Below are 72,089 nucleotides of genomic sequence, written 5' to 3'. Positions count from 1 at the left end.
TAAAATTATGTGATATTGGAATGTTAGAAGAAAGAAACCTTACATTTGGTTGAAAACATAGAAAATAGGCATGGTTTTAGCCATATAGCCCAAATTTGGATGATTTTGGATGAGTTAGGGTCGAAAATTGACATATGTGCTTATTTCTCTTAATTTCTATCCTTAGGCACTTAAAATTATGTGATATTGGAATGTAAGAAGAAAGAACGAGTCTATTTTCTTGAAAACATAGAAAATAGGCATGGTTTTAGCCATATAGCCCAAATTTAGATGATTTTGGATGAGTTAGGGTCGAAAATTGACATATGTGCTTATTTATCTTAATTTCTATCCTTAGGAACTTAAAAGTATGTGATATTGGAATTTTAGAAGAAAGAAACCTTACATTTGGTTGAAAACATAGAAAATAGGCATGGTTTTAGCCATATAGCCCAAATTTGGATGATTTTGGATGAGTTAGGGTTGAAAATTGACATATGTGTTTATTTCTCTTAATTTTTATCCTTAGGCACTTAAATTTATGTGATATTGGAATTTTAGAAGAAATAACGAGTCCATTTGCTTGAAAATATAGAAAATAGGCATGGTTTTAGCCATATAGGCCAAATTTGGATGATTTTGGATGAGTTAGGGTCGAAAAGTGACATATGTGCTTATTTCTCTTAATTTATATCCTTAGGCACTTAAAATTTTGTGATATTGGAATGTTAGAAGAAAGAAACCTTACATTTGGTTGAAAACATAGAAAATAGGCATGGTTTTAGCCATATAGCCCAAATTTGGATGATTTTGGATGAGTTAGGGTCGAAAATTGACATATGTGCTTATTTCTATTAATTTCTATCCTTAGGTACTTAAATGTATGTGATATTGGAATGTTAGAAGAAATAACGAGTCCATTTGCTTGAAAACATAGAAAATAGGCATGGTTTTAGCCATATAGGCCAAATTTGGATGAGTGAGGGTCGAAAAGTGACATATGTTCTTATTACTCTTAATTTATATCCTTAGGCACTTAAAATTATTTGATATTGGAATATTGGAAGAAAGAAACCTTACATTTGGTCGAAAACATAGAAAATAGGCATTGTTTTAGCCATATAGCCCAAATTTTGATGATTTTGGATGAGTTAGGGTCGAAAATTGACATATGTGCTTATTTCTCTTAATTTCTATCCTTAGGCACTTAAAATTATGTGATATTGGAATGTTAGAAGGTAGAACGAGTCCATTTGCTTGAAAACATAGAAAATAGGCATGGTTTTAGCCATGTAGCCCAAATTTAGATGATTTTGGATGAGTTAGGGTCGAAAATTGACATATGTGCTTATTTTTCTTAATTTCTATCCTTAGGAACTTAAAAGTATGTGATATTGGAATGTTAGAAGAAAGAACAAGTCCATTTGCTTGAAAGCATAGAAAATAGGCATGGTTTTAGCCATATAGCCCAAATTTGGATGATTTTGGATGAGTTAGGGTCGAAAATTGACATATGTGCTTATTTCTCTTAATTTCTATCCTTAGGAAATTAAAAATATGTGATATTGGAATGTTAGAGGAAAGAACGAGTCCATTTGCTTGAAAACATAGAAAATAGGCATGGTTTTAGCCATATAGGCCAAATCTGGATGATTTTGGATGAGTTAGGGTCGATATTTGACATATGTGCTTTTTTCTCTTAATTTCTATCCTTAGGCACTTAAAATTATGTGATATTGAAATTTTAGAAGAAAGAAACCTTACATTTGGTTGAAAACATAGAAAATAGGCATGGTTTTAGCCATATAGCCCAAATTTGGATGATTTTGGATGAGTTAGGTTCGAAAATTGACATATGTGCTTATTTCTCTTAATTTCTATCCTTAGGCACTTAAACGTATGTGATATTGGAATGTTTGAAGAAAGAACGAGTCAATTTGCTTGAAAACTTAGAAAATAGGCATGGTTTTAGCCATATAGGCCAAATTTAGATGATTTTGGATGAGTTAGGGTCGAAAATTGACTTATGTGCTTATTTCTATTTATTTCTATCCTTAGGCACCTAAAAGTATGTTATATTGGAATGTTAGAAGAAAGAAACCTTACCTTATATTGTTGGTTGTTTTTTTAACAATATTTTTTATTATCTTCAATATTTTGTAGGCGACCTACCAGAAGAAGCTCGAAGAAACAAGGAGTCAGGGTATTCAGAAGAGTCCCAATGAGTTGTACTGGGAGTCGGTGGGTGGGCGCAATAAGAAGGGGCGTGTGAAGGGACTTGGCGACAGTGCAAAGCTCTACTATGGCAAATAGATGGGTCGAGGTTCCCAATCTTCACAGCAATACACGCCGTCTGTCATTTCTCAAATGCAAGACCAGATGGAACACAGGGTGCAAGCTCTTTAAACTCAAATGGAAGCCCGAATGGCTGAAATGGAGAGGAGATACAAGGAGAGTATGGAGGAGATAATGAGTCGTCTCACCAACAACGACTCATGTTCCACCATTCATCCTCAGCATCGAGACCCAAGGGACGACCCGGGTAGTGGTGGAGCAGGCCAGGGTTTCCAGGCGATTGCATAGCTTAGCTTTAGTCTAGCATATATGTATGTACATAAATATAATTTCGTACTAGGACATAATTATTATATATATATATGTACATAAATATAATTTCGTAGGTCGGTAATTAATTTTTTTAAACAACAATTTCAAGACTCAATACTTAGTTTTTTTTTTGTCGATTTATCATTAAAAAAATTCAGGTTTGAAAATGCAGAAAATTACAGAAATTTGTTTTGGGCTATTTCTCTAATTTACGACGGAATTTTCCGTCGCAACATATAATTTTCGACGGAATTTTCTGTCGTAATTTATAATATGCGACGGAAAATTCTGTCGTAATTTATCATTTACGACGGAATTTTTTGTCGCAAAACCTAATTTACGACGGAAAATTCCGTCACAAAGTATAAATTTCCGACAGAATTTTCCGTCGCAAATTATATGTTGCGACGGAAAGTTCCGCCGTAAATTAGAGTTTGCGACGCTTTTTTCCGTCGTAAATTATATTTTGCGAGGCTTTTTTCCGTCGTAAAATATAAATTACGACAGAAAATTTCGTCGTAAATTATAAATTACGACAGACAATTCCGTCGTAACTTAAAGGTTGCGACGGAAATGTTTCCGTTGGAAGCTTGCGACGGATCTTCAATATAGACCAATTTCAAGTCCGACGATATTATTCCCGTTGTAAATTCCGTCGTAAAGTAGGTTTACGACGGAAATTCCGTCGGAATATGACCATTTTCCTACAAAGGGTTTTTCGACGACCATTTACGACGGAATTCCGTCGTAACCCTACTTTACGACGGAATTGACATATATTACGACGAACTTTTTCTGTCGCAATTTTGCTGTTTTCTTATAGTGAGAGCTCGTTTTGCTCTTTTGTCAGCATGGAGAGGGTATTCTCATTTGGTGACATAATTGAGTATGTCCGTGTATAACGGTTCTTCTTCTTCTTCGTCGTCTTGAACTACTTCATCATCTTCTATAGCCTGAATGTATGCTGGTTTGTGCCTTTTTTCTATAGTTAGAGGCATTTGCTCAATTTCTGTGGGAATCCTAACCATCGAGGCTAGTCTTGCCAAGGCATCAGCAAATTGATTTACTTCCCTAGGTAGATATGTGTATTCTACCTTCTCTAACTGATTTGTAAGAGTTTCCAGATAGGTTTGGTAAGGGGCTAGACTTTCGCTCCTTACTTTCCACCTTTTGGATATTTGATTGATGATTAATGAAGAGTCTCCGAATATCCATAACTTTTTTACTCCCAATGCCAAAGCTGTATCAAGGCCTACCACGCATGCTTCGTATTCAGCAGCGCTGTTGGTAACGTCGAAATCAAGCTTTATGGAGATTGGGACATGCTCTTCTTTAGGTGATACTAGTAATACTCCAACGCCACATCCCTTTTGGTTTGAGGCTCCGTCGAAGTATAAGGTCCAAGTATCATCTTCAGTAACCATCAAGTCTTCATCTGGAAATTCATTGTCTTGTATCGGCGTCGAGTCTTCTATTGGGAAGTCTGCTAGAAAGTCTGACACCACAGATCCTTTGATAGCTTTTTGCGGCATAAACCTTACATCAAACTGGGCTAAATTGAATATCCATCTCGATATGCGTCCATTGAGTGTAGATTTCTCGAATAGATACTTGAGTGGATCTAATCGGGAGACTACAAAGACGGTATGCACTAGCATGTAATGTCTTAACTTGGTTGTGGCCCACACCAAGGCGAGGCACAATTTCTCAAGTGGTGTGTAACGTGCTTCATATTCGAGCATTTTCTTGCTTAGATAGTAGATTGCATTTTCTGTGCCTTCTACTTCTTGTGCTAGCATAGCTCCCATTGTCTCTTTGGTAACTGTTAAGTACAACCTAAGAGGTATTCCAGGAAGTGCTGGTGCTAATATGGGAGGATTTGCAAGATAGGCTTTGATCTTTTCAAAGGCTTTTTGACACTCGTCATCCCATATTACTGGTACATTCTTCTTAAGCTTTTTAAAGATTGGTTCACATATCGTCGTCAATTTTTATATGAACCTACTTATGTATTGCAACCGACCAATAAATCCTTGAATCTGTTTCTCGGTTTTGGGCGGTGGCATTGACATGATTGCTTTGATCTTGGTTGGGTCTATCTTTATTCCTCTAGAGCTTATGACATAACCCAAAAGCTTGCCTGACGTGACTCCAAAAGCAAACTTAGATGGGTTCAACCTCATATTGTATTTTCTTAGCCTTTCGAAAAATTTTCTTAAGGCTACTTGATGGCCTGGATGGTCTTTTGATTTTACAATCATGTCGTCGACATATACTTTGACTTGTTTATGCATCATGTCATGGAGAAAGGCAGTCGCTACACGTAGGTAAGTGGCACCCGCATTTTTCAACCTGAATGGTCGACACACATTCTTACCCTTATTTAGATCTCGATAGTCGACACACGTTCTTACCCTTCCATCTTTTTTCAGAACTGGGACGACGTTGGCGACCCATTCAGGGTATTTAGATACCTTAATGAAACCTGTAGTTATTTTTTTTGGACCTCTTCTTTTATTTTAAGAGCTACGTCGGGTTTCATTCGACGTAACTTTTGTTTTACAGGTTTCATTCCTGGAATTAGTGGTATAGTGTGTTGACCAAGCAAATACATCGATAAATTCTTTAAGTAAGTTAATTCAATCGGTTCTTTCTTGTTCATTAAGTGTTAGTCTGATTTTAACTTCTCTTTTATTGGTTGCATCATTTGAGATATCAACCGTCTCGGTTTCTTCAATTACCGGTGTTTTCTTTTCGAGTGTTTCCATTGCTTTAATAAGTTCTTTGTCTTTTTCATTGTTAGTTAAGCAATGTTCGTCATTTGGGTTAGAGAAGAACACAATAAGTAAGGAGAAGGAGATATATTATTGTACTTTGAGACCATTACATCAAATAGTGATATGTCCTTAGGGACTTGATCACTAACTATTCTAGGAGAAGAGATAGAAGGGGAAGGTGCTACTACTAAAGACCTAGATGACTCTATAGGGAGAGACTCTAACTCTGACTCTGACTCTGACTCGGACGACTCTTCAAACATTGGTCCTTGCCATGTCGTGATAGATATATTTCTTCCACTTGGAGTAGTCACTTTGACGGTCTTGCGCCACCCTTGTAGTGATCCTTCCGCTGCAGTAATAAGCTTCGAGGGATCGAAGCTTTCACTTTGTAGGACTTTTTGAATGAGCGAGGAGTTATCCTTTTCGTAAGTTGGCTCATCCTTTTCTCGCCCAAATATTAATCCCATGACATTAAAGTCAAAGCATGGGGGTGCTTTCTCCTTATGGACAGGAGTTGGGATTTCATCTGTGAAATAACAATCCAAGAAAATTTCAATTCCCGGTTGCCTTATGCCGTTTACAACAGATGGCTCGGGAAATTCATGGCATGGATACTCCTCTCCTTCTTTTAGCAACCTAACCATGGCTCTAGTTCTCTAAAGTTCGGGATATGGGTTAGTCAATAGAGGGTCCATGGTTAATTGTCCAGATGCACCGCACGGAAGCCTAACTGTGAAGGGTTGGCGCGAGTGGATGGGACACCACGAGTTTTAGAAAAAACTTTCTTCCATGGTTTGGTTAATTCAACAATCTCGGATGTCCCTTTGTTGCTCAGAGCGTTCAATCAGGTAGATGGAGCATGAATTCCCAGAGGGTTATGTCCATATGTAGAACACATATGGGTTTCAGAAAAGTGAGAAAAACTCAATCAAGAAGTAGGATCAAGCAAACAATGCGAAAAACAGGTCGAAATTAGAACGCATATTTCTGGCTCGGTATTGGAACAATTTGGCGCCAGCAAACAGAGATTGGCGCCGTGTTTTAGCTGTAGCGCCTTGCGACAGAACTGTCTTCTGGCGCTACAGTTAAAATTCAGGCGCTATTATTCTGTTCGCAGACGTTAATTCCTACATGCCTCAGCAGCTTTCTGTGCTCGATAAAATTTTCCAGTTTCGCGCAGTGTTATTTCGGTCCTAGTTATGAAAGATATTTCTCAAATTTCCTACGTGTAAAATCCTATGTTTTAACTCATTACGGATGGTCTTTCCAATGAGATCTTTTTTATGCATATGACAATAATGTTAATCAAAATTACGCACATGAAATACTTAGAACGTTTCGAGTCTCATCCACTCATTCTAAATCATTGCCGAAATAAATTTCAGGAATTAAAATAGAAATCCTCCCCAGTAGAGTCGCCAAAAAAGTTGTACGGAATATTTCAAGCGTTAATCCCCTAGCTTGAACCTCACTATGATCATACACTAAAGTACGGTGGCGTCCAAAGGGAAAGAAAATAGAGCAAAAGAGTCGCCAACAAGTTTTTTTTTAGGAACTTGTAAACCGTTCACGAGGTGAAGGTTACACCCCTTAACGATCCAAGAGATCGTCAACTCTATAAGGTCTTGAACCAAATAGGGTTCGGGGATGAAGGTACAAATCCAACCTAAAAGAGATTGAACCTGCCCTAATAATAGGCCTCTACTTTATTCTGATCGTATTCATGTGCGCTTTCTGACTAACATGCAATCAATAGGATTACCCTAAACCTGTTTATCTATGTTGGTTGAATATAATGCACAAATAAATCTATTATTGGCGATCACTTGAATTATAATCAAATTAACCTTAACAAGATTATTAATTATCTTATTAAGCGTGATTACAAGTACAAATTCCCTTTAAACATGCATAAAAGGCTTGATCTCCTATTGTACTTGTAATCACGCTTAATAAGAATTAATAATCTTATTTAGGGTTAATTTGATTATATTTCAAGTGATCGCCAATATAGTTTATTTGAGCATTAATATTCAACCAACATAGATAAACAGGTTTAGGGTTAATCCTATTGATTGTATGTTAGTCATAAAGCGCACATGAATACGATCAGAATAAAGTAGAGGCCTATTATTAGGGCAGGTTCAATCTCTTTTAGGTTGGATTTGTACCTCCATCCCTGAACCCTTATTTGGTTCAAGACCTTATGGAGTTGACGATCTCTTGGATCGTTAAGGGGTGTAACCTTCACCCTGTGAACGGTTTACATGTTCATAAAAAAAACTTGTTGGCGACTCTTTTGCTCTATCTTCTTTCCCTTTGGACGCCACCATACTTTAGTGTATGATCACAGTGGGGTTCAAGCTAGGGTTTAACGCTTGAAATTTATTCCCTACAGGATGGTAACAAGTTTATGGTCAATGGTCATCGTTTGAAGCACTACTTTTGCAAGGAAGAAGTTGTTCTCATTGAATGTCTAATGCTTGATCCTTTGGATCCTAAGCCTCCCCCTTGATGAATTTTTCTCATGGTCAAGCTAGTGACATCATAAAGAAGCGCTTGTCGGGAGGCAACCCGAGTTTGTAACCCTTTTCTACTCTTTTCTTTTTGCTTGATGCTTTAATTTTTCTATCTACAATTTTGGATTGATGGATTTATGTGTTTTTAGGTTTTGGTTGTATTGGAATCGTTGGTATGTCTTGCCTTTAGCATGATTGTATGGTGTTTTAGTGTGTTTTGAAGAGAGGTTTTTGTGCATATTTTGCTGCAAAATGAGAATTTTTGAAAATTTGGGTGGTTCGACCGAACTCCCTGAAGGTTCGGTCGAACTTTGTAAAAATTTTGACCGAACTTTTTTGAGTTCGACCGCACCTACTCTGGAAGTTTAATCAGAAAACATTCTGCCATAATTGCAGAAATTAAAGATTCAGAGTAGGTTCGACCGAACACATGACTGGTTTGACCGAACCTTGGTTTGCCCGAACTTCCTTGAGTTCAGTCGCACCTATTTTGGAATTAAAAACTGGAAACTTTCTGCCCATTTTGTGAATTTTTAACGTTTGAGAGTAGGTTCGACCGAACCTTATGGAAGTTCAATCGAACACTGGGTAAAGTTTGACCGAACCTACCCTGGGTTCGACCGAACCTTTGTCGGGCATATTTTTTTAAAATGAAGGAAATGTTGCACAGCAACTTCTCTAACTTCACCCTCATTCGACACTCTATCTCTCCTTTTCTCCTTCTCACTCTAAAACTCCATTGTCACACCCCATTTCAACCTCAAACCTCCATCAAAATCACTCCAATCTCCTTTACTTATCACTTATTTTTATCTTTTACTCAATTTCTACAATCTACACCCAAAATTCCTCACAAGACTTCACCTTTACAAATTTTCCCCAATTTCTAGGGTTTGAGTGAGTTGCTATTTTTGGGTTTCTACTTGCTTCCAATTAATTGTGGTATGGTTTTTATAGCTTTTGCAAGTTCATTTTGTCAATTTCTCTTAGTTTTACCATGTTTTATATGTTTAAGTATGAATTGCGGTAATATTGAGATGACTAGTAATGGCTTGTTTAATGTTTGTGGTTCAAGGGATTTCCTTATTGCAATTGATTGTTTGATGATAGTAGAACTTGCTTTATGATGATTATGCATGTATACCTTGATTTTATTTGGTTTCAATGTATTTGCTTGAATATGTTGATTTCACATTAGGTTGTTCATGCTACTACTTGTTGATTGAGAAATTCATGAGTTGGATGTAGTTTTGAGATTGTTATTCATTGTTCTTGGTTTGATGTTGATGTTTGTGAGTGATTATCATGAATTTAGGGGACATCATGCCGAATTTCACCTAGAATTTCTTAGAATTTGCATATGAATGCTAATGATCTTTTCGTTCTTGCCTTGGTTAATAATGTTTAGGAAATTTTGTCAAAAACTACCAATTAAATTGTGTGTTTTGAAAATAACTACCTATTAAAAAAAAATTTAAAAGAACTACCACAAAATTGTAAAAAGTTTAAGTAGCACTACCACTTTAATAATTCCAACTAGAATATTCGGCATGTAGGTTCTACCTTTTACCTTTACCTCATAAAATCATCATCTAAATTAACTAAATTACCCTTCATAAAGGTAAAAAGTGATAAAAAGTGAGACCCAAATACCGGAGATTTTAGCCAAAATTGTTAAAGTGGTAGTGCTAGTTAAACTTTTTATATCTTTATGGTAGTTCTTTTTAAAAAAAAAATTAATAGGTAGTTGTTTTCAAAACACGTGCTTTAATTGGTAGTTATTGACAAAATTTCCAAGTGTTTATTAATGCCTTGAATTGTATTGTTGTTATCCTCTACATCTATTTCACAATTCAAGGCTATTACTTTCATGCATACACTATTTTATCTTGGCAAGCCTTTTTATGAAACCTCTTGGCTTGCATCTTCCTAATGATATTCTTGGTTATTTTTGTAGAGTCATAATGTTTGGCAAAGGTAAAAGCAAATCCAAGAGGAAGAGGTCAGGTGAGCCTTCAACACCCTCATTCCCTCCTCCACCGGGCATTAACGATCACGGCATCATTGCTCCTAATCAGCATTTCTGGAGTGTCTACCAATCATCTCTCGTCCAAATTGATCAACAAGATTTTTCTGTGCTACAACCTTGAGGAAACTCGGCATCTTGGATGAAGTGGTCCGGCTTGCCCAAAACTTTGGGTGGGGTGACTACATCAGCCTTTCTGCTCATACTTATAAGCGAGTTACATTAGAGTTCCTTGCTTCTCTCCTCAAGGAAGTATTAGAAGAGGATGATGATGGAAATGAACCTCAGCTTTTCATTCCCTTCCGCATGTTTAATGAGCATCATTCTCTAACCGAGAGTGATCTAAATGAAATCTTCCATTGGCATGCAACCGGGCTTGATCACCCATCTGAGATGACCTCAACTCATCGCATCCCATACAACAAGCAAGAGTGGTGGAGGAGCATATCCACCAAGGCCAAATTCCGCACCAACACTGCCAAAGTCAACAACATTATCCATATTGTTATGAGATACATCGCTCGGCTTCTTCAATATGCCGTATTCTTCAAGGAAAATCTCGGCTGTATGGTAAAACATGAGGTGGCTTGCCTCTTTTTTGCCGACAACCCTCAGCGCACAAAATTCCAATGCTCCTCCACTTTCATCCAACGGATTTTGGACACTCGTGATAACCATTTAAGTGACGACATTCACATGGGGGCAATGATAACTCTTATTTCCCTTTCCTTGAAGGATGGGACCTACAAGGACCAAATCGATTTTCTCCCCTACATGCTCCAAAACAGATAGGAAGCGGCCGAAGGGTGTCCTCCTTATGCTCTCTCCATCATCGCTCTCCGTCAACAACGCATCATCAACTACACAACCAACAAACGCAATTTTATCCTCTTGGTGGATAAAAAAGAAGAATGGTGTTTCCTTTCGGACCCCGATCTCACTTCAGTGGACCATTCCGATCCTCTAAGATGGAGGATCACCCGGCAGTTCATCCCTGACGAGTTGAGGAGGAACCAAACCCGGGGTGCTATTCCACATCCTCAACCGGTCCACCACCCGGAGCAACCAGTCCCTCCCCCCTTTAGTGGGGGAGGTGAGGCATCTTCTTCTTCTCCCCTTCCTCCATTTGATATGAATTTCCTCCGTAGTACCCTCGAGGATATCCGCTATGATAACCAAACTTCCATTGAACAATGGGGATACTACGGAAGGATGAATTATGACAATCCTTTGCAAGCGGGCGTTCAAGCGCCCTATGTTAACTATCCCTACCACCCTCCTCAAGAGCGTCCAGTTCCACATTAGGACCCATATAACCCCAACAACCCTACCCCCAATGACTACCCCTATTGGGAAGGTCCCATCGACCCTTCCCAACGTATTGGCACCCTACCTATGATCCTTATCGCTCGGGTGGATGTAATCCGGCCTATGACCCGGCATCTACATCCACCCCAAACCCTTTTGATGGTGGTTGGGGTGACAAGGGGTGGCCTTATGAGCATTTTAACCAACCTCTCCACCCATTCATGGATACTCCTGGGTTTGATTTCGTTAACCCCCCTAGTGAGAAAGGAAATAGGAACCCGAGATGAGGGTTCCCTTACCTTCCCCCCCCCCGGAATTTCTCGTTTTTAACTTTTACTCTGGACGTGCAAAAGACTAGTGTGGGGGAGGATGTTCCATTGGTTGGTTGAGGTGTACATAGGAGGGTAGTGTGGTAGGATAGTAGCTTGTGCATGAGGAGGACCATTGAGGATAATGGTTTTGTTGTAGTTGATGATGATTACGATGATTTGTTGATGATGATGATGATTTTTTTATGATAATGATGATGTTTTTATGATGATTTTTATTGATAATTTGATGAGTTTTTGAGTTTTTGTGTAGACAGAGATGCTCCCAAGGAAAAATCCAAATTCCCGACAATCCAAACTCCCTTAATCCAAACTTTATAGATAGCCTTTTTTTTATTTCTTCCTTTTGTTTATAGCTTTAGTCTCCTTTGTTTATTAACTTTTTTCTTTATTCTTGTTTTATCTTAGTAGTTTCTTTTGTTTTAGGCTCGCTTTCAAGCTTGGAAATGGAGACGAAGGAAGTTAAGGGGCAACTCGAGCTCCTTGGTGAGATTGTATGATTTATGTTGTCTTCCATTTCAAGCGGCGTTTGGTGAGACCTTCCCTCTCTTCTATTTTCTTTTCTTTGGGTGTTTAGTTTAGGTTTAGCTTAGGAAGAAGTTGAATGGTTTGAGGGTGTTTGCTTCTGGTTCTATGGAACCTGGGATCGTTGATGTTGTTATCGAACGATCACTTGTATGACGATTGGGATTTATTTGGATCATATGCCTCGTTTGTGAATGATAGGCTTATCGCGTACCTAACAAAAATAACCTAACTATTCCTTCTAACTGTGTAGTAGGGCAAGTAAGGATCGAATCCCAAGAGACTATGGTTCATTCAATTAATCAGACTCAATTAATCACTAAGCACGTGACCAATCAATAATGGATGATAATAATCAACTAATTTATTAAATAACACAATTAACTAGAGGAAATATTAATCAATAAACTAAAGCATCCAAGATCAAGCATCACCACGATTATGATTGATAAACTAATAAATCTACCCCCAATATATAAATCAATTGACAAGAAGAAAAGCAATCCCTAATAATAATACCAAAGGTCTCTTCCGAGTTATCAATGGCTTCCCAAATTAACTATCAAGCCTACTTCCGTGGAATCAAGCGAATAAGGGACATTAAACACCATGCCTAGATTCCTAATTATTCAATCATCTACTTCCGTGATGATCTTCAAACCCTTAATTGAAATAACCTAATCCCGTTAATACCCAACTTCCGTTGCAATAAGAACAAAGGGATGATAACAATACTAATTATCCCTAATCTAGTATTGGCATAAACACAATCAATTAAGCATGTCAATTGGGATTATTATTGGGGAATTTAAAGATCTACTTTATACATCAATCATAATCGGGCTTAGCAAGATCCCGGATTAAGGAAACTACTCACAAATCATAATTAAATCAAAAACAAGATCTAATAGAGAACACATAATTAAAGAACTATAAAATAAATAAAAGAGATGGAAAGTAAGAAATACCAAATACTTCAATTGATGATCTTGAATTCTTGAAGAACAATTAATAAAACTAGGATTAAAGATTGAAATTGCTTAAGAATTAAACTAGGGTTCTTGAGAGAGTTTCCTAGGGCTTAAGGAAAACTAATAATAAAAACTAAACTCTAAAAGTTAATTACAAAAGGGTATTTATACCCTCATAAGATAATATTTCGGAAAAATAAGAAAATACGCGTTCTTGAGCTTTGCCCAGTCTGACCGGGCGGACCTCGCCCGATCGGGCGGAGGAAGGCTGCGTAAAATACGACAGTTTTCCTTCTTTGCCCGGTCAGACCGGGCGAACCTCGCCCGGTCGGGCGGAGGAAGGTTGCGTAAAATACGACAGTTTTCCAGAATTGCATCTTCATAACTTGATTTCTTCATCGCCCGGTCTGACCGGGCGAAACCTGCCCGATCGGGCGCGCGTTGCACCGTTCAGAATTGGGCCTCTTCCTGTGAACTCTTCATTGCCCGGTCTGCCCGGGCAATCCATGCCTGGTCGGGCATTCCACATAAATCGCAGTTCTTGGCTATCAACTCTTCCGAATCTACTAAAAACACGTCCAATTGCCTAGAAACGCTTCATATTCCTGAAAAGCTTACTAAAACAATCGAATACACTAAAGAAGAGATTGTTAGCAAGAAATAGCTCCGTAGAGCTCAAAACCATACAAAATCATGCAATAAAACCGGGGAAAACCATTGTATAAAACACGTATATCAAATTCCCCCAAGCTAAACCTTTGCTTGTCCCTAAGCAAAGCAATGAATAAATAAATCAATACTTCACCCCAAAAGTAACTCAAATCAATAAATACGATTAAAGGTAAACTCGACAGTTATGCATCAAAGTCAACCAATCAAATCCATCTAACTACTCATCCTGTCTGACAATGGTCAAATAGAGCAAACCACAAGAGCATATAGAATTCAAGACTAGTGTTCACACACTCAACTCTCATTTATGTGGCGAGTAAAAGATATACTCGATCGCTCTCCATCCAACTCCTTTAAATGTGAACAATGCCCTCCCAAGCTCACGCACTCGTGTGTTTTAAGAAAACAAGCACTCAACCTAGCAGTCGACTCGAAATATATCAAATCATTCTTTGCATTGGAAAACAACTAATTTCACATTCACGCAACTCTATGCACAAAGGTCAGAAGGTCTTCAAAGCTTGTAATGTAAGGCTAGGGTAAAAGGTAGGAAATATTTGGGAAAATGTAAGAGTAAAGCTATGCTTAAGGGAGCCAAAATCCTAATAAATAAAACCAAGGTCAAAATAAATTAATGACCAAATCATCTCCAACACAACTCAACTCTACCAAAAATTAACCAAACATCCAATTATATTAAAAATTTCCAACACTTAAAATTTCACTCATATATACAAAATATAAAATTATAGAACTTGAGTAAACAAACAAACTTTGAACTCTCTTTTTTTTCTTGAGCAGCCTTCAATTAGAACACTTGAACATTGAAACAATTTTTTTTCCTTTGCTCTTTCTTTTTCTTTTCTCTCACATTGGAATTTATTTTTCTTTGCAGAATAAATTTTCAATTTTTTTTTCTTTTTTCAATCCACAACAATAAGAACAAATAAGAAACTTCTCAAATCCACCCAAAATTGTGCAAATTACATGCACACTACAACTCCCTCGCCTCACTCACTATTAGCTCCCCCAAGCTAAGCTTGGGACTAGTAACCAATGGGGCTTAAATAGGCTTGTAATGTGGCAAAATAAACAATAAAAGGGCACAAGCAACAACATGGGTAGCAAGAAGGGAACAAATGTATCTAATATCGTCTGAAGGCCACCTAGAGGAACAAATGCCTTCGTCCTCCTCAATGTGCATATTAATGAGTCATGCAAACATTACTCAAAGTTATAAACCAATACTCAACTTCATTGACATACCAGGAACTAACACACATTCCTAACCAAATCAACTAGTCAAGCACTATATTCACAAGTAGTTGGGCAAAATTGACTCATGGTAAGACATCCAAGCAATCAAACATCAAATCATGGCTAACCTATCCACAATACTCGTCATCATATACCAAGAATTAAAACAATTTTCATGAATGGGGCACAGGGAAGCATGATTTATTATTCATTGGATCGTATTTTTTGTATGTTTTTTTTCTTTTTCAAAGCAATAAAATCTAACCTAGAAAGCAATAAAATCTAGACTATGAAAGAAATAAAACTAAACTGAATACGTCAAAAAACAAAAAGAGAGAGAAAAGAAAGATACCTTAATCCAAAAATCTCCCCCAAGCCAAAATCAGACAATGTCCTCATTGTCTTAAAGGGAAGCTAGTAGTCAAGGCGACTACTACTTATCATCATCACCACAACAATGTCACCAAAGCCTCGAGGATTTCAATGCATCTCTTTGGAACAAATTTGGGCAAGAATGAAACAAAGTGTTAGTGGGAAAAATATAAAAATTGAGTTATGCGTACTATTCTGATCATAACTTTTTTTGTATAAATTATAATGCAGTGATTCTAATTGTGTTGGAAAGTAGACTTGAAGAGCTTTCCAACGATAGGTCACACGCAAAAATCCGATAAGAAACGTAAAAGTTACGGCCTGTTGAACTTGAGCAGTTTTGCTGATCCGTACGCGCGCCCGATCGGGCGAGCTCTGCCCGAGCGAACCCGAGTACAATCCAGCTTTCTTCTCCTTTAAAATCGAAACCTTTCTAGATCAAAACCTACACATATAGAAACTCCCACAAGAATAAAATATCCTCTCCTTACCTCTCTAAAATAAAACAAACGAAAACACAAAAATTAGAAAAGACTAAAATAAAAATAATGAAATACGGGTTGCCTCCCGTAAAGCGCTAGTTTATCAAGGTCTTAAGCTTGACCATTCTCCTTCCATCAGAAGAACTTAACGCCTTGAGTAACTTATCATACGCTCCTGCAAACATTTCATTAAGCACTATATAGGGCTCAATTGCAAGCACAGTAATCCTTACATAGAAAAGATTAGGAGCACACAAAGAAAACTCAAGGTAAAAAGAAAAATCAAAAGAAAAAGATGAAGATACACCACAACCTTCTGCTTCCTCCGCTAAAAATTTAGAATTAATAGAACGAACATGGAGGTAGTCTTGTTCTGTATCATCACCCAATAACGACTCTATTATTTTACGCTCACGAATAAGTTCATTACCAAAGGAAAAAGAATTTTCAACCATTGGTTCTACAACCAATGACTTTTCAACCAATGGTTCTACAACTAATGATTCTTCTTCTATTGGAACCAATGATACCTCAACCACTGATTCTATAACCAATGACTCTTTAACCATCGGTTTTTCAACAAATGATTCTTCCTCCGACGTATTATACAAATTATGATAATATTCATCATGAATCCTCCAATAAATTTCATTTAGAACAAACTGTTTTTCAGAATAATCATATACGAATGGAAAGATTCTAAAATCATCCGGAGCTCGAACAAAATACTCACTATAAGGGCAATCAGGGTTTTCATGATAAAGATAATAACAAGAACAATGGCCAGATGCAAGACGTGACAATAAATCATCCATCTCCAAGGCATGTATATCATCAACTCATAAGATAAAAAGAAGTTAATAATAGCCAAAGCAACAAACCAAAAGCTTAGCAAAAAAACGAATCACAAATAATTAGATGAAAACCGTTAGTCCCCGGCAACGGCGCCAAAATTTGATAGGCTTATCGCGTACCTAACAAAAATAACCTAACTATTCCTTCTAACTGTGTAGTAGGGCAAGTAAGGATCGAATCCCAAGAGACTATGGTTCATTCAATTAATCAGACTCAATTAATCACTAAGCACGTGACCAATCAATAATGGATGATAATAATCAACTAATTTATTAAATAACACAATTAACTAGAGGAAATATTAATCAATAAACTAAAGCATCCAAGATCAAGCATCACCACGATTATGATTGATAAACTAATAAATCTACCCCCAATATATAAATCAATTGACAAGAAGAAAAGCAATCCCTAATAATAATACCAAAGGTCTCTTCCGAGTTATCAATGGCTTCCCAAATTAACTATCAAGCCTACTTCCGTGGAATCAAGCGAATAAGGGACATTAAACACCATGCCTAGATTCCTAATTATTCAATCATCTACTTCCGTGATGATCTTCAAACCCTTAATTGAAATAACCTAATCCCGTTAATACCCAACTTCCGTTGCAATAAGAACAAAGGGATGATAACAATACTAATTATCCCTAATCTAGTATTGGCATAAACACAATCAATTAAGCATGTCAATTGGGATTATTATTGGGGAATTTAAAGATCTACTTTATACATCAATCATAATCGGGCTTAGCAAGATCCCGGATTAAGGAAACTACTCACAAATCATAATTAAATCAAAAACAAGATCTAATAGAGAACACATAATTAAAGAACTATAAAATAAATAAAAGAGATGGAAAGTAAGAAATACCAAATACTTCAATTGATGATCTTGAATTCTTGAAGAACAATTAATAAAACTAGGATTAAAGATTGAAATTGCTTAAGAATTAAACTAGGGTTCTTGAGAGAGTTTCCTAGGGCTTAAGGAAAACTAATAATAAAAACTAAACTCTAAAAGTTAATTACAAAAGGGTATTTATACCCTCATAAGATAATATTTCGGAAAAATAAGAAAATACGCGTTCTTGAGCTTTGCCCGGTCTGACCGGGCGGACCTCGCCCGATCGGGCGGAGGAAGGCTGCGTAAAATACGACAGTTTTCCTTCTTTGCCCGGTCAGACCGGGCGAACCTCGCCCGGTCGGGCGGAGGAAGGTTGCGTAAAATACGACAGTTTTCCAGAATTGCATCTTCATAACTTGATTTCTTCATCGCCCGGTCTGACCGGGCGAAACCTGCCCGATCGGGCGCGCGTTGCACCGTTCAGAATTGGGCCTCTTCCTGTGAACTCTTCATTGCCCGGTCTGCCCGGGCAATCCATGCCTGGTCGGGCATTCCACATAAATCGCAGTTCTTGGCTATCAACTCTTCCGAATCTACTAAAAACACGTCCAATTGCCTAGAAACGCTTCATATTCCTGAAAAGCTTACTAAAACAATCGAATACACTAAAGAAGAGATTGTTAGCAAGAAATAGCTCCGTAGAGCTCAAAACCATACAAAATCATGCAATAAAACCGGGGAAAACCATTGTATAAAACACGTATATCAGTGAACCTTTTTTATTTCTTCCTCCTTTTGTTTTGTTTTCCCCTTTTTGTGTTACAAACATGACTATGTTAAGTTGAAATGATTTTTGATTTGGAATATGATCATTCATTTGGATTGGTTTGCCTCTCATGATGATGTGTCTTTGAATGCTTATCTTCCAAGTTGATGAGGGTTTACACGGTTTGAGAATTCTTAGGGTTGAGTTAGACACATTTTAAGCTAAGGTAGCACGGTTAAGAACTTTTGAGGACGTTTGAACCCCTAGCTCACCGGAAAGTGGTAAGATGGTGTTGCTCTCTATAGTGGATAGGATTACCTTTAGTTGGTATTTTCTTACTTCCCACCCCTTATGACGTTTAATATTGTTGAAGCCTTCATCATTCTTGTTGAGAGGCATTTAGAATCCTTTACTATGCGTATCTTAATCCTTGTGTTGGCTTCTAGCTCTCGAGATCGTGACCAAGCAACTCTAGAGGAGGAAAGGGGCTTTTTCATTTTTCTTTGTTTTCCTTGTGTTTTGTTACAAATTTGGTTTTCATTTTTGCATCAACTTACTTGCTAACCAATTTGAGCCTTATTTCCCTTTCTGAATTTACCATATTACTAACTTATCGGCCTATGTCTTACCGACCCTTGTAGTTAGTGAAGCATTGGCTTGTGAGGTTTGAGTTTTGAGATTGTTGGATATGAGCAAGAAAATTTTGTAAATTGGTTCAAGTATAGTTTTGAAAGTTGAACATGAAAAGAATATGCAAAAAGGCTTGAGAAGAAAGATGCAATTCAAGAAGACCAAGTGAAGTTTTCAAAAAAAAAATTAAAATAAAATAAAAAAATGATGAAAAATGAATGAATGATGAAAAGGGATGAACTAATGTTGTGAGGTTTGTATTGAAGGTTGTAGTTTGAGTTTAGGTTCAATTCTTAGGTTGTTCATGAGAGATGGCCACTTTTTTGCTTCGCTTAGGATTTTCCACCAAAATTTTCAAATTGATTCCCAACCTTAACCCTTAGCCATGACATTACAACCCTAGTTAAGACCCTTGGACTTTAGAGGGGCGAGGTCAAAGACCGGTGGAGGGAGATAGATTTCAACCCTATGGAGAGAGTACGCATAATTGAGATGTCGTGATGACCTTTTGATTTCTCATAAAATTTCTTTTTCCTGTTCCCTCGAGAAATCATGAGAAGCTAACTAAGGGATGAATGGAAGCTAGTGGAGAGAACGCGGACCGTCTTGGTTGGGGCTAGGGCGGAGAATGAAATCATTAGTTCTCTATGCTTAGCTCAGGTTTGTCTCTTTCAATCTTCAGAATCTTAGAACGTGTTTTCCCTATTTTGAATTGACAAAGGTAAGTATTCTTTGGTGCATTTATTTTCGTGTGAGTCCAAATGGAGCATTTCTTACCTTAAGGCTTGATTAGTTTTTCTAAAACCTTGTCATTTTATGTTTGTTGTGTTTGTCTTTTTGTTCTAGTTTTCCTTGCTTGAGGAAAAGCAAGAGGCAAGTGTGGGGGATTTTGATGAGTGGCATTTATGCCACTCTTTTATCCTTTTTTCTCTAAGGATTCTCCCCTCATTTGCACTTGTTTGGCCCTTTTCTAAGCATTATTACCTTAGTTTTGTTTTCTCCTTTCCCTTCTCTTTTATCTTCCTTTTTCTTAGATTTTTTCTACTCTATACTTTTATTTCCATGCTCGTGTTTTGTAGGAACCGAGGTCTTCAAAGAGGAGAAGGATTAAGTCGAATTGGAGCTGAAGAAAGCAAGTTCTAGAGGAGGTAAGGTCGAACTCAAGAAAGGTTCGGTTGAACCTTAGGTGTGACCGAACCTGCACAAGGTTCGACCGAACTTTGGAAGCAAAAAATTTTTAGATTCCAGCATTTTGAAGAAGCGGTCGAACCCCAAAAGTTCGACCGAACCAGAAGTAGGGAGGTTCGACCGAACCTACCCATGGTTCGGCCGAACCTACCCTAATGTTCGACCGAACCTACCTATGTTCGGTCTAACCTTTTGTCGACTTCAGCCACCTGTGTACGGACTATATAAGTCCTGTTTTAGAACGTTTTAATGTAATGAGTTTTACTTAGTCTAATTTTAGAATTATAGCTTAAACTAGAGAGAGAAAGTGGATCATTACTCAAGTTTCCTTTATTGTATTCAACTTTGGTCAAGTTTAATCTTCAATTAAGCAACACTTCATGTTTTCATCTTTCATTAATCCTTTCTTTAGTAATCTCTAATCCTTTATTTTAGATTTATTTATTTGATTATTTGGTACTTATTTTTGTTAATCTTATTAGTTCATCTAGTTATTATTGATTTCATTGTTCTTAATCATGTTTTGTTTAGAGTTTCTTGAGTTTGTTTCTAGTTTTGATATTATGTTTAATCTCTCTTTTGTAGGCTAATTTCTTAGCTAGAGGAAGGGGGTGGAAAATATTTGTTGATATTGGATGAATGATGATGGTTGGATTGAACTCATGCCATAAATTGATAAAAGACATGATTTCTGACAACTTGATATTATTGTTGCACTTTATTTGATGTTTTCTAGTTTAAATGCATGAAAGTGATTTGAACTAGATTAAGATCATCTCTATTTTAATGATTGTATGAGAATGAGTTATTAAAGTGGAGTTTTATAGATTGTGCTCCTTTATTCTCTTGATTTGATTGTAACTAATAGGATGCATGAGAATGATCCTTATTAGTATAGACCTCTTTCATTGATTTGCCTAGACTATTGCATGAGAATGAATTGTTTAGGTAGAATCTTGTGTTCTTTGGCATGTTTTCATGATAATCATTATTATTCCCCTCTTACTAATCATATTTGACACCCCCGTATCCCTAACGTAATTCTCCCTTCAATTTAATCATCGTTTTCTTTGCTTATTTGTAGTTTTAGTGCTCTTTACTCAAAAAACCTACAAAACAATCCTTTTTTTACTCTTGGATTAGTGAATATTGATGTTGAATTAGTGTCTTCCCTAGTGGTTTGGTGTAAGTTTAGGTAATATAAATGATTAATTTGATTAGGGTAGTAGTTTAACAACCTATTTAAACCTCAATCAAAGCTAAACAAAGTGAAGGTTAAAAAGTCACAATTTCATGAACAAATATTCCAATTGAAAAGCAAGTTATGTCAATCAAATACGGAGAAGAACAAACAAATTGCATACACAATAGCAACTTTGTTTGCGTTGGTTATGTCATGGACTATTTTTGTGGTCAAATATTATTGAATGATTTACCTAATGAAAAATTCAGTAGAATATGACTCATATGTAATCACTTGTTGGGCTTTTGTTAATGATAAATATTATTTAAGTGATTTAAATTCTAAAAAAGCAGTTGCTGCATTGATGCCTACCAATTACTTTCAATTATGCCTTTTATACATAGAGTTATCATTGGAAAATTGGTAATTATCAATAAGTCCATAATCAATGAGCATATATAATCAGTTGAAGAAATAATGGAAGAATTATATGTCCATTTGAAGATATAAGATGGGGATATCATGTTTCATACATAACACATTTTAATTGAATTTGGTAAGTAACCTCATAATGTAGAAACATACCACACTTTTTTTTTGGTGTTGAAGAAAAGAAACATACCACACTTAAGTACTTAATAAGTTAATTACATACCATCAGTAAAATTTTGCCACAAATGGGCAAAAATCTTTTAATAACTACAGCACAAATGATGTTAAATTGTCTTCACATCGCACTTGAAGCAGCACAAAACAGAGTGCAAAAACTAATAGTTCCCAGTTATAGACACCTTTCCATAATAGTCGATATCCAAGTCATAAAATAATAAATAAAGCAAACTACACAGAAGTCGGTAGCTTAATCATCACCAAAGCTAGCATTTCCAGAATCAGAATCATATTCGTCAGCAACAGGTCTGTTTCCTCTCCCAGTGTCTTCACCACCTTCATCAGCACCTTTCAAACAACCAACAAAAATAATACAGTTATATTTCTTAAATTGTTAGTATCAAAATATAGGTAATAATAAGTGGTATAACATGTCATATCATATTAATGTGTGAAACAGAAAGTATATAAAATGAGTTTAACCATTATATGTAATTACCAAAATTAAGATAGGCAATTACCAATTTGTTATAGGCAATAATCAACACGGTATATTGTCATAACATATGAACTTTGAGATAAATACCTTAATCACCAACTTTAAAACAATGAATGCGCAAAAGATATACAAATATTTTTCTTTAATTTCTAGTATTTGAAAAAGTAGGCAAGAACCCGACTTATGATAAGTCATTTATATTAAGGAATGTGATAAATAAAAAGTAGATAACAAGTGTTCAACCAACGTAGGTAGTTACCGACATATATATAGTCAATAACGTATTTAATAAAAACATAGTATAGGCAATAATTAACAAGGTATATGGTCATAACATATTAACTCTGAGATATATACCTTAATTAACAACTTTCAAGCAATTAGTTTTTTGTAATTGCTAGTATTAAAAATGTTAGGTAATACCCCGATTTTTGTTATGTCATTGCATATTAAGTGATGTGTTAAACAAAGAATACATTACATGAGTTCAACCAATATAAGTTATTACCGATATATAGATAGGCAATTACTGATGTAATAAAAACAGAGCATAAACAATAATAAAAAAGGTATATGAGCATAAAATATAAACTACGAGAAAAATACCATATTGTAAATCAAAGAATTTAAAGTACAATTAGTACCTTCCTCCTCATTACGAGCGTCTATTATAGACTGTGCACTCTCTCGGATATCACTCATAACATCATCAGTGAATATGTCTGGCCTCCTCCGCTTAAGCATTTGTTGCACAACGATACTCTCAAGCATGACAGCGTCTACAGATGATGCATAAGGTATTCCTCCAACATCTTCATCATCATCTCCAATATCTGCCTCCTGCACTTCAGGATCACGCTTCCGTTTAGGTGCACGCTTTACCCCTACTTTAACCCACTTGTTTTCCTTGACATCATAGTTGTACCCCAAAGCATTAACAAGAGTATTGTCGTTGAATGGTTGCTTTGGTCCCTGTATTTCTACTTCATCAGATAAATCTACTTCAAAATGGTTAAAAACCTTGGTCAACCACATCCCATAAGGAAGGAATAGGCCTTCCTTTGTTGATTTTTGAATACCAATCATGTAGTCAATCATCATCCTCGGCATATTCATTTTGATATGACCAAGTACAAAGTACATGAACAACATATCTAGGTATGTCAACGAGGACAGTCTGCCATTACGGCAATTAAAGGATCTAAACTGAATCAGATGAAGAAGACGCGTAGGTAGCGGCAGTTCATAAATTTCTAGTTTCTTAATCCTACCAGAATCTTCTTCATCAAGCACAAGATTAAGACTTTTCTGAATATCAAATTCCTTAACAGTGCTCCATTTCTTACCCGGGATTACGGCTCGCACCCCTCCTCGAGGGATCTTCAAGATTCTGCTCAAAGTGTTTTCATCAAACTTAATCAGTTTTCCCTTTACCCAAGTGATTATTCCCACCGTTTTGTTTGCATGGTCAAAGTGAGTGTAGAACTGGCGAACAAGGTCGGGGTATATAGGGTGCTTTTCTGTTAGCAACTTGTCCCATTGTTGGTGGTGAAACCACTGTCTTATGAAACCAGCATGGACTGTGTCAAGTGAATCGAATTTTACATGCCAGCATTCACAAATTGTCCTACCAGTGAATGTCTTGTAGTACATCTCACGGTAAAGGGTTGACTTGAATCGCCGATCCTCTTCTGGTTGTACATCGTCACTGCTAGTTTCTGTAACCGGATAAGGTGGTGTAGCAGCAGTGGAAGCTTTCCTTGTTGACTTTCTTTTAGGAGGGGTAACTTCTTCAAGGCCAACAATCTTTGCTCCTTTTCTAGATCTCCTTGGTTTCGTTGCCACCTGCTTAATTTTAACCATTTTGCTACAAAAAGGAAAAAACATACATAATAAATAACTAAAATGGAAAGTTCATTTGGACAAATCAAATCACAATGCAATTTGAAATTGCTAGCCACAAGGAACTACAACTAGGGTCAAAAGTACACAATACCAAAAGATTTGAGTATTACCATATACAAATAGGTAATAACCAAAACAAAAAAAACGATTACATAACGAATGTAACAGACCATTATCTCACATTCCAGAAGGAAACTAGATATAACCCAGCTGATTGGAATTCTTTTAAAATAGTTAGAGGTATTAACCAATTCAATAAATGGATAATTCATAGTCATATTAGACTTCCATTTTATTATGGCAAGAAAGATTCAGTAAAAATAAGGGGTTTAGCAACATAGAAAAATAAGCTTATATCAACTGCCTAATTCAAAAAGGTAATAACCAAATAGCAACACAAAAAAAATAAGCTTATATCAACTGCCTAATTCAAAAAGGTAATAACCAAATCAGAAAATAGCCATTACAATGATTAGGATTCCTATATAATGCAAATAGGTATCAACCAACAAAATGTAGAGTCATTGCAAAATCAAATCATACTTATATTTGAAATGGCCAAAAGATTGAACCAAAAGGAGGCTCATCATATGTAGACATAACACAGAAGTTTTGATCCACTATCGGATTCAAATTGGTATTGGTCAAAACAACAAAGAGTAATTACATACCCAAAAAATACGTAACATTATATTATGAATAAATGGGCCAACTTCAATAACCCCAACTGAATGGATTTCCGTTAAAATTCATTTTGAATACATGTGCCAACTTTAATAATCCCAACTGAATGGATTTCCTTTAAAATTCAATTTGATTTTACACAATCCAATTAAACTATGTATTTAATTTTAAAAAAATAAATGTTAATTTTATTTACAGATTGGTAATAACCAATATAATATGGGCCATTACAAAAAGACTAAAACAAATATAAATTTATATATTAAAAACAGAGTGCAATCACAAAAAACCAAAAAATTAATTGAAAATTATATATAAAAATGGGTATTAACCAATATAAAACAGACCATCACAAACAGAATAAAACAAATATTATATTTATTTAAGAATTTCTTTGAAATTGTAAGTAAAATTCATAACTTATTATTGAACATATTAATTTGCATATGAAACATGAGTAACAGTTACAATTAAAAGCATAGTAGTTCATATATCAACAATTTAAAAAAATGATCCCAAAATCAAAATGAAAAACGACTACTTTTTAAACAAAGGTAATTGAAATTCGAAAACCATAACAACAACACTAGTGTTAATAACCATCAAACAAAAAACGGAAAAAAAAAAATACAATTACAATGTAAAATTAATCTAAAGAAGACATGCATCAACCGAAAATCAAAGATCAATAATTTGAAATACTCAATAAACCAAATCAAAGCCAAAACCACTTGTTCGACATTGTCATTCAAGCAAGAGAGATAAATTTTAATAATTACAAAAAATAAATAAATAAATAAAACGCTGAGTAAGTGAAGAGAAAATAACTTACTAGGATTTAGGTTAAGTAGTCGGTAGTTTTTAATGGAGTTGGAGAAATTTTAAATTCGATAAGAAGAGTGAGATAAGTTTGGAAGTTTGGGGTTTCGAAAGGCGGTTTTGATAGGATTTATTTCCTACTTTTTTTTTCCCTTAAGTGAGTAAGTTATTCTAACATTTGATTTTATTGTTTTGTAATATTTTTTTTCACCCAAAACGTGGAGAGTAATATTTGTGGATGGGGATGGTTGAGTGTGGTAGTTGATGTGATGATCATGATTACATCACATTAAATGTTTTTTTTTATTTTTTTTATTTTGTTTTTTTTATTTTGTTTTATTTGTGTTACCTAAATCTATGCATTTAAGGATTTTTGCTAATTTATAAAATACATCACTTTATATTTGTAGTCTATATAATTAAGCATTTTAGGATTTTATACATGTAAGGTTGGTTATTATATTCACGATACATGTTAATATCTAATTATGGAATCCAACATCGATATTACTTATTTCACAAAGGATCATGAACAAGTTTCAGCTAAGAACGAATACGTGTATGCTCATAATATATAATTTCAGTTACTTATCAATTTGCAAGTACTCTTCAACCTAATTGTTACAGCGTAATTTACATAATGAAGTTAATTATTAGATGTAATCACTAAAGGAATAATATGTATAAGCAAACTATGTTATAAAGAATTGGGTGATATATTTTGGAAATTTAAATGAATACAATAATCTAATAAATTTTTGGAAATTTTGAATTGTGGTAACTTTAAAATGGAAAACATTGTCAATTTTCGCACCCGTTTAAAAATTTGTTTTTAAACTTTGATACCCATCAAATTGTAAAAATATAGGTAATTATTATATGTAATTACTAAAGGCATAATATGATATAAGCAAACTGTGTTAAAATGAATTGGGTGATATATTTTGGAAATTTAAATGAATTCAATAATCTAATAAATTTTTAGGATATATTAATATAGTAAAGTCCACTAAAATATTTGTGTAATATCCGTTTATACGGTAGGTTATTACCTGTAACAACAAATACTTTATCGTATGCATCATACGATTATAAACTAAACCCTCAGAACTAGTATAGTTACATAAAGTAGGGGTAAAACAATATATAGCTATATAGGATATATTAATAAATTTTAATTATTGGAATATATATACAATATATACCAAAACTATTCTTTATAGTATTAGTAAAGATATATTACCAAAAATATAAAAACTTAAACCTAAAATATTCTTTACAATATAAAGATTTTTTATTTACCCTTATTATTAGCTATAAAGAAATCTGTGTATGTACACATTTTGGCACCAGATTTTGGTGTGAAAATTTAGCATTTTGGTGCCATATTTATGCTTTATATACGTAGCTTAATAAACAATTTAAAGCATCACAATTATTCACTACCAATTTATTTTCTTTTATTGAATACTTTCACTATTTCTCTTTGTCATTTCATTTTCTTCAGAAATGCCTCCTAATCCAGAAGCTATCTTTGATCATGAGTTTGACATATTTGAAATTAGGTTATTTATATCTCATTTACTTTATAGTATTGGGGAAAAAAAGGTAGGTGACATATTGCATGCCTGTGGGCAATTACCTACGATTAAATTGATTTTTTCCGATGAAGTTATGGTGTATCGTTGGGATAACGGATTTCCCTACGATGACAACCTAGATGATGGGCTTCTTCCTGGAATTTTAGGTGATGATGTAAGTCATGCAAAAGATTTAATCGAATTACGCATATTTATGAAAAGATTAATCATCGTTTCGTGGTGTAACACAAGCCGAGTCTTTGATTGATGATGTAACCGTGGTAGAGCTTCTTAAAAATATATTTCGACTTGAGCTGAACTACTACTACAAAGAGAAATATATGTTCAACAAGTTGCCATTGAATGAGAATGGAAAGCGTGTTCTTCAGGTTGCAGAAACGCTTTATGATATTGTTTTAAATGAAGAAACATCAACTCCAAATTCGTTCATCAAACGTCCTCAAAAAGTCCCCAAGATAACCAAATACATTGATTTTATTGATCTTACGTTAAAGGATTAGATCCTTTTTTTTTCATTAAGTAACGTTTTTATTATTATCTTCTTAATATGTTTTTATCATTTAGTAACCAGGCCATTAGGGTTGTCGAATTTTTTTTTGTAGGTTGGAGTAATTATTATATTGAATAATACATAATTACCTTTTTTTTTTTTGAAACAATAATACATAATTACCTTATTTACTAATTGTTTGGTTTTCATATATACATGTATAGGTGATTATTCTTTTTACTGAGTTATATATGTATTGACATATCTTCACACGATTTTAAAAATGGAAATAGATAAACATAATCGTATGAGAGATAGTGGTGAATATATATATATACCATAATTATAGGCACATAGTATGGTGTGTATTTATGGTTAGTGAATTTGCACAGAATATTAATCAACATAAATTTTGTTTCCCCCCTAAGAAAATAAATAATAAATAATAAGCAACTAACAGTTTTATTGGTTTACACGAGTTCAACTTTTATTTTTGACAGAAACACACGTCCATAATTAATTAATTATTATCATTACATATGAAATAACTGAAGATTAAATAAAAAAAAAAGAAATTGAACACACGTTCCCCCCATGTTGTTTTTTTAAAAATAAAAAAGAAAATTTTTTTAAAAAAAAACTGAAAATTATGTTCTTATCTAAAAAAAAACTGAAATTTTTTTGTTCTTATCTAAGGAAAAAAACGGTTACAATGTCACACCATAAATAAAAAAATATAAACAAAAAAAGAAAACGGTTACAAATTCTATATAAATCATTCTATCATCCTTGCAAATACATTTAAACAAAACAAATACATTAATTAAGACACAATGGAGATCAACGAGAGTAGTTCAGACAAAATTGAGGAGGAGCAAGACAATGTAAGTGATAGGATTATCTTTGATTATGTAAAATTATTTAGACTATCCTAAAATATACAAATCTACTTAAATACAGTAATAGTATCTTAGCTTTTGTTAATATCGTATATGATGCATTTTCTATATTTGGTTCATTTCCTAAAGCTTTTATAACTAAAGATCATATAATGATTTCTTAAAATGTGCATTACTTGCATTTATTTTATTTGATGCTTTTCCTAAACCATATGGTTATATAGATCATATAGTTATATCTTCTATTGTTCAATTCATGCATTTAGTTTTATTACACTATTCTTTAATATGACATTATTTAAATAAGTAGTTTATGATATATTGAACGCTTTAAGTTTCTGTTTGTAGGGAAAAAGATTTCATGTTTTGATCCCCAATATGTATTGTCATAAATGGCTTTCGATTATTACATTTGTTGAAGTAATTGTTGATTTAGACTGAAATTTGATTGACATGATGTGCGTAGTGAAGGCAAAAGGCCATTAGACAATGATGGATGAAACACATCTTCTAACAATAAACAAAAGACACGTGATGTTTCTAACTATGATAAGTGACAGTTAAAAAGACAGAGGATCATTGATGAACAACAAGGACAAACGGACACTAGGGAGTGCAACTGTTTACAAAATATAGCGGAAGATAAAATGAGGGATCCCAAGTGGTATGTTCCTCCGTTGCCAAATATTTGTACTTTCAATTGTGCACATTTCATGATGTCGTACCTAAGGATCCAAAAAAGCCTTGTGTAGGCGGAGTGAAGACTGTCTTGGAGTTAATTTGGTCAAAAATGAGTGAAAAAAGGCTTGCGCAAGCAATGCTTGTCTGTCGTGAATGGGGGAGGGCTATACTATTCTCTGTGAATGATTCTAGAGTGCGTAGGAGGTGGACTTGGTTTAATGACAACCCCAATGAATACAAAATCAAGAGGTCTAAGCCGGATTTCTATCGATTTATGACTTTGCGCCGTCTATGTCAAAGATTTTAATGTACTAAGTTATTACTATGTATTAGTTGTTTTTAACCTTCTAAACATATTTTTATTTAATGTAGTTGTGTTGAACAATTTCTATGTAATGAGTATTGTCATGAATAGTAATTACTAATATTAATATATAATATTGTGTTTTCCTTTTTATGGTATTTAAACACGAGATTAATTGTAGCCGTACTTTTGATACTCCTTATTTCATTATTGATTTATAATGTGAACATGTGTCATTATTGATTTAGAAATCACACTTATTATTTTTGTCACACCATTCCATTTTATACCAACCTTTAAAAGTATATATGATAACAGTTTTATACATAGGAGAAGATATGATTTTATTTTATTTTTTCTTTTAAAAATAAGAAGTTTTGAATTTGTATTGCTGCATACTGTAATTGCTTAATTTATCATTTTAAGATAACAGTTTCCATATTGGAAACCTAACATAGTTTATCTTTTCGTTTTAAAAATTTAACCCAAAAAAAAAACTATAATTGTTATTTTAATTCTAAAATATCGTTTCCTGATACCACCATATCCTAAATAATCCACACGAAGTGCCTAGAATTATGGCATAATCTAGTTTATTTTACCAAAAATAGAAAATAAAAATTTTAAAATTAAACTTCCTATTTAAAATCATGTGAACATGTATGAATATGTTTGACTTAATTAATTTTGAATAATACCCTTTTTAAAATTCAATTTTTTTTAGTTTATATTTTTCTCATTATAAATAGTTATAATATATATTTTATTAAAAGTAAATGTTTGACTTCAAGATATGTCGAAAATTTATTCTAACCTATCAAAAAATTGCTGAAATTGATCGTTTACCTATAACCCCTATCAATATATATATATTTTTTAATTTTAACAAGATGCGTCAAAAAAAAAAAAAAAAAAAAAAAACCCTATCAATATGAATTGTTTTACGTTTAACAAGGATGAGAAAGTCAATATGTAGAACAAGACTATAGTGTAGGTCAATACCAATACTTTTATATTACATGTTCATTAGATATAGATTATTAATTTGTAAAATGCATAAAAACTCGTATAAAACTTGTACACCTATAATATAAACACCAGTTTTTTCAAAACCAACATGTAATGTCCATATATAGAATACAAAATGTCAGATATGCCTACATACTATTGTAGACACCCATTTGTGTCTCCCCGAAACCAAACCCAGTGATGAGTACCTTTCAAGTCGAATCGTAATCGAATGAAGTGAAAGTGTGGAAAGTCTAGTGTTGCGGTTAGTTTTTAATTTTTTTTCTTTCTCTTTGTTTTTTAAAACTTTTTTTTAAGAAAACAGTCAATCCAGTTTGTTTTAGTCTATGGCAAAGGCCAATAATAGTGTAGTTGGGTCGGGTTTGAAAAGAGCTTTCCAACGATATATTATAAGCCCAATTCCGATGAATAATGAGGAAGTTATGGCCAAATTACTAAACTGGGCCCGGTTTGATCTTTATATGCGGCCCAATGATCTAGAGGAGGGCCTAATATTAATTTATCATTCCTAATGCGATTAGAATTGATTATAGTCTTCTAGATTATTCTAGAAGATTCTTTTGAATCCTAATTTAATTAGCATTGATAAATTGACTTTAGTTGACTCTTAAGAGTTTTAATCAGAATAAAAGAAGTGTTTTTAAGGAAAATACAATTTTGCCCTCTCGTATGGTGAAATTTTATCAAATAAGAAAACAAGTGGAAATTTATTTTCAGCGTTTGGCGCTGCACTCCAGCGTTTGGCGACACGCACGTGTTTGGCGCTGCAGTCGTATTTTATTCTTTTCGAAACTCTGATTCGTTTTTTATCATATCCGGCTGATTTTCACTATAAATAGTCTCTTAAAACCTCTGTTTTGATCATCAATTCATCATCAATTCTTCTCACCAACTCTCATCAAGAATCTCTTGATTACTCTTTCTCTCTCTTTTCTAAACTAGCTTTTCTCATACAAAATTCCGCATTCACAAGATCTAGAAACACCTAGCCAAGTTCGAAGTTGCCTTCGCCCTAGACGTGAAAGGTTTTAATTTCTGAGGGTTTGGTCCCAAATCTAGTCTAAACTTTCTAAATCTTATTTAATTTAATTCTTTGTTTTATTATTTTCCTTGAAGTTACTAACGCGTGTATTTTGTTATTAGAAAGAGGTACGAGGCATCCAAGTAAGTGCTTTAATTGATTTATTGATATTATGATATAGAAATCATGTTTAGGGTGTTTTGATCTTCCTAGTGTCATGTTAGGGTGTTTTGATCTTCCTAATATCATGTTTAGGGTAACAACTATAATTTCTAATATCAAATATGCTTATTATGATTTATGTGATGCCTTTTATTGTATTTCCTAATATGCATGTTAGTAACATGTTAGGGCTATATATTTGATCTTTAATGTTTAGTGACATGCTAGGGTTTGTTATTAATCTTGTTAGTATCATGCCTAGGATCTTGCTACTAATATTATGCTTTAACATGATTATGATAATTATAATTGTTATTATGATGATGATTATTATTATGTTGCTTGATATTATATTTATTGTTATTGCTTGATCACACCTTTTATGCATGTTTAAAGGGAATTGGTACTTGTAATCACGCTTAATAAGATAATTAATAATCTTGTTTAGGGTTAATTTGATTATAATTCAAGTGATCGCCACTAATAGTTTTATTTGTGCATTAATATTCAACAAACGTGGATTAAACAGGTTTAGGGTAAACCTATTGATTGCATGTTAGTCAGAAAGCGCACATGAATACGATCAGATTAAAGTAGAGACCTATATTAGGGCAGGTTCAATCTCTTTTAGGTTGGATTTATACCTTCATCCCCGAACTTCCAGTCATGATTTTAGACCTATTGGAGTTGACGATCTCATGGATCATTAAGGGGTGTAACCTTCACCTCGTGAACAGTTTACAAGTTCATAAAACTTGTTAGCGACTCTTTTGCTCTAGCTTCCTTCCCTTTGGACGCCACCATACTTAAGTATATGATCACAGTGGAGTTCAAGTTTGGGATAATGCTTGAAATATTCCCTACAATTATCTAATTTTGTTAATTTTGAAATGGAATATATTGTACTTTGTAATTAGCAGAATAAACCCATATATGTAATCGCCAAACACAATTTATGACACCACCTATTATGTATTTTTAAAATTTTTATTTCTTACTCACTTTGTTAATTTTTTTTTAATTTTTTTTGTTTTTTTTTTTTTTACTTTTTTATTGATAGCACGACCTACCGTCTTTTTTATAATACTAATAATTCAGTATTGTGATGATTCAAATTACGGCATAGCAGTATCCATCACTACCACTTTGTGCATTAGTGGTTTTAATTTTCCTTTTATTTTTAACAAAAAGAAAAATTAAAAAAAAAAATCCATGTTTTATTAATTTGCCAACAATACAACTTCCTATTTAAAATCGTGTGAACGTGTATAAATAGATAAAATATATATTTTATTTAATGATTTTTGAATATTATCTTGTTGACCTTCAAATTTATTTACTTTACAATTTTTTCAATAAACAGATATAATATATATTTGATTAACTAAAAAAGGTTTGACTATAAGATATTACTAAAATTTATCATTTACCAATAACCCTTATCAATATGATTTATTTTACGTTTAACAAGAATGAGACAGTCAATATGTAGTACAAGACTATAGTTTAGGTCAATACCAATACGTTAATATTAGGTGTTGATTATGTATGGATTATTAATTCGTAAAATGCATAAAAACTCGTATAAAACTCGTACACCTATAATACAAACACTAGTTTTTTTCAAAACCAACATCTAATGTCCATATAGAGAATACATAATGTCAAAATTATATACAATGTCAGACATGCCTACATACTATCTAATTTTGTTATTATTGAAATTGAATGTATGATACTTCGTAATTAGCAGACTAAGCCCATATATGTAATCGCCAAATACAGTTTATTACATGACCTATTATCTATTTTTTATTTCTTAGACGTATAGTTTTTAAATTTTTTTTGTAACATGTAATGTCTTAATATAGAATGCAAAATGACAAACCTATATACAATGTTAGAAATATAATCAGTTAAGCAAGGTTTGTTTATTTATTATGTTGGATTTATTCCATTTTTACTATACGTAATCAAATATAAATTAAATTAATATATTTGAGGGAAGTCAATGCACACATTTTGGCGCCATATTTTGGTGGAAAAATTGATGAATTTTGGCGCCATAATAATTATATAAATACATGTCAAGTGCATGACACAAAATTACATAACCACAGTTATTCATTTCCAATTGCTTTCTCTTTGAATCATCAAACCCTTTATCTTTATAATTTCAGTTTCTTCATAAATGCCTCCAAATCCAGAAGCAGTCTTTGATCATTTGTTTGACATTATTCACTTTAGTATATTTATTTCACACTTACTTTACACTATTGGGGAAAAGAAAGTTAGCGACATCTTGTATGATTGTGGGAAATTACCTACGGTTGAAGTGATATTTTGCGATGAAGTTTCAGTGTATCGTATGGATAATGGAATGTCATACGATGACAACCCGGATGGTGGACATCCTCCCGGGATACTTGGTGATGATGTGAGTCAAGCTAGAGATTATATCCAATTTCATATATATGAAAAGACTAATCATAGCATGTGGTGTAACACAGATTAAGCCTTTGATTGAAGGTCAGGCAGAGTTTCTTAAGAAAATCTTTCGGCTCGAGCGTAACTCTTATTATAAAAAGAAATTTATGTTCGAAAAGTTTCCATTAAACGTAAATGGAAAGCGTGTACTTGAGGTTGCGGAAACCCTTTATGATATGGTTTCAAATGAAGAAATATGGATGCCAACTGCCTTTACTAAGCGTCCTGAGAAAGTACCCAAAATATTAAAATTTATTGATTTTGTTGATCTTACGTTGGAGGACAAGATGTTTTCAATTTTTTAGTTCACAATTATTAGTTTATTGTTTTTTAATTAAACCTTAACATAATATCGGGTTAAACCATTAGGGTTTACAGCTATCACAGATGTAATTTTTTTATTCAATAATATATAGTATCCTAATTTCCTTAATTTGTTGGTTTTAATATATATATTTATATAGGTTAGTACTTGTTTAATTGAGTTAATACTTGTTTTAAACAAAATTCAACACAATCGTAATATTTATTCGCGTAAATATTTATTCTAATTTAATAAATTAAAAAAAAGGAAAATTTGTCCAGAACTACCCGGAAGATAGGGTGTTTTGTGAACAACTACCCATTTTTTTTTATTGTTTACAACTACCCGCAAGATGGAAATTGTTTTGGTTGCACTACCCAATAACGTTTTCCGTCCAATTTATACGTTATTGGGGCCCACCACTTAACGTTTCCCGCCCAAATTACTCCCCCCCCCCAACTACCTTTTTCTCTCTCCTCTTAAAATCTCCTTCATCTTTTCCCTCCATTAACAGTGAAAAAACCGATTGAAGAAATCAAGCAATTGAAGACAATTTCAGGTAATCTCTCATACTATCCTTCTAATTCATTGATTGTCGCATATGTTTACAAGTTTTAATTGATTGGAATTGCAAGAATAATGGTTTAAAATCCTATTTCAGTTTAGGGTTTATGTGTACCAAATTATTTGGGCGTTTTTTATTTCTAGGGTTTGGGGGTAAATTGAGTTATGGGAATCGGTAATGTTGGCTTGGAGATAGAATTTTGAAGCATTGTAATAATTAAATTGACAATTCTATTTGTAGGATGTCCAATTCCAATTCTTCATACCATTCAGCTATGCAATTTCATCCAAACAAGTGCAATTGTGGCATCCCACCTAAGCTGGAGACTTTGTGGACTACAAAAAACCCTGGGAGAAGATTTGTGGCTTGCAAATTATATGATGCTGCTTCTGGTAGAAGATGATGCAAGTTTTTCAAATGGTTTGATGAAGAAATACTATAATGGCAGAGGGTTTTTACTAATCAGCTTTTGTTGGACAAAAAACTGATGCAGAATGAGATAGGTGTTCTGAAACAACAGGTTTGCTTGCTTGAAGACCAAAAGGCTAGGGTGGAGATTGAAAAGGAAAGACTTAACAAGAAGTGCAAGACGCTTTCTGCTGCAATGAAGAAAGCAAAGGGAGGTGAATGTGATGGCCTTTCTAGGCTATTGCAAGTGCTGGTAGTTGTTCTTATTGGACTGATGTTAGTGTATTTAGGGACCAAATTGGTGTATTAGGCTAGTATACTTGATTGGGGTTACATTTGCACTCTATTAGTGGCAGTAGCCACAAATTTTAACATGTAAACAAAGTGCAAATGATCACCTTTCTTTATTCTAGGTTGTTTTATTTTGATGACAAAGATATTGAATGGTATGAAATTTAAGTAATTTTTATACTATAGATGTAAGGCTTAAAATTTCAGCACAACAAACCATTTTTTAAAGAACCTTGCATTTCATGTAGCAAAATAATTACAAGGCTAAAGTGGATATGTTCATGAACACTGATTACAATATAGGCTGCAACAATGTCATTAGAAAAACTACAATTGCAAGTTCCATAACAAAACAGGAAATGGTTGTTCTTAACACAAAATATAGATCATAAACTAATATCTTAGGGCTTCCATACAGGCTGAGTTTCTTGATTCTTCAATTTAGAATTAATTGGTAGCTTTGATGGTGATGCCTTGGACCTAGGCAGCTTGACACTTGGTTGAGGCTGGGGCTGTGAAGGCTAGGTTGATTGACTTGGTTGTGGTAGTCCTACAGCTTGTGAGCTATGCTAAGAAAGAGTAGACTGTGATGTGGGTGTCCCAGTTGCTTGGTCAATCTTCCCCTATCAATCAAAAAACAATAACATGTAGAGTTTTAAAAGTTAGTACAAAATAGACAAAATATGACCTATAGATTCAAAAATAAAATCCAATGTCCACATACCTTCTTAACAGCTCTATCCCAGTTCTTTTGCCTTTGTAGAACATTCCAAGGGTTCATTGATGGTGGTCTGCCTCCTTTGTCCACCTCTTTGGGTGGTGCTAGGTTCTTACACTTGTTCTTGTAATGCCCTACCACTCCACAGTTTGAGCACTTTGGATTTTTCTTTTGTTTTTGCTGTTTTACAGCCTCTTCCCTTTCACCAAGTTCTTGCTTTCTTTTCTTGTGGGAAGGTCTGCCAGGCATTTTTCTCATGATAGGTGGTTTTGGCTGCATCATGTCAGGCCTCTTTTCCCATTGTTTCATGCCAGACATTGGATTAATAGTTAGTGTGTATGCCTCCAGGTATTTGTCCTTGCTATAGACAGAATCAACAAAGTCTTCTGGCCTGAGTCTCTTCTTAATGATACAAGCCCAAGCATGAGCGCATGGTATCCCAGTGAGCTCCCATCTAAAGCAAGTACATGTTATCTGTCCCAAATTGACTACATATCTATCATTGTAGTAGTCCACCTCCCAAATGTCCAGCCTTAAAGGAATCACTTCACAGTTTCTAGCCAACTATGAGACAAATTTGAAGACCTTGGCAACATAAGGCATAAATCTGCCTTCAACACTTTGCACAGCTTCCCATTTCTCAGTGTTTCTCTTCATAACATACCTCCTAATCCATTAAAGGCATGTTATTATTAGCTTGTCCCTTGCATCTCTAAACACACCATTAAAGCTCTCACATATGTTGTTCAGCAGCATGTCTGACTTACTATATAATGTGGAGAATGCATATTTCACCCAGTGATTAGGAGGAATTGCATCCAAGTATTTGAATGCATCTGGAGACAATTCATTTATCTTTGCCATGTTCAGCTCAAAATCAGCCTAAACATGAATGCAAATAATGTTGTACTTTAGATGAGAATACAAAAGTCATAAATACTGAAAAATGCTCTTTGAAAGGTCAAAAACACACATACCCTTGTTGTTGACCTTGCTGACTTCCAAAAATGCTCTTTGAAAGCCTCACCACCAAATTTAAGCTTGAAATTAGCCCAAATGTGCCTTACACAAAACCTGATTTCAGCATTTGGAGTCACAACAACAAAGGCTTCCAAAAGTCCCTGCATTACAAATATGATTTAGTAAAAAAGTGATACTTTTTTTACAGAAGACAAATGAAAAGAATGAGGAAGACATTTGTACCTTTTTCCTGTCTGACATCAAGGTCAACCCTTTCCCCTTTGTCTTCTCAATATCCTTCATTAGCAACTCTAAAAACCAAATTCATGTATCTCTGTTCTTTACCTCCACCACAGCCCAAGCAACAGGGTAGATATTGTTGTTGTCATCTTTACTCACAGCAACAAGTATCATGCCAGGGAAAGCACCTTTCCAATGACACCCATCTAATCCAATAATGGGCCTGCACCCCCTTTTGAATCCTACTTTACAAGCTTCAAAACAGATATAAATCTTTTGAAATATAGGTGGAGGCCTTTCAACCCCTTCAATGACAACAACTACTGAAGATCCTAGGTTGTATTTCAGCACAGCAAACCCATAATCAAACACTCGTGCATACTCCTCAGCAGAATCTCCATACAGAATTAACTTGACCCTTGCCCTGGAAAACCAAGCCTTATAGTAACCAATATGCACCCCCAAATTCATGTACACTCTGTCTATGAACACCTTAAGCTTCTAAGTGGGATCAACTTTCCACTCATCTAAATACCTATCTGCTAAAAACTCTGAAGTGACCTTAGAACTCTCATGATGAAACCCACATGTGTGGTGTAAGTTTAAGTTCCTCACCTGCAATGTATCCTCCATTCTTATCTGCCTTAATAAAATTTTGAAGTGACACTTGTTCTCAAACTGACAAGTGCACACTATCTTCCCATGCTTCTTCTCCCATGGACACTTACACTTGTTCTGATTATCTTCTCACGGGACATAAGACATGTTTCATTCATATATAGGCTATAACCTATCATGGGTCTAGTGATTACATCTAAATTTCAATACACTTACCTGCATAAAACTGTTCAACCATGAAAGCCTCAGCCCATTTGGTTTTGTCACTGTACAGATCTTTTGCCCACTTTTTATCTCTAACTTTAGGGTATGCTTTCATTAAATCTTCCTACGCCTCCTCGAACTCAGTTGGTGTCCGAGCTCCATCCACGCATAGTCTGTGATGAGCGTGTGGGAACACCACCAAAATTGCTTTTGACATGGCCTTGTCCCCGTCTGTGAAAACAGTATGGGGAGCGACATCGCCACCTGCCTCAAGTAATTGTTTTAACGCCCATATGTAGGTATATGTTGTTTCGTTTGCAACAAGAGTAACACCCAATGGTACAGTCTTTCTGTGGTGATTCACACTAACAATAACAACAAAAGGTTTATGGTATGCGTTGACTTTGTAAGTAGTATCAAAACGCAATTACCAACCCGAAAGCCTTGTAATCCCCTTGGCTTATCCCATCACACCAAAACATTTTATCTATCCCTATAACTGGATGTCGTTTATATCACAGAAAAAAGTTTGGGTCCGAAGCTGTTTACCCAAGTATGCCAAGACAGTTTCGGTATTGGTTTTGCAGCTGATAAATGTGTACTTATATGATATGGTATGGTTATTCTCAGTCACAAAATTTTTCACATACCATGAATCCTTTTGGTGATCCCACTTAAAATTAATCACTGCTTTACAACCGCATCGAGTTATTGGTTTTTCCTTACACTTCCTATTAGGTCTGAGAAGGTGTTTTGCTTCTCAAAAACCATGCCTATTGCACCAAATGATTTGTGAGGTCGGATGTCCATCAATTTTGCTTAGTCTTGTATGCTTATAGCGTATTCAAAACCCCGTGCACTTGGCATACATATTGTAAAAATCAAAGCATGTTTGAAGATCTTTGAACGATAATTGTTGTATGTCTTCCAATGTAAAATCATCTAATCTATTGCCAATTTCTTACCAGACTTCTAAACCTCTAAACGATTTTGGTAACTCATAGTTGATTTCTGTGTCATTTATGTCATCATCTTCATTATTATTTTCATCTCCATCGTCACCATCTCCATTGTCATCATCTCCATTGCTATCATCCCCATTGGTAGTATCCTACATAATATAGGTAATGTATCTAAAGTAAGATTGTGCTATCTAGTTGTACATAGTCTATTAAAAAGAAAAGTAATGACCAATGTGAACATAGGTCAATTCCATATTGGTAGTTTCTGAGTAATACCTTAAGTTCTTGTATCCCAATAATCTCATCCTCATTCTCGGATATCTCTTGATTATTTGTCTTGTGGAAATATTTTCAAAGCAATTACAATGAACTAGACATTAGTAAATGGCCTATATATACAGATTTGATGTGAAAAGTTTTATCTGTTAAAAAAAATAATATATAAATTAAGCAGTATATTTTAATAACACATACCTTTGAATCACATACGCTACCATCAACTCGATGTATAGGAGTTTCCTCTATATCAGATACGTCGTCTTCTAAGAAAAAATCCATTATGAGCTTAAAAGCATAAATTACAAAACAATGTAACGCGATGTTCTTGTTTAATATTTTAGTTTAAAATTCAAATTTCAAAATAGTATGTTATATAGGAATTGCTCTCAGCATAAACGAACAATAATAGTTAAGTAAATACGATAATAATTGGAAAATATATATTATTCCATACAGCAAAAGATAGTAAAGAATCTCTGATGTTAGATAAATACACAATTTTTTTAAAAAAATACTAAATTATTTAGTTTCCAAAAAAAAACATATAAATAGCAATAACATATTATCTTTGTTTTTTAGAGGAAAGTGTACATATTGTATAAAACAATACTCATATAGTCATATTCATTTGCAAATAAAACATTACCATATTATAAGGCTTTTTGGAGTAATAATTTTTTTCAATTAAAAATAAATAAATAAATGAAAACAATTTTTAAGCCAAAAAAAAATTACAACCGTCAATTTTGTACTTCAGACATATACCAAGGGTGGGTGGGTTGGCGGTCACTATTCACTTCTTTCATTATTTCACTCTTTCTCTCTCTATTTCATTCTTTCTTTCTCTAGTTTCCTTCAACAATAAGCATTCACCATTGAAGTTAAAATTTCGAGAAACGAATGGTGACGGAGGCGGCGGCGACAACGACGGCAACCCTTTCGCACTTAAACCGACATTAGTATTGTAAGTACCATTCAACCATCATCATTGTTACTCATGTAATTTGTGTATATTTTTTTCGACTTTTCATATGTATTCTATAGATTGAAAATTTGCAACTTCCAAAATTAAATAAGAACAATGACAAATATTATTTTCGGTACTTAATTGGGTTTTTAGGTATACGATACATGATTTTAATTTGTTGATTGATGGTTTAATTACTTGTTTTGGCACCATTTTATCACTTACGAAATCATGTTAGTAGTGATTCCGAACTACAATTAGTTCAATTGGGTGCTTTTCTTATTTTTTAAATGTTGCTGAATTTTTTGAAATTAAGTAATGTGTGTATATGTATATGGGCTTGATTGTAAAGGATATGAATGTAATTTTCAACAAATGTTTACTTTTAAAATTACTTGAATTATGTATGAAGTGTTGTTTATATTGAATTTTTTTATTTGTCTAATTTAATTAGTTTTTTTTGTTCGAATTCTTTGGTTCTTCCTTGTTGTTACTCAATTCAAATTGTCTTAGTTTGAATATAAATTTGATTTCTCTGTAAGCAGAAACAAGGATAACCATGTCTTCCCGAAAAAGAAAGCCAAGTGCAAGTGCTTCTTCTACTCAAGTAGATAAGAAACTTAAACCTTTCCCTGTGAGAAGTTCAACAAAAACAGGGGTACATTTTCTATATATTGAATTTTGTTGTGTATTCATTAAAATATATGTTTGTACTTATCATAACGCAACATGTCACATTGTTTTTGTAGGTATCATGGGACCCAATGTGTAACCTTGAAGAATTTGTTGCATTAGTTAAAGGCTTACCAAGAGAGAATAAGGAAAAGTTGGAGGCCATAGGATTTGGATTCCTTGTACATTACAACACCAAAACAACTAGGAAAACAATGTGCAAGTGGGTTATTGAACACTTTGATCCGTCCACAAGAACTCTTGGGGTGTTTGGTGAAAGATTGGAAATCACACCTAACCATGTTGAGTACCTATTGGGGTTTAAGGACCATGGTTTTGATATTGATAGCGCGGAGTTAGATGGCAAGAGTGTTGTAGATGAAGCATTACATAGGTTTACGACGCTGAAAATACAAGGAATGGCATCTGAGTTAAGGAAAGTTGCACATGACGATCCAAACTTTGATCGAATGTTTACGCTTTTTGTCATGATAGCTTTAATTTTTCCAAACCTGGAGGAAAATCCACCTACCAAATGGCTTCATCTTGTAGTTGAAGAAGAGTGTATAGGTCACTTGAATTTTGCAAAATTTGTGTTGGATAGTATGGTTGATGCCATACAAGATTTCAAGTCCCAAGATCCACCTCTGCATTTGGGTGGTTGTACTTGTTGATGATGGTATGTTAATGTTGTGCATTTTTTAGGTATTGACCAATGTTTATATATGTGATTACAATACAAAAATATAAGTATAAATTTTTTTTTTGTGCTGCATTATATTAGGAATTGACCTATGAAACTATAAATGATTACAAAACCATATAAGATACATTGTTTAAGAAAGATTTTGTTATGCATTTTAATAGGTATAGACCAATCAGTATATAAAAGATTACTAAACCATAACAGAAACTCTGTTCAAAAAAATCTTTTAATGGTATAAGGTTTGTTTGTTTATATGGGTTATAACCAATATGTGCTTGTGTGATTACATATTCTTTAACATGACTCTACTACAGTACTGTGCTTTTTAGACATGGAATGTGAATGATCACCAGTAATTTAATGACACTGACTATTTTATTGTAGGTTTATTGGTATTTTTACCAAAAAGTGCTTTTAGTTATTATTAATACCACAGCATAGTATGTTATACTACTGTATCGTAAGTAATGACCAAATAGTAAGTGTATGATCACATAAGTGTGGTATCCTACTCTAATGTTAGATGCTTAAATATGTGTTAACCTATTATCTTGTTTGTTATTACATACACATTGTACAGGACAATATGACTTAGATTGTTTGTTGATGCATGTTCAGGCAATATTCTGTGAGTATTCTCCTCGGGATGGACTGTACAACATCTGGAAATATGACTTACCTAGGATTAGGGACTGGACTGATGTAAATATGAAGAGTTTGAACCAGTTAATTCACGGGTTAAAAGAAGGATACAAAACAAATAAAGTAAGTGCCATATTATATTTTTTTTCTGTTGCGTAATTTTCCATCTTTTTATTACCTAGAATTAATTGATAACGTTTTGTATTGTAGCTGATGTTGGTGATTGACAAAGATAAGTCAATGATAGTTGGAAAGTATCCGCCAGAACATATTCAAGTTGTGGAGAAAGAATTTGACATCATTTAAGATAAGATTGGTAGATGGGTTGCTGCCATGAACCAAATGTGGAGGTTGATGGGAAGCTTTTTGGCAGACTTGCATGAAGACAGTGATAGTGATGTTAATGAAGCAAGCAAAAAAAAGCAAAGAAAGGGTAAAGGAAAAATTAAATAAGATGAGAATTACAATGATTATGAGGACGAAAAAGACATTGGAGATGATAATTTGGCCGATGAATCTGACGGTGAGAAGGAAAGAAAAAAGAAAAAAAAAAAGGGAAGAAAGCTTTGAAGGAGGTAATCACCATTATATTATTATTATTATTATTATTATTATTATTATTATTATTATTATTATTATTTATTTGTATGTATATGATCACTAAAGTATGATATATAAATATAACGCTGGTGTTTTATATATGGGTTAACCTATTATCTAGTTTGTCATTACATATCTATGCTAATGGTGTGCAGGTATGTATGCTATATATGTCTTTTATATATGATTTAACCTATTTTCGTGTCTATCATTACATACTTATGTTATTTGTGTGATGTTATATATGTTATATATGTATTAAGCACATATGGTGTAACCTATATTATTGTTTGTCATTACATATATATGTGATATGTCATTTAATAACTTAATGTATACTTCCCTCCTTTCTCAGAAAGTAGCCAAGGAGGCTAAAGAAGATGTTGAGGAAGAACTAGAGGAAGAGGAAGAGGAGGAAATACAAAAGAAAAAAAACCAAAGGCCAAAAAAAGTTGAAGAGAGCTTCAAAGGAGGTATTCATGTATATTTATGCAAATATGGTTTAACTTTTTTTTCTTTTTGTCATTATACAAATATGTTATTTGTATTTTTATATTTTTATGTATACTGCCCTCCCTTCTCAGAAAGCACTCAAGGAGTTTGAAGAAGATGAGGAGGAAACAGAATCAGTAGAAGAGAAAGAGGAGGAAGTGTCAAAGACAAAAACTAAGGGCAAACAAGGAGATATGACAAAGAAGATTGATTTTAAAGGAAAACAACAGGGAGAAAAAGATAAAGTTGTTAGCCCCCCGCGGAAGTTAGCCAAACAAAAAAAAGGGCAAGAAAGCGGACCACACTGAAGAATCTGAAGTGGGGGTTTCAAAGAAGAAAAAGAAGGGAATGCGTAAGGAGAAATCTGAAGCAGTGGTTGAAGAAGGCCTAGATGCTGAATTGGAGGAGGGTGAAGATGAGGAAAAACAACAAAGCTTGAACTTGGTCATTCAACGCCTGTCATCTTCAGTTGAAAATCCATACATGCACACTGTTCGTGAGCCACATGCCGACGATAAAAGTATGGCAGAAAAAACCGATGTTACCGCAAATGACGAGGCTAAAAAAGATGTCCCGAAAAGTGATGTTGATGTTGAAATGGCCAAAAAAATCGAAGAATTAAAAGATGGTGTGGATGTTAGTTTTGAATTAGCTAAAAATTCTTAGGATGTGCAAGAAGAATCCACTAGTGTGAAAGAGGTTGTGATTGAGAACACTGCCTCAGTGACACGACAAAGCTAAAAAGGAGGAGGAGGATAAGAGTGGCAATGCAAAAGAAGCTGATGAACCACCAGTTGGCAGTGCAGCTGATACCTGATGAAAATGTTGGTGACCATGATGTATCTGCTACTGCCACAGGGCCTGGTCAGCAAGGTGATGAACCTGTTGAGAGTGCAGCTGATCAAAGTGGTGATGGTCCTGAGGTCTCTCCTACATGAAGATTATTTAGATTGAACTAGTTCTAACATAACATAGTATTGGATATTACATGTGTAAAATAGTTGATGTTTTATTATTGTTGTCATGGACATGTTTATGTTTTTATTTGCATAAGTTAAGATTTATATGTTTATAGGATTGCATTAACCATTACGTAGTAGTAGTATGTTTGTAGAAACAGTAATGTTGTTATATAAAACAACCCTTATGTTTGATGCTTTAGACTTGTTTATATTTTTTGGTTTATAGTCACTTTGATTAATTCAATTTTAATTAATTTGCATAACAGTCTTTCCAAATATTAGCATTTTTAATTTATCTGAAAAAAATATGACAAGAGGGAATATAAGTAAACAAGAAAGCATGACTGTTTTTTTTGTTTTAATTTTACATTTGTATTGTCTTGTTTATTATTAGGACATTGCCCAATCGTACCATGTACATAAAAATGTAGTGCAAGTTTTTACATGATAAAACCAAGAAAAAAAAAACACACACACACACACAGGCTTGGGGTTACTATTTCTCTGTTTTAATTTTACATTTGTATTGTCCTGTTTATTATTAGGACATTGCCCAATCGTACCATGTACATAAAAATGTAGTGCAAGTTCTTACATGATAAAACCAAAAAATAAAAAAAAATAATAAAAAAAACACAGGCTTGGTGTTATTTGTTTCCTTTTGTGGTTGTAATTGTGCCCATAACTTAAAAAAAATGACCAGAGGGAATATAAATAAACAAGAAAGTATTACTGTTTCTTTGTTTTAATTTTAAATTTGTATTGTCCTGTTTATGAGTAGGACATTGCCCAATCATACCATGTACATAAAAATATAGTGCAAGTTTTTACATGATACAACAAAAAACAAAAAAAAAACACAGGTATTGTCTTAATTATAAAATAAGGCATTACATATCCATATTATAAAAAAAAAAAAAAAAAAAAAAATAAAAAAAAAATTGATTAGATAATGCTAGAATGTGATCATTTAGGAAAAATATTATCACAACACGAATTTGACTTAATTCCTGCCCAAAATGTAAACATGTTCGTAGGCTAAACAATGTAATTTGTACCGCTTAATCGGAAAAATCATTACACAATCTCTTGATGTTGTCATCATTATTATGCTCGCTGGTAAGAAGCTTTGTCAGGTACTTTAACCGTTCAACACGCATTTCACTAGTCTGTTCAATGACACAAGAAAAAAGAGAGTTAAATTTATTGCAATCATACAAAAGTATAATTTTCACAAGTAATATAGTTTCAATTATACTGTATCGGTAATGTCCTTCATGGCATTGATATCACCACACTCGATGTACTTCAAGACATACATTCCACAATCACGGCTGAAGAGAGAGAAAAAATAATTTAAATTAGCAATATAAATTAAACATGTTCATGCGAATGTTAATGGTATGGTGTTAGAAATATATACCCGTGTGGTTGCGTATCATAATGAACATCTAGAACTTCATGTGAAATAACTTTTTAGTCTTTGAAAAATCGACCCAATGGATTTCTCCGCGTAGCAAGCTAGCATATTTCATCTATTCACTATTTAAAGGTTCCATCATCATCACACAACAAGTGTTTATAAGGCTAACACACAGTCAGGTAGTTACCATATCCATAGAAAGAACGAATTGGCTATTAGTATTCTGTTGCAGAACAACGATGTGCACCATTTTATCGAAGACATTGTAAACTAGAAGGAACTAATTATATGCGCCTAATTCAATTCGGTAAATGAGATGAATATATGATGAACATACATCATTTTATGACGCACATATTAAACCTAACATGCAAGCTAGCATATTTCATCTATTCACTATTTAAAGGTTCCATCATTTTACTCATAATAGGCCTCTACTTTATTCTGATCGTATTCATGTGCGCTTCTTGACTAACATGCAATCAATAGGTTTACCCTAAACCTGTTTATCTATGTTGGTTGAATTTAATGCACACATAAACTATCATTGGCGATCACTTGAATTTATAATCATATTAAACCTAACAAGATTATTAATTATCTTATTAATCATGATTACAAGTACCAATTCACTTTAAACATGCATAGAAGGTGTGATCAAGCAATAAAAATAAAATATTAAGCAACATAATAAATAATCATCATCATAAAATTATAATCATAATGATCATAATAATAATCGTATTAAAATAATAAAAATCATCATAAATAAAATAATCATCATCAAAATAATAATAATAATAATAATAATAATAATAATAATAATAATAATAATAATAATAATAATAATAATATTCATAATCATCATAAATTATAACAATTATAATCATAATCATAATCATGTTCATGTTAATATTAAAGCATAATAATAGCAAGATCCTAGGCATGATACTAACAAGATTAATAAAAAAACCCTAGCATGTTACTAAGCAATAAAAATCATATCTTTAGCCCTAACATGATACTAACAATCATAAATATTAGGAAGAAAATAAAAGGCATCGTATCAATCATATTTAATATTAAATTTACCCTAGACATGATACTAGGAATATCATAATAACGATTTAAACATGATTTCTACATCATAATATCAATTAAATCGTTAAAGCACTTACTTTGATGCCTCGTACCTCTTTCTAATAACAAAATACACACGTTACTAACTTCAAGGAAAATAATAATCAAAACAATTAAATTAAATAATTGAAAGAGAGATTTGGGACCAAACCCTCAGAAATTAAACCTTTCACGTCTAGGGCGAAGGCAACTTCGAATATGGCTAGGTGTTTCTAGATCTTGCAAATGCGGAATTTTGTATGTGAAAACAAAGTTTAGAAAAGAGAAAGAGAAAGATGAATGATTAGAGAAGAGAATGAGAGAATTAATGAATGTAAATTGATTGTAGGTGAATATAGATGAATGTAGATGAGAATTGGTTAATGAAATCGGAGTTTTTACAACGTTATTTATAGAGAAAATCAGCCAAAAAGATAAAATATACAAAACAGAGTCAGGCGCATGAAAAAAAGAGTTGGCGCCAACCCTGGCTAACTAGCGCCAGGCGCCAATGGCTGGCGCCAAGCCTGGTTCTAGGCGCCAATGCCTGGAGTCAGGCGTCAAGCCTGTTTTTAACGCGTTTTCGAAAATCAGATAGGTTTGCCGTACTGGAGGTAAAAATCATATATTTTCCTCGAAAATGCTATTTGATTTTAATTAAAACTCTGAAAAGTCAACAAAAGTCAATTTATCAATGCTAATTGAATTAGGAATGAAAAAAACTTTCTAGAAGATTCTAGAAGACTAAAACCATTCCTAATTGCATTAGGAATGATAAATCATATTAGGCCCTCCCCTAGATCATTGGGCCACATATAAGGCTCAACCGATTGTAATGAGCCAGTGTTTAAGGCGCTTAAGCTAAGTGAGACGATTTTTTGTCAGGTCAATCACTTACTACGATTGTAATCGAGCCGACTACTAATCATGTTAAATTGCTTATAGGGGCTAACTGGCGTACCAAGGAACCCGAAACTGCTGCATGAGGTCGAAATCACCTTTCTGAGAGGCTTCGAGCTCTGTCGTTGCTCAAATATCTCTGCCTATTCTGCTGCACCTGTATTTAGTTTTTACAATAGAACTTTGCCAATCTCTTCAATTATCTTAGGGTTGACCAAAGGTTTAGCATTGCTTGACACGACTCAAGGTATAAACTGTGATTGACTGACTCGAGGTTGACTCGACTCGATGTGACTTGTGTGTGCGTAGTAATGCGATCGTGTGACTCGAAAATGCAAAAAGCAAAAATTTTCCGTCATTTTTGTGGAGGGTACCGACTTTCTCCCGAAAAAGAAAGACGCGAAAAAAGAATCGAAGTTTTTGAATGCATGTTGAATGAGCTTAGTCAAAGTTGTTTGATACTATCTCTGAAGGTGCAAGGATTAATCCATCCTAGGCTATCTCAACAGTTGATTCCATGATGAAAGTATTTGGGTAACTTAGTCACGGAGGCTAAGTACTTCATACTTTGTGATGCAATGAAAATTATGATTGATGAGCGATTTTGATATGATAACGCATGCTTCAACGTTGTGTTAAGATTTCATGACAAAGGGTTCCTAAAGGGGAAATTATATTTATTCATGTATCTGTGATGTGTGTGAAAGTGACACTAAAGTTAGGCCGCAAAGGCTAAGTGTGTGGAAAAATATTATTTTTAGAAGAGTCAAATAATGGTAACTCTTAGGCTAGGTAAGCTAATGATGTAGGGATCAAGCCCCCAAGTCTAGCTCTAAGTGAATAGGGATGGGAATTGGAGATCCCTTGATATGATCATCGTGAAAGTGTGTGAATGTGAATATGAATGCATGTTTATTACGGTCGCACCTCAATGTGAGGTTGCCTACGTATCCGTTAGGAATCAGGTCGAACGTAGCTCTAGCTGAACCTCGCACAAGTGTGTGTATACCACAAGAAGGTCTTTTTATGGGTTGTAACGTGGTTAGGCTAAAGGTTTGAAAGAAGAAGGGGATAAAGGTTAAAGACCCTAGATAAACCCCCAAGGTGTGCAACCTCGTTTTCGAATCTTTATGTTTTTATGCTTGAGTTTCTACTCTTTTTTAGCTCTCTTTTATCTTTTGCTTTAGCATCTGTTTTATTTTTATAAGCGTGGGCAATCCCGATCATGCGGTCTATCACTCACTTGGCATTCATGTTTCTCAGGCACGGTACCGAGCACTCGATAAGAGACGCAATCTGAGACATGTTCTTATCGAAGATATTTTCATATCAAAGACATTGGAACACTTGCCCTTTTGTACACTTTTATTTATTTTTTTGCTTTTTCTTATTTGTGCTATTTTAATTTTTTGAATCACTCAAGCTTTTGTTCTTTTTTTAGAATTGCACAAGTTACACACCATCCCATCCCAAGGTTAGGTAGATGTAGGTTGAAAAAAGGAGAGTCTATCGTCAGACGAGGCTCAAAGTGGTTTATGAAGAAAGGATTGCATAATTGAAGGGTGAAAGGTAATATGATGTGGCTACAAGGGGTGCCTTAAATCATCGGTATACCTTGTGCTTAATTCAACATGGATTTTTTTTTTTTTATATTTAATGAAATATAATGAAATGATCATATATAAGGAAATAAATGCTCATTTTATTAAAAAGGGGAAAAGGAAAAAAAAAACTACGAAATTAATCTAAAGGAAAAGATAAGGTGCCTATGCTAGACTTATTGGGGAAAGGAAAAAATGAAAAGGAAATAGAAAAAGAGGTCACGAAATCTTGTCGTTGAAGCTCACCTCCGTCTTGTGTTGTTTGCTCCGACATCATCCAGTCTTCTCGCTAGCTAGAGGCAATGGGATCTTATTTTCCTATATGAGATCTTGAATGAGGTTTTGAAACCTGTAGCATTCATCAGTAGTATGACCGCGCCCTCGATGGTACTTGCAATAGGAGTTTGGATTCCATCTCGAAGATCTATTTTCTGGTGTTGGATCCTCGGTAGGGCCAATAGGTTTGATTAATCCTCGATCATAGAGACGATCGAAAGCAGCATCGTAAGTCATTTCAATGGGTGTGAACTCTCGCCTGGGTTTCCTTTTAGATCCTTGATTGTCCATGGCTAAGACATCATTATGGTCAAAGGTACTAACATTATTACTAGAGTGGGCGTTTTCGGAAGAAGAAGGATTGTCGTTCTTCTTTCCTTTCCAGCCACCGTGGTTACTATTGTTAGTAGCTTTTTGCTTTGCGAGGTCATCTTTGATCTCGATACCTATGTCATAGAAGGCCTTGAAAGTATTCAATTTGCGTTGATATTTTAAGTGCTTTGAATACTTTTCTTGTAGATTCTTGATAAACATCCTCACAGACTCCTTTTCGGTGGGGACCTCAATCATCTTGGCGGAAGTTTCCCTCCATTTATAAAAGAAAGAAGTAAAGCCTTCATTCTCCTTTTGTCTTAGCATCTCAAGTTGTCTATGGTCGGTTTCAACTTGAATATTGCACTTGTATCTATCAACGAAAGCGTTTACTATCGATTCTCAGGTAGAGGTTTTCTCCTTGTCAAGGGAGAAGTACCATTGTTTGCAAACGGTTTCAAGAGATAGTGGGAACAGAGAGGGGAAAACCTTCTTATCGATACCCTTAATACTCATTACGGTTTCGAAAGCTCTTAAATGGAAGTAAGGGTTATCTGTTGCCTTGAATTTAGGGATGTCAGTGGCGTTGAACTTATGCGGAAGAAGTTCCTTGTCCAGCGAGACCCCTTGTGAACTCATGCCCTTAAATTTGTAGTCACTAGATAGCTTGCTCAAGCTTTCTTGCATGAGGTTCATTTGTTGTTGCTTCACGGGACCATCGATCTTGAGTGTGAGTAGCTTCAGTGTCTCAGTCACGGTAACCAATTGATTCCTAAGCTCATTGACTTCTTCTTGACTTGCCATTATCTTTTTAGCCTTCTTCTTTTGACGAATTGGTTTATCAAAAAGTGAAACTTGAATAAAGAGGTTGTCCTTGATTAATCTCCCTTCTCTCCTTGACCAAGTACTGTGGAAAAGGAATTTGGGGATATTCATTGTTCAAACTTTATTCAACATGCAATGGATGGAATAAGTGAAGAAAATATGGAATAGAATGTGAAGAAAAATGATGTAGATGGAGGGATATGAAGAATTAGGAATAGGATGTACCCCCCACTCAAATGACGGAAACACCGACTCATGCATGAACCTAAGACATGGTCACGGTGACGTACTCAAAGTGGGTGCTAAGACTAGTGAGTGTAGGTGACATGTTAAGACTCGTGTCATGACCATGTGGCTAGACTATGTGACTAGACTCAAGCAAAGACTAAGTTAAGACTTCACGTATATGCATTAAACTGGATAGACTGTGGTATTTTAGTCATAACTTTTTATATGTGACTCTGATTTGGATGAAACCAACACCAAATTAAAGATAAAACTCAAGGCTACAGATACATTGGTTGTATGACTCAAATTTCTTCCTATAACTCCGGCTATGACCAAAACACGTTGACGTTTGTGCAGTATACGGGAATAAAAATCCGGGTTGACTTAAAGGAACTATGACTCGATTTTATATTTATTTATTAGCTCAAATTAATTAATTAATTAATTAAACAAAGTCCTTTAGTCATTAATTAGTTTATTTAGTCTTAACACAAGTCAAACAAACGGTTAAGAAAACATAGAATATATGCACAACAAATAATGCACAATTAGTCAAGTAGGCACAATATGATGCAATGAGTTTGCAACCTAACCATGGCTCTAGTTCTCTAAAGTTCGGGATATGGTTTAGTCAATAGAGGGTCCATGGTTAATTGTCCGGATGCACCGCGCGGAAGCCTAACCGTGAAGGGTTGGCGCGAGTGGATGGGACACCGCGAGCTTTAGAAAAAACTCGCTTCCATGGTTTGGTGAATTCAACATTCTCGGATGTACCTTTGTTGCACAGAGCGTTCAATCGGGTAGATGGAGCATGAATTCCCAGAGGGTTATGTCCATATGTAGAACACATATGTGTTTCAGAAAACTGAGAAAAAATTCAATCAGGAAGTAGGATCGAGCAAACAATACGAAAAACCGGTCGAAATTAGAACGCATATTTCTGGCTCGGTATTGGGGGAGGTTAGCGCCAGCAAACAGGGATTGGCGCCAGTTTTTAACTGTAGCGCTTGGCGCCAATGCTGGCGTCTAGCGCTACTGATAAAATTCGGGCGCCAAGCTCTGGCCCTTGGCGCTACTTCCCACATGCCTCAGCAGCTTTCTGTGCTCGATAAAATTTTCCAGTTTCGCGCGGTGTTATTTTGGTCCTAGTTGTGAAAGATATTTCTCAAATTTCCTACGTGTAAAATCCTATGTTTTTAATTCATTACGGATGGTCTTTCCAATGAGATCTTTTTTATGTATATGTCAATAATGTTAATCAAAATTACGCACATGAAATACTTAAAACGTTTCGAGTCTCATCCACTCATTCTAAATCATTGCCGAAACAAATTCAGGAATTAAAATAGAAATCCTCCCCAGTGGATTCGCCAAAAACTGTGGGGAATAAATTTCAAGCGTTAACCCCTAGCTTGAACCCCACTGTGATCATACACTAAAGTACGGTGGCGTCTAAAGGGGAAGAAGATAGAGCAAAAGAGTCGCCAACAAGTTTTTTTTAGGAACTTGTAAACCGTTCACGAGGTGAAGGTTACACCCCTTAACGTTCCAAGAGATCTTCAACTCCATAAGGTCTAGAACCAAATAAGGGTTCGGGGATGAAGGTACAAATCCAACCTAAAAGAGATTGAACATGCCCTCATAATAGGCATCTACTTTATTCTGATCGTATTCATGTGCGCTTCTTGACTAACATGCAATCAATAGGTTTACCCTAAACCTGTTTATCTATGTTGGTTGAATTTAATGCACACATAAACTATCATTGGCGATCACTTGAATTTATAATCATATTAAACCTAACAAGATTATTAATTATCTTATTAATCATGATTACAAGTACCAATTCCCTTTAAACATGCATAGAAGGTGTGATCAAGAAATAAAAATAAAATATCAAGCAACATAATAAATAATCATCATCATAAAATATAATCATAATGATCATAATAATAATCGTATTAAAATAATAATAATCATCATAAATAAAATAATCATCATCAAAATAATAATAATAATAATAATAATAATAATAATAATAATAATAATATTCATAATCATCATAAATTATAACAATTATAATTATAATCATAATCATGTTCATGTTAATATTAAAGCATAATAATAGCAAGATCCTAGGCATGATACTAAAAAGATTAATAACAAACCCTAGCATGTTACTAAGCAATAAAAATCATATCTTTAGCCCTAACATGATACTAACAATCATAAATATTAGGAAGAAATAAAAGGCATCGTATCAATCATATTTAATATTAAATTTACCCTAGACATGATACTAGAAATATCATAATAACGATTTAAACATGATTTCTACATCATAATATCAATTAAACCGTTAAAGCACTTACTTTGATGCCTCGTACCTCTTTCAAATAACAAAATACACACGTTACTAACTTTAAGGAAAATAATAATCAAAACAATTAAATTAAATAATTGAAAGAGAGATTTGGGACCAAACCCTCGGAAATTAAACCTTTCACGTCTAGGGCGAAGGCAACTTCGAATATGGCTAGGTGTTTCTAGATCTTGCAAATGCGGAATTTTGTATGTGAAAACAAAGTTTAGAAAAGAGAAAGAGAAAGATGAATGATTAGAGAAGAGAATGAGAGAATTAATGAATGAAAACTGATTGTAAGTGAATATAGATGAATGTAGATGAGAATTGGTTAATGAAATCGGAGTTTTTACAACGTTATTTATAGAGAAAATCAGCCAAAAAGATAAAATATACAAAACAGAGTCTGGCGCATGAAAAACAGAGCTGGCGCCAACCTTGGCTAACTAGCGCAAGGCACCAACACTAGCGCAAGGCGCCAATGGCTGGCGCTAGGCCTGGTTCCAAGCGCCAATGCCTGGAGTCAGACGCCAAGCCTGTTTTTAACGCATTTTCGAAAATCAGATAAGTTTGCCGTACTGGAGGTTAAAATCATATATTTTCCTCGAAAATGCTATTTGATTTTAATTAAAACTCTGAAAAGTCAACAAAAGTCAATTTATCAATGCTAATTGAATTAGGAATGAAAAGAACCTTCTTGAAGATTCTAGAAGACTAAAACCATTCCTAATTGCATTAGGAATGATAAATCATATTAGGCCCTCCCCTAGATCATTGGGCCACATATAAGGCTCAACACGGACCCAATTTAGTAAATTGGCCATAACTTCCTCAATATTCATCGGAATTGGGCTTATAATATATCGTTGGAAAGCTCTTATCAAGCCCCATCCAACTACACTACTATTGGACCCATATCATGGACCAACTAAACTGGATTGGCTGTTTTATTAAAATAATCTTTCAAAAACAGAGAGAAGAGAAAAGAAATAAAAAACTATCCGCAACACTAAACCTTCCACACTTTCACTTCATTTGATTATGATTCGACGCGAAAGGTACTCATCACCGGGTTTGGTTTTGGGGAGACACAAATGGGTGTCTACAGAAGCCCCCACTTTGACTGAGTTTGGAGAAACGTAAGTTTCGAAAACGAAAGTCAAAGTATCGATAGGGACGGAGAATGATTCATAACGTTCTGCGATCCTAAATCACTCTTGTAACGCCGATACCTGCAAAACTAGCGTTAGTTAAACAGATAAAAGAGTTAAGAAAGGCGTATCTTGCACCTTCAAGCACACGTCTCTGAAAGTAACCGATTGTTGCCGCTTTATTGTTTTGATGACCTCCTGCAAGCTAGAGAATGTCATCCCGCTTGAAAACCGCTACGCCCGTAACTGCTTCCAATTAGAAGATTGCTTCGCCTGAAACTATCCTCCTCCGCATTGATAATATTCCATGTCCAAGGGAATACTATCGAAGATTGCTTCTCTAGAAACAATCCTCAGTTGTTTGTGACAACTCTCCACAATCTAGGGAACGCCACCTTGCTGTTTCGATGTTCACTCGTCTCTGGACAAAGAGCTTCTTTTTTATATGACTCCAATTTCCGCTGTGATAGTCTTCAAAAAGATCACTGCTTTTTAATCCTTAATGCTGCTATGCCAGTACGTCGGCGCTTTGCTGCTTGTGAACCAGTATGTCGACAATCCTCGTTTATTTGGGAATAGTTGCCAACACAACTCTTGTATGATGTATGACAATCTGATTTAGGGAAAGTTTTCAATGCCACGTAACAATCCATCCTTGGAAATGTTGCCACGATGAAGCGACAATCCGTACCTCGAAAAACTTGCCAAAATCCAATCTTTGGAAAAGTTGCCAATGCTTCGTAACAATCTTTCATAAGAACTTTGCTACGATCGACAATCCACATCTTGGAATATAACTCTTGAAAGCAATCCACCTTGGAAATTTGCCAACGCTATGCGACAATCCTTTTAGGAAAATATTGCCACAATTGACAATCCGCGTCTTGGAAATTTGCAAAAAAGAGTCGACCGACAATCCACTTTGGGAAAATTTGCCACTTACTGAAATGAATGACAATCCACGTTGAGGAACTTTGCCGAAATTTATGATGAATAGAGACCTACAACAATCCTTTGGGAAATTTTTCCATAGGGAACTAGGTGTATGACAATCCAATCTTGGAAAACTTGCCAGTGATGACAATCCGAACTTGGAAAATATTGCCAAACAGAGAAGGAGCACGACAATCCACGCTTGGAAACTTTGCCAGAGATGACAATCCAATCTTGGAAAAATTGTCGTTGAAGAAGATGCACGACAATCCATTTTTGGAAATATTGTCAGTTGGGGATGACAATCCAATTTTTGGAAAACTTTGTCGTTTAATAAGAATGCGTGACAATCCATATTTGGAAATATTGTCATTTAAGTGCTTGCTTTTGTACCGATTGTAATGAGCCAGTGTTTAAGGCGGTTAAGCTAAGTGAGACGATTTTTTGTCAGGTCAATCACTTACTACGATTGTAATCGAGCCGACTACTAATCATGTCAAATTGCTTATAGGGGCTAACTGGCGTACCAAGGAACCCGAAACTGCTGCATGAGGTCGAAATCACCTTTCTGAGAGACTTCGAGCTCTGTCGTTGATGAAATATCTCTGCCTATTCTGCTGCACCTGTATTTATTTTTTACTATAGAACTTTGCCAATCTCTTTAATCATCTTAGGGTTGACCTAAGGTTTAGCATTTCTTGACTCATTGACTTGACATGACTCAAGGTATAAACTGTGATTGACTGACTCGAGGTTGACTCGACTCGATGTGACTTGTGTGTGCATAGTAATGTGATCGTGTGACTCGAAAATGCAAAAAGCAAAATTTTCCGTCATTTTTGTGGAGGGTACCGACTTTCTCCCGAAAAATAAAGACTCGAAAAAAGAATCGAAGTTTTCGAATGCATGTTGAATGAGCTTAGTCAAAGTTGTTTGATACTATCTCTGAAGGTGCAAGGATTAATCCATCCTAGGCTATCTCAACTGTTGATTCCATGATGAAAGTATTTGGGTAACTTAGGCACGGAGGCTAAGTACTTCATACTTTGTGATGAAATGAAAATTATGATTGATGAGCGATTTTGATATGATAAGGCATGCTTCAACGTTGTGTTAAGATTTCATGACAAAGGGTTCCTAAAGAGGAAAGTATATTTAGTCATGTATCTGTGATGTGTGTGAAAGTGACACTAAAGTTAGGCCGCAAAGGCTAAGTGTGTGGAAAAATATTATTTTTAGAAGAGTCAAATAATGGTGACTCTTAGGCTAGGTAAGCTAATGATGTAGGGATCAAGCCCCCAAGTCTAGCTCTAAGTGAATAGGGATGGGCATTGGAGATCCCTTGATATGATCATGGTGAAAGTGTGTGAATGTGAATATGAATGCATGTTTATTACGGTCGCACCTCAATGTGAGGTTGCCTACGTATCCGTTAGGAATCAGGCCAAACGTAGCTCTAGCCGAACCTCGCACAAGTGTGTGTATACCTCAAAAAGGTCTTTTTAAGGGTTGTAACGTGGTTAGGCTAAAGGTTTGAAAGAAGAAGGGGATAAAGGTTCAAGACCCTAGATAAACCCCCAAGGTGTGCAACCTCGCTTTCGAATCTTTATGTTTTTATGCTTGAGTTTCTACTCTTTTTTAGCTCTCTTTTATCTTTTGCTTTAGCATCTGTTTTATTTTTATAAGCGTGGGCAATCCCGATCATGCGGTCTATCACTCACTTGGCATTCATGTTTCTCAGGCACGGTACCGAGCACTCGATAAGAGACGCAATCTGAGACATGTTCTTATCGAAGATATTTTCATATCAAAGACATTGGAACACTTGCCCTTTTGTACACTTTTATTTATTTTTTTTGCTTTTTCTTATTTGTGCTATTTTAATTTTTTGAATCACTCAAGCTTTTGTTCTTTTTTTAGAATTGCACAAGTTACACACCATCCCATCCCAAGGTTAGGTAGATGTAGGTTGAAAAAAGGAGAGTCTATCGTCAGACGAGGCTCAAAGTGGTTTATGAAGAAAGGATTGCATAATTGAAGGGTGAAAGGTAATATGATGTGGCTACAAGGGGTGCCTTAAATCATCGGTATACCTTGTGCTTAATTCAACATGGATTTTTTTTTTTTTTATATTTAATGAAATATAATGAAATGATCATATATAAGGAAATAAATGCTCATTTTATTAAAAAGGGGAAAAGGAAAAAAAAAACTACGAAATTAATCTAAAGGAAAAGATAAGGTGCCTATGCTAGACTTATTGGGGAAAGGAAAAAATGAAAAGGAAATAGAAAAAGAGGTCACGAAATCTTGTCGTTGAAGCTCACCTCCGTCTTGTGTTGTTTGCTCCGACATCATCCAGTCTTCTCGCTAGCTAGAGGCAATGGGATCTTATTTTCCTCTATGAGATCTTGAATGAGGTTTTGAAACCTGTAGCATTCATCAGTAGTATGACCGCGCCCTCGATGGTACTTGCAATGGCTAAGACATCATTATGGTCAAAGGTACTATCATTATTACTAGAGTGGGCGTTTTCGGAAGAAGAAGGGTTGTCGTTCTTCTTTCCTTTCCAGCCACCGTGGTTACTATTGTTAGTAGCTTTTTGCTTTGCGAGGTCATCTTCGATCACGATACCTATGTCATAGACGGCCTTGAAAGTATTCAATTTGCGTTGATATTTTAAGTGCTTTGAATACTTTTCTTGTAGATTCTTGATAAACATCCTCACAGACTCCTTTTCGGTGGGGACCTCAATCATCTTGGCGGAAGTTTCCCTCCATTTATAAAAGAAAGAAGTAAAGCCTTCATTCTCCTTTTGTCTTAGCATCTCAAGTTGTCTATGGTCGGTTTCAACTTGAATATTGCACTTGTATCTATCAACGAAAGCGTTTACTATCGATTCTCAGGTAGAGGTTTTCTCCTTATCAAGAGAGAAGTACCATTGTTTGCAAACGGTTTCAAGAGATAGTGGGAACAGAGAGGGGAAAACCTTCTTATCGATACCCTTAATACTCATTATGGTTTCGAAAGCTCTTAAATGGAAGTAAGGGTTATCTGTTGCCTTGAATTTAGGGATGTCAGTGGCGTTGAACTTATGCGGAAGAAGTTCCTTGTCCAGCGAGACCCCTTGTGAACTCATGCCCTTAAATTTGTAGTCACTAGATAGCTTGCTCAAGCTTTCTTGCATGAGGTTCATTTGTTGTTGCTTCACGGGACCATCGATCTTGAGTGTGAGTAGCTTCAGTGTCTCAGTAACGGTAACCAATTGATTCCTAAGCTCATTGACTTCTTCTTGACTTGCCATTATCTTTTTAGCCTTCCTCTTTTGACTAATTGGTTTATCAAAAAGTGAAACTTGAATAAAGAGGTTGTCCTTGATTAATCGCCCTTCTCTCCTTGACCAAGTACTGTGGAAAAGGAATTTGGGGATATTCATTGTTCAAACTTTATTCAACATGCAATGGATGGAATAAGTGAAGAAATATGGAATAGAATGTGAAGAAAAATGATGTAGATGGAGGGATATGAAGAATTAGGAATAGGATGTACCCCCCACTCAAATGACGGAAACACCGACTCATGCATGAACCTAAGACATGGTCACAGTGATGTACTCAAAGTGTGTGCTAAGACTAGTGAGTGTAGGTGACATGTTAAGACTCGTGTCATGACCATGTGGCTAGACTATGTGACTAGACTCAAGCAAAGACTAAGTTAAGACTTCACGTATATGCATTAAACTGGATAGACTGTGGTATTTTAGTCATAACTTTTTATATGTGACTCTGATTTGGATGAAACCAACGCCAAATTAAAGATAAAACTCGAGGCTACAGATCCATTGGTTGTATGACTCATATTTCTTCCTATAACTCCGGCTATGACCAAAACACGTTGACGTTTGTGCAGTATACGGGAATAAAAATCCGGGTTGACTTAAAGGAACTATGACTCGATTTTATATTTATTTATTAGCTCAAATTAATTAATTAATTAATTAGACAATGTCCTTTAGTCATTAATTAGTTTATTTAGTCTTAACACAAGTCAAACAAACGGTTAAGAAAACATAGAATATATGCACAACAAATAATGCACAATTAGTCAAGTAGGCACAATATGATGCAATGAGTTTGCAACCTAACCATGGCTCTAGTTCTCTAAAGTTCAGGATATGGTTTAGTCAATAGAGGGTCCATGGTTAATTGTCCGGATGCACCGCGCGGAAGCCTAACCGTGAAGGGTTGGCGCGAGTGGATGGGACACCGCGAGCTTTAGAAAAAACTCGCTTCCATGGTTTGGTGAATTCAACATTCTCGGATGTACCCTTTGTTGCACAGAGCGTTCAATCGGGTAGATGGAGCATGAATTCCCAGAGGGTTATGTCCATATGTAGAACACATATGTGTTTCAGAAAACTGAGAAAAAATTCAATCAGGAAGTAGGATCGATCAAACAATACGAAAAACCGGTCGAAAAAAGAACGCATATTTCTGGCTCGGTATTGGGGGAGGTTAGCGCCAGCAAACAGGGACTGGCGCCAGTTTTTAACTGTAGCGCCTGGCGCCAATGCTGGCGTCTAGCGCTACGGATAAAATTTGGGCGCCAAGCTCTGGCCCTTGGCGCTACTTCCCACATGCCTCAGCAGCTTTCTGTGCTCGATAAAATTTTCCAGTTTCGCGCGGTGTTATTTCGGTCCTAGTTGTGAAAGATATTTCTCAAATTTCCTACGTGTAAAATCCAATGTTTTTAATTCATTACGGATGGTCTTTCCAATGAGATCTTTTTTATGCATATGTCAATAATGTTAATCAAAATTACGCACATGAAATACTTAGAACGTTTCGAGTCTCATCCACTCATTCTAAATCATTGCCGAAACAAATTCAGGATTTAAAATAGAAATCCTCCCCAATGGAGTCGCCAAAAACTGTGGGGAATAAATTTCAAGCGTTAACCCTAGCTTGAACCCCACTGTGGTCATACACTAAAGTACGGTGGCGTCCAAAAGGGAAGAAAATAGAGCAAAAGAGTCGCCAACAAGGTCTTTTTAGGAACTTGTAAACCGTTCACGAGGTGAAGGTTACACCCCTTAACATTCCAAGAGATCGTCAACTCCATAAGGTCTAGAACCAAATAAGGGTTCGGGGATGAAGGTACAAATCCAACCTAAAAGAGATTGAACCTGCCCTCATAATAGGCCTCTACTTTATTCTGATCGTATTCATGTGCGCTTCTTGACTAACATGCAATCAATAGGTTTACCCTAAACCTGTTTATCTATGTTGGTTGAATTTAATGCACACATAAACTATCATTGGCGATCACTTGAATTTATAATCATATTAAACCTAACAAGATTATTAATTATCTTATTAATCATGATTACAAGTACCAATTCCCTTTAAACATGCATAGAAGGTGTGATCAAGAAATAAAAATAAAATATCAAGCAACATAATAAATAATCATCATCATAAAATTATAATCATAATGATCATAATAATAATCGTATTAAAATAATAATAATCATCATAAATAAAATAATCATCATCAAAATAATAATAATAATATTCATAATCATCATAAATTATAACAATTATAATTATAATCATAATCATGTTCATGTTAATATTAAAGCATAATAATAGCAAGATCCTAGGCATGATACTAACAAGATTAATAACAAACCCTATCATGTTACTAAGCAATAAAAATCATATCTTTAGCCCTAACATGATACTAACAATCATAAATATTAGGAAGAAAATAAAAGGCATCGTATCAATCATATTTAATATTAAATTTACCCTAGACATGATACTAGGAATATCATAATAACGATTTAAACATGATTTCTACATTATAATATCAATTAAACCATTAAAGCACTTACTTTGATGCCTCGTACCTCTTTCTAATAACAAAAATACACACGTTAGTAACTTCAAGGAAAATAATAATCAAAACAATTAAATTAAATAATTGAAAGAGAGATTTGGGACCAAACCCTCATAAATTAAACCTTTCACGTCTAGGGCGAAGGCAACTTCGAATATGGCTAAGTGTTTCTAGATCTTGCGAATGCGGAATTTTGTATGTGATATACGTGTTTTATACAATGGTTTTCCCCGGTTTGATTGCATGATTTTACATGGTTTTGAGCTCTACGGAGCTATTTCTTGCTAACAATCTCTTCTTTAGTGTATTCGATTGTTTTAGTAAGCTTTTCAGGAATATGAAGCGTTTCTAGGCAATTGGACGTGTTTTTAGTAGATTCGGAAGAGTTGATAGCCAAGAACTGCAATTTATGTGGAATGCCCGACCGGGCATGGCTTGCCCGGGCAGACCGGGCAATGAGGAGTTCACAGGAAGAAGCCCAATTCTGAACGGTGCAACGCGCGCCCGATCGGGCAGGCTTCGCCCGGTCAGACCGGGCGATGAAGAAATCAAGTTATGAAGATGCAATTCTGGAAAACTGTCGTATTTTACGCAACCTTCCTCCGCCCGACCGGGCGAGGTTCGCCCGGTCTGACCGGGCAAAGAAGGAAAACTGTCGTATTTTACGCAGCCTTCCTCCGCCCGATCGGGCGAGGTCCGCCCGGTCAGACCGGGCAAAGCTCAAGAACGCGTATTTTCTTATTTTTTCCGAAATATTATCTTATGAGGGTATAAATACCCTTTTGTAATTAACTTTTAGAGTTTAGTTTTTATTATTAGTTTTCCTTAAGCCCTAGGAAACACTCTCAAGAACCCTAGTTTAATTCTTAAGCAATTTCAATCTTTAATCCTAGTTTTATTAATTGTTCTTCAAGAATTCAAGATCATCAATTGAAGTATTTGGTATTTCTTACTTTCCATCTCTTTTATTTATTTTATAGTTCTTTAATTATGTGTTCTCTATTAGATCTTGTTTTTGATTTAATTATGATTTGTGAGTAGTTTCCTTAATCCGGGATCTTGCTAAGCCCGATTATGATTGATGTATAAAGTAGATCTTTAAATTCCCCAATAATAATCCCAATTGACATGCTTAATTGATTGTGTTTATGCCAATACTAGATTAGGGATAATTAGTATTGTTATCATCCCTTTGTTCTTATTGCAACGGAAGTTGGGTATTAACGGGATTAGGTTATTTCAATTAAGGGTTTGAAGATCATCACGGAAGTAGATGATTGAATAATTAGGAATCTAGGCATGGTGTTTAATGTCCCTTATTCGCTTGATTCCACGGAAGTAGGCTTGATAGTTAATTTGGGAAGCCATTGATAACTCGGAAGAGACCTTTGGTATTATTATTAGGGATTGCTTTTCTTCTTGTCAATTGATTTATATATTGGGGGTAGATTTATTAGTTTATCAATCATAATCGTGGTGATGCTTGATCTTGGATGCTTTAGTTTATTGATTAATATTTCCTCTAGTTAATTGTGTTATTTAATATATTAGTTGATTATTATCATCCATTATTGATTGGTGACGTGCTTAGTGATTAATTGAGTCTGATTAATTGAATGAACCATAGTCTCTTGGGATTCGATCCTTACTTGCCCTACTACATAGTTAGAAGGAATAGTTAGGTTATTTTTGTTAGGTACGCGATAAGCCTATCAGTATGTGAAAACAAAGTTTAGAAAAGAGAAAGAGAAAGATGAATGATTAGAGAAGAGAATGAGAGAATTAATGAATGAAAACTTATTGTAGGTGAATATAGATGAATGTAGATGAGAATTGGTTAATGAAAACGGTGTTTTTACAACGTTATTTATAGAGAAAATCAGCCAAAAAGATAAAATATACAAAACAGAGTCTGGCGCACGAAAAACAGAGCTGGCGCTAACCCTGGCTAACTAGCACCAGGCACCAACACTAGCGCCAGGCGCCAATGGCTGGCGCTAGACCTGGTTCCAGGCGCCAAGCCTGTTTTTAACACGTTTTCGAAAATCAGATAAGTTTGCCGTACTGGAGGATAAAATCATATATTTTCCTCGAAAATGCTATTTGATTTTAATTAAAACTCTGAAAAGTCAACAAAAGTCAATTTATCAATGCTAATTGAATTAGGAATGAAAAGAACCTTCTAGAATATTCTAGAAGACTAAAACCATTCCTAATTGCATTAAGAATGATAAATCATATTAGGCCCTCCCCTAGATCATTGGGCCGCATATAAGGCTCAACACGAGCCCAATTTAGTAAATTGGCCATAACTTCCTCAATTTTTCATCGGAATTGGGCTTATAATATATCGTTGGAAAGCTCTTGTCAAGCCCCATCCAACTACACTACTATTGGACCCATATCATGGACCAACCAAACTGGATTGGCTGTTTTCTTAAAATAAGCTTTCAAAAACAGAGAGAAGAGAAAAGAAATAAAAACTATACGCAACACTAAACCTTCCACACTTTCACTTCATTCGATTATGATTCGACGCGAAAGGTACTCATCACCGGGTTTGGTTTTGGGGAGACACAAATGGGTGTCTACAGATTCATATTCAAGAAATAGGGGAGTTGGAGAATGCTGATCTTGAAACCGTTTCACATCACCATTATCATCAAAACTTTGTACTTTAACCTTATTTCTTGGTCCCTGCGTGTTATGCGTGGTAATTTAGATAACAATGACCCATAGAAACATAGTGTAATAAATTAATTATGCATTAACCAGTACTGTGTTTAGTCATTGCTATACAAGCAATTAATTTTACACAAGATCACCTCGCCGGTAAATACATTCGTGATGCTTTTCTTCTGCCTCTTTGATTTTGATAACTCGACCTGCATATAATTGTGTCTACGATGTCACTTTTTTAGATCAAATAGAGTTGAATATAAAAATAATAAACATAACGGTAATACGATTACCAATTCTCCAAGAGTTTGGTTTTCCTTCTCGCTAGAGCACGTTGATGTTTTTTCATGAACAAGCGTATGTTGCTACAATAAAGAGTTACAAAAAACTCAGTATACAAATTTAATTGTAAGGAATTATTCAAGTCTATTACCTTTTCCACTTGTGCTTTTGATTTGCTCTTATTTCTTTTTTCTAGCTTTGAGGACGCTGAATCCTTTATTAAATGTAGTGACTAAAATATTAATGAATGATTACCAAAAATACAAAATCTAATTATTAAATGTAATGATCAATAAAATAATTAAAGATTACCTTTTCTACAATCACAGAGTTCTCTATTAATTGAATTATTGTTCTAAACCTAGGCCTCCTATGCGGCCTCTTCTCTGAATATGAATATGACGAAATCATGTCATTTGATTCGTTATTACCAGTCTTTGGTGTTGATTTTGCCTTTGGAGTTTTCAATTTGATTTCGCCTTCTCTTTTTCTTTTGTGTCCTTCAGTTTTTCCTCCTTCCCAATAAGGTCCTTTAGTGTTTCAAGACCCGGCAGAAATTGAGGCTCATTAAGACGGATATTTCGAATGCTGAATGAAACAATATCGAAGATTTTCACTTGTTCATCTTCTTTGTCGAGAGAGTTTTCCACATCTGCAGAGTGTTCCACATCTAGAGTGTTATCCACATCTAGCTTTCGCTTAGTGGTTGAGACTCGTGTACTAACAATCAACTCACCATTAGGGCTTAGGAAAGGAGACTTAGAACGATATAAAAGTGGTTGATTCGCAATGGTACCAATTGATTCTGGAACCTTGGAGATACTATTGGATAAACATTTGTTTATACTAGCAACTTCGGTAATTAGTGCAGCCAATGATACCTCCATGTTTGACACTTTATTTGCTGTGAATCTCTTTCATCTTTTCCTTATCTTTCTACAAGGAAAAAGCAATAATATTTTGAGTTTAAACTACTCATGATTCAGGAAATTGAAAATCTTTTTCGATAACATAAACCCTAGATATATGCAATTAATTTGTAGTCCAATACTTCAAATACATAATCCCTATATAAATATATGCGATCAATGTTTAAAATTGAGTATAAATTACATAATTTCATAATTAAATTATAGTACAAATATTTTATAATTAAATTATAGTACAAATATATGTAAATAAATATGTGTTGAGTACACTTACATCTACTTTCTTTTTAACCATGTTTGGTGTTCAAACACAATATTCGGAAGCCGCAAAAAAGAGTTTTCGGTGTAGAACGATGAAGATGTATAGCGTATAATAGTTTGAAAAAATTAGAATATAATATTTTCAAATTTGAAAGTTATACTGGTTTTAAAATCTTCCATAAATATTATCCTTATTATAATAATAAGATAAGAAATTAGAAAACTATCATTATTATAATTGGTGATTATAATGTTTTTTAAATAATATATCAAATGTTAAAAGATATCCTAAAAGATATAGATTCCATTTTTTTATACTATATTTTAAAATTAGATTTAGTTTAAACTTTTGTACATGTGTAGCTAAAAATATTTTGCAATGGTCGCATGTCTGAACTTTAAATTAATTGGTATGTCCAACATATTGTTGGGTCATAACTGTTTATTATTATAGATGAATACAATAGGCAATGTCTGATGCGTATGTCGGTTAATTCCTTAGATACAAACACAATTTGTAATTATGACACAAAAATTTTCGGATCAAACAGCGTTTCGAAGAAAGACTTTACGGTTTCTAAACAAGGCGTCTTGAATAACTTGGATTACCGAAATAATTGAGTTTTTTTTTTGTGATCAAACACATGAATTTGATGTTTTTGCATTTTCCATTGAGTATTGTACAAATAAAAAAACTAATTTCCTAAAATTGACGCCGATACGCGTTACAACTCGGATTTTGCAAATTCGATATGAATCGGGACAAGGGATCTTATTTCGTTTTCTGCAACCACGCTCGACTGTAGATCTTACTGCGGTTTCTTCATCGACGCACGACTATAGGTCTTAATTTATAGAGAAATGCATCGATTGTTGAACAAATTTGAAGGTTGTTGAAGAATGCTCGATGAACAATGATGAACTATGAAGAACGTTAATGAATTTCTTTTTGATTTTGTTTTATTTTAATTATATCTTAATTTTTGATTTAATTAAAAACTGAATTTAATATTACATTTCAAAAATATAATTAAAATATTTTTGTAAAATTATTAATTGAATAATGGAAAATAAAAATAAAAAAAAAAAGAATTAAAAAAGGAAAAAACCTAACAAGTTAAAAAAAAAAGGTAAAATCAGCCAATGATATTTGAGTATAGTGGTAGTTCAAATAAAGAGGACCACAATAGAAACATCCTTATGGTCAAATATAAAACCCCATAACTCCGCCCATATGTTCATACTCAAGATATATACGTTCTAAGAGTTTTGGTGCGTAATCTCTTTTCACTTTACGTTTTTTACAAATTATTAAACTTGGTGTTGACTCTCAAACCTTAATCATTCAATCATAACAATTATTCAAACAATTAAATATTCCAATTTAATTCTCGAATAATTAGTGACCGCATATTATTTAATGTTGAAAACTTTTTAAATCTACGTCGGTGTCAAAGACAACTTAAATGTAGAATGCGCCACAAATCCTATCTTTCGGTGTTAGGATCACCTTAAGTGCACTAAGGCTCCAAAACATAATTTAATCCGTGTGTACAAAGACACGTAAATAGCTCATTTCTCATGCTAACATCAATAAAAATTATATGAACCATAATAAAATTCTTTCTCAATATTCCAAACCAAACTAAACATGTAGTTTAATTAAACATGCTTTCGATAATGCCATAAATAAGAGTTTTGTTCATATTCAACATGCCAAATGATTATTTTCAAATCATTAATCCATCACAAATAAATCATGCTTCATAATTCAATCACCAATATTAACCAAATCACAATTTCCAATTATAATCTAGCATGATACTACTTGGGATTAATTAAAAAATAAAGAGCAAAACTAAGGAAAAAGGAGAGAAAAGACCTATAAAAGCAATCTAAAATCATCCTAAAAGAGAAAAAAAGCAATTTACTAGAGATACTTATGATCGTGGTCATGGTTATTCAAATGTTTCTATTGATAATTGTGATGTTCCATGTTCCATGTATAATGAATCTTACATGCCTACTTGTGCCCCCATTCCCCATTTTGATGATGCAACTCATATTTCTAATGTTAATCCCCACATGCTTTCACATGATTCCTTTTCCTTTGATACTCCTCAATGCTCATCATTTTTCCAATATTTAGAGTCTAGCTTTGAGTCTCCTCATGATCAAATTGGTGGTTCATTTAAAGAATTGGAGATAAATTCTAATTTAGAGCCTAATGAGATGAGATATTTGGAGATTATGAGAAACCAAATGGAAATACATCATCAAAAATATGCTAAGTGCGCGTATGTACCTTGAATACGATCTTAAAATCGCCACGACTAATAGAAATCACTCACTTTAAAGTCTCCTACAAACCAAAATCATAACATGGCATTAAAATCTACTCCACAAAAATTTCCAGCAATATATACTCTTATTAAGCCACTCATAATTTAATTAAAACAAGCTAAAAACTATTTTAAAACCTCATACTTTAATCCCAATTAATAGGTAGTCCAAATTCCTTAAAGAAACTTAGTTTTTAGCATACTAACAAAAATTCTAGCAATATTAATTAATGAACTTTCTATAATTATACTTTAAAACCCTTAAATTAAAGGTTTAAACCACCCTAAATTTGATTCCTTCAATTTTTAATTATTTATAAATCTAGGGTTTCAAAATTGGAGCTTTTTAATTAGAATTAAAATTTGAAAGTTAATTTACACCATACTTAAAATTAATCATCATAAAATCATCACAAAACTCATAATTTATATTTAGATCTATGATTAAACAAAAGAAAAATAAAAAGAATATTTTTTTTAAAAAGAGGCCGAACGGCAGCAGCACCACCACGACATGGTTGGGCTACTGTCGTGTCCTACCGGTGCCGCCGTGGCTGCTGGTCGTCTCGCCGGTGGTTATGGTGGCGGTCGTTGGTGTGTGCGGTGATGGTCGGCCATGCAAAAAGGGAAAGGGGAAAAGAAAGAATAAAAAAAAGAAAAGAAAATAAAGGAGAAGGGAGAAAAAGTTTACTTTAATGGGGTATTCTCCACTATGGGCAAAGTTTAATTTGCCCAAGTGTTGAATATTTATACCCTTTTCTCTAGAAACCCTTCTTACTTAGACTTTCTCTTTTTAATCTTTCTTAATCCCTTTACTAATAAAACTTTCCTAAATTAAATCCGCACTTAATAACATAAATAATTAAATAAAACTTTCCTTTTATAAAATATTTCAAACTTATTTAAACTACATAATTAAAATGTCATAAATAATTCATTTCAAATTATTTAAATACCCACCAAATACTTATTTAAAATAAAATCCAGAAGTTTCGTCTCGAAACTTTAGTAAACGAAACTCAAACTTTTTTCTCACTTTTTATAATATTGTTGAGCTTTTTGCCATACCTTTTCCTCTTTTGTGTCTCTTTTAGAATACTATTACTTAAAATACTCATTAAAATTGTGCAAAAAGCACAAAAATAACTGAAAATATAGCGAAAAAGAGCGAAATTCTACCGCATTCTACCCCCCTTATTAATTTTTTGGGAAATTCTCTTTGGTAACACTATAGTTTTTATATTTCTTAGTGGTAAATTGCAAAAAAAAATTATTATCCTTTATAAACTTTAACTAGTTACAATTTTTCAATGGTAAATTTAATGAAGTTATAAGCTTAACCTTAGTTAACTAAAGACTTAATGACTAATTTAACCTTAATCTTAATTCCAGCCTACTATCCAAAATCCTTTAACCTAACCCATCAGCCAGAACCACAGCCTAGAAACCATAGCCCCTAACGACCACCGCCACTGCTATCGCCATCCTACAACCCACTATCTTCTAACCCTCCACCACACCAGACCAGCTCACTAATCACAATTCCCCTTCAAACCAACCCATTCCACCATTACCCAGTCTCAACTATTGCCGCACAACCTGACCACAACCACCGTCACCCACCATCTCCAACCTCCACTCAACCTTGCTGCCCAAAACACCCCTTGCTTCACCCTGCATTACCAATCTCAGCCCTCCCAACCGCCAGTCCACGCATCACAACACCAACACCAACCAACTCACCAATTCTACCTCGCCATTCAACCTTCAACCGCAGCCCACAACCCATCGCAATCAGTGGCCCTACTGCTCTAAAATCTCAAACACCCCAACAACGGCAACAATTGGCGGCAGCCCAGCAAAAATCACGGCCACACTCGCCACCAATATAAGCTCCTTACGGCAGCACCAGTCACAAATCGCAACCAAGAACCAACCCACTTCAATTAAGATAGTAGCAGCCCGTTAGTTTCAGCATACAAAACCCCAATTCAATTAATTATCAACCTAATTTCCCAAAATTTAATTGCAAGCTAAGGTTTTATTTTTCAATTAATTTATAGGACAATATTTTAGTAACTTACCCTAAATTCAACAACAATAACAACATGAAGATCAATGGGCCGACTAACAATTTAATTTCTGCAATTTGAAGATCCAATTACAGCAAGTGCAAAAATCGATTACTGTTAGAGAATTCTGCAAGCCCAAAGTAAAGGATGTAAAAATAAATTTGAAGGAGTACTTGCATAAATTTAGGATTTGAGGAATTATTTGGGGACGGGGTGGTGGTGGTTCAAGTGGAAGGAGAGATGCGATTGGATGAAGGTTAATTGTTCAGAATGTGAAAGATAAGGATGAACAAAGAGAGGAGGATGAAGATGATGATCACAAATGATAGGTTTAAGTGGGGGCATTTTAGGTATTTGATGAAATTAATTAAGGATATTTTAGGAATTTCAATAATTTTATTGTAAAAAAATTCTTAACCATAGTTAAAAATTAACTAAATTATTTCATTAATTTTACCATTGAAACATTATAATTAATTAAAGTTTACCAAAAATAACAAGTTTTTTGCAATTTACCACTGAGAAAAATTAAAACTATAGTATAATCAAAGAGAATAATTTTTTTTAAACGAGCTACCACTAAGTTGTAAAAAGTTTAATTATCACTACCACTTTAATAATTCCAGCTAGAATATCTGGCATATAGGTTCCATTTTTTTTCCCTTACCTCAAAATATAACCATCTAAATTGATTAAATTAGCCTTCATAAAAAGTTAAAACTAGTAAAAAGTGAAACCCAAATGTCGGAGATTCTAGCCAAAATTGTTAGAGTGGTAATGATACTTAAACTTTTTACAACTTTGTAGTAGTTCTTTTTAAAAACAATTTTAATAGGTAGTTATTTTCAAAACACGTGCTTTAATTGGTAGTTGTTAACAAAATTTGAACACAAACTTTTGCATACAAGGCATGGAAAATAACAAATAGAAAACTAAAACTACTAGGCAGGATCGTAGTAAGCTTCTTACAGAAAAAAGAAAAAAAAAAAAAAAAAAAAAAAAGTACTATACTCAATCTTAATTTCCAACTGTAATATGATGGGTCATTTGGTTTATTTAATATTGCTGTAGAAACCTATATACCTTACCTAAATAATAGGCTCGCAATATGATTTCAAACTAACATTCTTTATAACTATTTTGTGCCCAATGATTAGCTACTAGCTAGCAAATTAAATAAACTTGACTTTCTCAATTAGCCTAAGAAATTTAATTATTTTAATATATTAATCTCCGATAATTTTAGAAAAAATTTTGACAAGCTAATTTACTTGGCCAAGCTAATTGTATTTTTTAGCTCCAATGATGAAGGTAGTAGCTAAAACTTTTGAAAAAATTACAAGCAAGTCCTGATTAGGGGATTTTTCCCCACCAATCACCATCTGACAAGTGGACCAATCAGGTTCCGCCATGTGTCC

The 72,089-nt window shown here is 34.4% G+C and overlaps 1 protein-coding gene across 1 annotated transcript; it reads right to left on the bottom strand.

The window, feature by feature from the left end:
• Positions 1 to 36,622: 36,622 nt before the first annotated feature.
• Positions 36,623 to 38,908, bottom strand: LOC110685283. The gene is made up of 8 exons (XM_021861774.1): positions 38,806 to 38,908; positions 38,507 to 38,714; positions 38,077 to 38,395; positions 37,975 to 38,028; positions 37,749 to 37,892; positions 37,567 to 37,653; positions 36,778 to 37,335; positions 36,623 to 36,676 (listed from the first exon to the last, which is right to left on the bottom strand). Exons 1-8 carry the CDS (start codon positions 38,906 to 38,908, stop codon positions 36,623 to 36,625), a joined length of 1,527 nt encoding a protein of 508 aa, XP_021717466.1.
• Between the last annotated feature and the right edge of the window lie 33,181 nt (positions 38,909 to 72,089).

This window comes from Chenopodium quinoa, unplaced genomic scaffold, assembly GCF_001683475.1.
Source record: "Chenopodium quinoa cultivar QQ74 unplaced genomic scaffold, ASM168347v1, whole genome shotgun sequence".
NCBI lineage: Eukaryota > Viridiplantae > Streptophyta > Magnoliopsida > Caryophyllales > Amaranthaceae > Chenopodium > Chenopodium quinoa.
The sequence above is the reverse complement of the archived record's forward strand: the minus strand, read 5'-3'. Positions and strand labels throughout refer to the sequence as shown.

Coding starts and splice junctions, on each gene's coding strand:
- LOC110685283 (XM_021861774.1), bottom strand. CDS start 38,908: ATGAAAGCATACCCTAAAGTTAGAGATAAAAAGTGGGCAAAAGATCTG. Junction 38,029..38,076: donor TTGCTTGGGCTGTGGTGGAG/GTAAAGAACAGA, acceptor TTGCTAATGAAG/GATATTGAGAAGACAAAGGG. Junction 37,336..37,566: donor CAATTCCTCCTAATCACTGG/GTGAAATATGCA, acceptor TTTGTCTCATAG/TTGGCTAGAAACTGTGAAGT.